This window comes from Mesoplodon bidens (assembly GCF_964165515.1).
Source record: "Mesoplodon bidens genome assembly, chromosome: X".
NCBI classification, from domain to species: domain Eukaryota; kingdom Metazoa; phylum Chordata; class Mammalia; order Artiodactyla; family Ziphiidae; genus Mesoplodon; species Mesoplodon bidens.
In genome coordinates, this window is record NC_138163.1 from 93841207 (window position 1) to 93913295 (window position 72089).

The 72089-nt window shown below is 38.6% G+C and overlaps 1 protein-coding gene across 1 annotated transcript; it reads left to right on the forward strand.

The window, feature by feature from the left end:
• Positions 1–18365: 18365 nt before the first annotated feature.
• LOC308609420 (structural maintenance of chromosomes protein 1A-like) lies at positions 18366–29120 on the forward strand (the record flags this gene model as incomplete). Its single annotated transcript, XM_081223095.1, has 3 exons — positions 18366–18493; positions 18582–18735; positions 28953–29120. Exons 1-3 carry the CDS (start codon positions 18384–18386, stop codon positions 29118–29120), a joined length of 432 nt encoding a protein of 143 aa, XP_081079221.1. The 5' UTR covers positions 18366–18383.
• Positions 29121–72089: the final 42969 nt, after the last annotated feature.

Here is a 72089-nt window from a genome sequence, read left to right on the forward strand (position 1 = left end):
TTTTTCCTTCATCACTTTAATTATGTCCTGCCACTCCCTTCTGGCTTGTAGAGTTTCTGCTGAGAGATCAGCTGTTATCCTGATGGGGATTCCCTTGTGTGTTATTTGTTGTTTTTGCCTTGCTGCTTTTAATACGATTTCTTTGTGTTTAATTTTTGACAGTTTGATTAATATGTGTCTTGGCGTATTTCTCCTTGGATTTATTCTGTATGCGACTCTCTGTGCCTCCTGGACTTGATTAACTATTTCCTTTCCCATATTAGGGAAGTTTTCAACTATAATCTGTTCAAATATTTTCTCAGTCCCTTTCTTTTTCTCTTCTTCTTCTGGAACCCCTATAATTCGAATGTTGGTGTGTTTAATGTTGTCCCAGAGGTCTCTGAGACTGTCCTCTGTTCTTTTCATTCTTTTTTCTTTATTTTGCTCTGCAGCAGTTATTTCCACTATTTTATCTTCCACCTCACTTATCCGTTCTTCTGCCTCAGTTATTCTGCTATTGATCCCATCTAGAGTATTTTTTATTTCATTTATTGTGTTTTTAATCGATGCTTGATTCATCTTTAGTTCTTCTAGGTCCTTGTTAACTGTTTCTTGCATTTTGTCTATTCTATTTCCAAGATTTTGGATCTGGGAAATAGAATCTTGGATCATCTTTACCATCATTATTCTGAGTTTTTTCAGGTAGACTGCCTAGTACCTCTTCATTTGTTATGTCTGGTGGGTTTTTATCTTGCTCCTTCTCCTGCTGTGTGTTTTTCTGTCTTCTCATTTTGCTTATGTTACTGTGTTTGGGGTCTCCTTTTTGCAGGCTGCAGGTTCGTAGTTCCCGTTGTTTTTGGTCTCTGTCCCCAGTGGCTAAGGTTGGTTTAGTGGGTTGTGTAGGCTTCCTGGTGGAGGGGACTAGTGCCTGTGTTCTGGTGGATGAGGCTGGATCTTGTCTTTCTGGTGGGCAGGTCCACGTCTGGTGGTGTGTTTTGGGGTGTCTGCGGACTTTTTATGATTTTAGGCCACCTCTCTGCTAATGGGTGGTGTTGTGTTCCTGTCTTGCTAGCTGTTTGGCATAGGGTGTCCAGCACTGTAGCTTGCTGGTCGTTGAGTGAAGCTGGGTGCTGGTGTTGAGATGGAGATCTCTGGAAGATTTTCGCCGTTTGATATTATGTGGAGCTGGGAGGTCTCTTGTGGACCAGTGTCCTGAAGTTGGCTCTCCCACCTCAGAGGCACAGCCCTGACTCCTGGCTCCTCAATTTGGGATGATTTGTTTTCTATTCATGTATTCCACAGATGCAGGGTACATCAAGTTGATTGTGGAGCTTTAATCCGCTGCTTCTGAGGCTGCTGGGAGAGGTTTCCCTTTCTCTTCTTTGTTCTCACAACCCCTGGGTCTCAGCTTTGGATATGGCCCCGCCTCTGCGTGTAGGTCGCCAGAGGGCGTCTGTTCTTCGCTCAGACAGGACAGGGTTAAAGGAGCAGCCTCTTTGGGGACTCTGGCTCACTCAGGCCGGGCGGGAGGGAGGGGCACGGAGTGCGGGGCGAGCCTGCAGCGGCAGAGGTCGGCGTGACGTTGCACCAGCCCGAGGCGCGCCTTGCGTTCTCCCAGGGAAGCTGCCCCTGGATCCCGGGACCCCGGCAGTGGCGGGCTGCACAGGCTCCCGGAAGGGCGGTGTGGACAGTGACCTGTGCTCGCACACAGGCTTCTTGGCGGCGGTAGCAGCAGCCCCAGCGTCCCACGCCCGTCTCTGGGCTCCTCGCTTTCAGCCGCGACTCGCGCCCGTCTCTGGAGCTCCTTTACGCAGCGCTCTTAATCCCCTCTTCTCGCGCACCAGGAAACCAAGAGGGAAGAAAAAGTCTCTTGCCTCTTCGGCAGATCCAGAGTTTTCCCGGACTCCCTCCCGGCTAGCTGTGGCACATTAGCCCCCTTCAGGCTGAGTTTTCGCCGCCAGCCCCAGTCCTCTCCCTGCGCTCTGACCGAAGCCCGAGCCTCAGCTCCAGCGCCTCCCGCCCCGGCGGGCGAGCAGACAAGCCTCTCGGGCTGGTGAGTGCCGCTCGGCACCGCTCCTCTGTGCGGGAATCTCTCCGCTTTGCCCTACCCAGGTATGTGGGGAGTTTCTTGCCTTTTGGGAGGTCTGGGGTCTTCTGCCAGCGTTCAGTGGGTGTTCTGTAGGAGTTGTTCCACGTGTAGCTGTATTTCTGGTGTCTCTCCTTCATTCTTGAAGGATATTTTCAGACACAGTATTAGGGGTTGACAGTTATAGTCTTTCAGCATTTGAAAAATATTCTGCCACTTGCTTCTGGCCTCCATTGTTTCAGGAAAGAAACCTAGTGTCATTCAAACTGCTGTCACCCTCTTGTCATTTTCTCTTACTGCTTTACAATTTATTTTTTCTTCTCAGAAATTAATTATAGGGACTTCCCTGATCATGCAGTGGTTAAGAATCTGCCTGCCAATGCAGGGGACATGGGTTCAAGCCCTGGTCTGGGAAGATCCCGCATGCTGCGGAGCAACTAAGCTCGTGTGTCACAACTACTGACCCTGCACTCTAGAGCCCACGAGCCACAACTACTGAGCCTGAATGCCACAACTACTGAAGCCCACGTGCCTAACACCCATGCTCTGCAACAAGAGAAGCCACCACAATGAGAAGCCTGTGCACCACAAAAAAGAGTAACCCCCGCTTGCTGCAACTAGAGAAAGCCCACACGCAGCAATGAAGACCCAACACAGCCAAAAATAAATAAATAAATAAATAAATAATTAAAAAGAAATTAATTATAATATGTCTTAATGTGGATTTTTGGGGATTTGCTCACTTCCTGAATCTGTGAGTTAACTTATTTTGTTAAATTTGGAAAGTTTTCAGACATTATTTCTTTGAATATATTTCCCATTTTCTTTCTCCTCTCCTTTAGGGCTCAGTTCCTGCAAATTTACTTAACTGGTTTATCAGTTTTAATAGTTTGTTTGGGGATTTATTGAATTTTTCTATGTTCAGGATCACATAATTTGCAAATAGAAATAGTTTTATTTATTGCTTTCCACTCTAGATGGATTTTATTTATTTTATTGCTTAATTGTATGGCTAGAGCCTACAGTAAAGGTTAAATAGAAGTGGCAAGAGTGGACAATTTTGTCATGTTGCTGATCTTAGGGGAATAGCATGCAGTCATTGGCCTTTTCAGTATGATGTTAGTTGTGAACTTTTTGTAGATGGTATTTACCAGGTTCAGGAAGTTCCCTCCTACTCCTAATTTCTTCTGTTAGTTCTTTTTTTTATTCACGAGAGGGTATTTGATTTTGTGAAATGCTTTTTCTGCATCTATTTAAATAATGAAATAGTTTTGCCCTTTATCAGTACATTATGTTATTTGATTCATTTTTCTACGTTCAAACAATCATGCAATCCTGGTATAAAACCTAGTTAATCATGGTATATGCTCTTTTTACATCATGCTGAATTCAGTTTGCTAATGTTTTTTGAGGAGTTTTGCATCTATATTTATAAGGGATATTGGTCTGCTGTTTCCTTCTCTTGTGATATGATCCTGGTTTTGATATCAAGATAATACTGACCCTATGTAATGAATTTGGCAGTGTTTCCTCCCTCTTATTATTTTGTAGAGTCTTATGTAAGTTTGTTCCTGTATTTCTCTACTACTGCCTTCTTTTGCCTTAAATCAATATTTGCTGGTATACTACTTTAAATCCCTTGTTTCTTTTGAGTTATTCTCTTAGTCATTGCCTTAAAAATGACAATTTCTATCTTAAAATTAAAACAATCTAGTATGATTAATATCAAATTAATTTCAAGAAAACAGGGCTTCCCTGGTGGCGCAGTGGTTGAGAGTCCGCCTGCCGATGCAGGGGACACGGGTTTGTGCCCCGGTCCGGGAAGATCCCACATGCCGCGGAGCAGCTAGGCCCGTGAGCCATGGCCGCTGAGCCTGCGCGTCCAGAGCCTGTGCTCCGCAACGGGGGAGAGGCCACAGCACTGAGAGGCCCGCGTACCACCAAAAAAAAAGAAAACATTGCTGAGATTCATCTCCATTTCATCCCCTTACCATAATATTGTTTTCACACAAATTACATCTTTATATATTATAAGCCACCAACACAGTATTATGATTACTGTTTATGTAATTGCTTTTAAATAGGTAGAAGGAAAAAGTTAACTACAAAATACCTTAAAACTTTCTTCTATATTTACTTTTGTAATGCCTTTACCAGTAGTCTTTATTTCCTTATTTATTGAAGTATAATTGACTTACAATATTATATTAGTGTCAGGTGTATAATTACAGTGATTCTATATTTTTATACCTTACAAAATTATCACCACAATAAGTCTAGTTATCTGTCACCATACAAAGTAATTACAATATTGTTAACTAAATTCCCCATGCTGTACATAATATACTTGTGACTTATTTATTTCATAACTCAAAGTCTCTATATCTTAATCTCCCCTCATTTATTTAACTCATCCCCCAACCCCCTCTCCTCTGGCAACCACCAGTTTGTTCTCTTTGTTTATAAGTCTGTTTATGTTTTGTTGTGTATATTTGTTTTGTTTTCTAGATTCCATATATAAGTGAAATCATACGATGTTTGTCTCTCTCCATATGACTTATTTCACTTAGCATAATACCATCTAGGTACACCCATATTGCCCCAAATAGCAAGATTTAAATTTTTAATGGCTTAATAACACTTCATTGTATATATATGTGTGTATGTATGTATATATATGTATATATATATATCTATCTCACATCTTTATCCATTCATCAAGTGATGGACACTTAGGTTGCTTCCATATCTTAGCTGTTGTAAACAATGCTGCAAGGAACATAAAGGTGCATATATCTTTTTGAAATAGTGTTTTTATTTTCTTTGGAAAAATACCCAGAAGTGGAGCTGCTGGATTGTATGGTAGTTTTATTTTTAAATTTTTGAGGAACCTCCACACTGTTTATCATAGTGGCTGTACCAATTTTCATTCCCAACCAACAGTGCACAAGGGTTCCCTTCTCTCCATATCCTTGCCAACACTTGTTATTTGTTGTCTTCTTGATAACAGCCATTCTGTCAGGTGTGAAGTGATATCTTATTGCTGGGTGTGATTTGCATTTTCGTGATGATTAATGATGTTGAGCATCTTTTCATGTGCCTGTTGGGCATCTGTATGTCCACTTGGGAAAAATTCAATTCAGATCCTCTGCCTGTTTCTTAATCAAAGGTTTTTTTTTTATATTGAGTTGTATGAGTTCTTTGTATATTTTGGATACTAACCCTTTATCAGATATATAACTTACAAATACTTTCTCCCATTCAGTAGGCTGCCTTTTCATTTTGTTAATGGTTTTCTTCATTGTACAAAAGCCTTTTAGGGTCTTCCCTGGTGGTTCAGTGGCTGACTCTGTGCTCCCAATGCAGGGGGCTCAGGTTAGATCCCTGGTCAAGGAACTAGATCCCACATGGATGCTACAAATAAAAAGATTCTGCATGCCACAGCTAAAGATCTCACGTGCCACAATGAATATCTCGCATGTGGCAACAAAGATCCTGTGTGCCGCAACTAAGACCAGGCATAGCCTAAATAAACTAATTAATTAATTAATTAATATGTTTAAAGCTTTTTAGTTTGATGCAGTCCCACTTGTTTATTTTTGCTTTTGTTGACCTTGCCTCAGGAAACATATCCAAAAAAAAAAATACTAAGGCTGATGTCAAAGTGTGTACTGCCTTAGTTTTCTTCCAGATGTCTTAAAGTTTCAGGTCAAACATTTAACTCTTTAATCAATTTTGAGTTTATGTTGGTATATGGTGTAAGAAAATGGTACAGTTTCATTCTTTTTCATGTGGCTGTCCAGATTTCCCAATGTCATTTATTGAAAAGGCTGTCTTTTCCCAATTGTATATTCTCAACTAATTTGTAGTATATTAATTGATCATTTAATTGTGGGTTTATTTCTGGGCTCTCTATTTAGTTCCATTGATCTATTTGTCTTTTTCTGTGCCACTACCATACTATTTTGATTATTGTAGCTTTGTAGTATAGTTTGAAATCAGGGAGCTTTATACCTCCAGCTTTGTTCTTTCTCAAGTTTGTTTTGGTGTTTTGGGATCTTCTGTGTTTTCATACAAATTTTGGAATTCTTTTTTTCCAGTTCTGTGAAAAATGCCATTGGTATCTTTATAGGGATTGCCTTGACTCTGTAGATTGCCTTGAGTAGTATGCTCATTTAGCAATATTAATTCTTCCAGTACGTGAGCATGTATTATATTTCAATTTGCTTCTGTCACCTTCAATTTCTTTAATGAATATCTTATAGTTTTCCGAGTACAGGTCTTTTACCTCTTTGGTTATATTTATTCCTGGGTATTATATTCCTTTTGATGCAATTATAAATGGGATTGCTCTCTTACTTTCTCTTTCTGATAGTTCATTAGTCTATGGAAATACAACAGATTTTGGTATATTAATTTTGTATCCTGCAACTTTACTGAATTCACTTATTAGTTCTAATAGTTTTGGGGGGTCATGATATATAGTATCATGTCATCTGCAAACGGTGACAGTTTTTCATCTTCCTTTTCAATTTCGATTCCTTTTATTTCTTTTCCTTCTCTGATTGCTGTGGCTAGGACTTCCAATACTATGTTGAATACAAGTGTCAAGAGTGGGCATACTTGTCTTGTTCCTGATCTTAGAGGAAATGCTTTCAGCTTTTCACTGTTGAGTATGATGTTAGCTTGGGCTTGTCATGTATGGCCTTTATTATGTTGAGGTATGTTCTCTCTCTACCCACTTTGTTAAATGTTGTTATCATAAATGGATGCTGAATTTTGTCAAAAGCTCTTTTCTCTATTTGTTGATCATATGATTTTTATTCTTCAATTGGTTAATGTGGTGTATCACATTGATGGCTTTGCAGATATTGAAACATCCTTGTATCCCTGGGATTAACCCCCCCTTGATTTTGGTGTATGATTTTTTTAATGTATTGTTGAATTTAGTTTTATAATTTTTAAAACATTTTTATTGGAGTATATTTGATTTAAAATGTTGCATTAGTTTCAGATGTACAGCAAAGTGAATCAGTTATACATATACATATATCAACTCTTTTTTAGATTCTTTCCTTATATAGGCCATTAGAGAGTATTGAGTAGAGTTCCCTGTGCTATACAGTAGGTCCTTGTTGGTCATCTATTTTATATATAGTGGTGTGTATATGTCAACCCCAATCTCCCAATTTATCCCTCCCCCCCTTACTCCCTGGTAACCATAAGTTTATTTTCTACATCTGTAACTCTATTCTTGTTTTGTGGATAAGTTCATTTGTACTCTTTTTTTAGATTCCACATAAAAGCGATATCATATGATATTTGTCATTCTCTGACTTACTTCACTCAGTATGACAGTCTCTAGATCTATCCATGTTGATGCAAATGGCATTATTTCATTCTTTTTTATGGCTGAGTAATATTCCATTGTATATATGTGCTACATCTTTATCCATTCCTCTGTCGATGGACATTTAGGTAGCTTCCATTTCCTGACTATTGTAAATAGTGCTGCAATGAACATTGTGGTGCATGTATCTTTCAAATTATGGTTTTCTCTCGATATATGCCCAGGAATGGGATTGCTGGATCATATGGTAGCTCTATTTTTAGTTTTTTTAAATGAACTTCTATACTGTTCTCCATAGCAGCTATACCAATTTACATTCCCACCAACAGTGTAGGAAGGTTCCCTTTTTCTCCACACCCTCTCCAGCATTTATTGTTTGCAGATTTTTTGATGATGACCATTCTGACTGGAGTGAGGTGATACCTCATTGTAGTTTTGATTTGCATTTCTCTAATAATTAATGATGCTTTTCCATGGGCTTTTTAGCCATCTGTATGTCTTCTTTGGAGAAATGTCTATTCAGATCTTCTGCCCATTTTTTGATTAGGTGGTTTGGGTTTTTTTGCTATTGGGCTACATGAACTGTTTGTATATTTTGGAGTTTAATCTTGTCCTCCACTACTCTATAAGCTGTGGCCACATGGCACCATGACGGTCCAGCTCCCTCATGCTTCACATATTTTGAAACTCTGTCTGGTGCATATGCCACAAAGCAGAAGATATATGGAGACCAAGAATAGAGTTGGAATAGGGATTATTTCCTTTCCCTCTCTTTCTACTTTCTCAGAGCAAAATTCCTACATGGATTTGTCTATATTCACGGTCTCTACTTCTTCATTTCACCTTGTGTCCACAACCTACTGTAGTTAATATCTTGTCCCCACTATAGTAAGTCCCCTACATATGAACATTCAAGTTGCAAACTTTCAAAGATGTGAACATGATTTTGCATGTTCAATCACATAAGTTAGTTCACATGTCTGGTGTACATTGTCACTTGCCTGCATCCTCTACAAGTGGCTGTGCTTTTGTGTACTTTACTGTACAGTACTGTATAGAGTACACTAGTACAGTATCTTTATTTCAAGCCCAGGATGTCCGGAAGCAAGTGTAAAAGCAGTGGTGATGTAGCTGGTACTGCTAAGAAGCACCAGCTGTTGTACTGTAGTGCTGTACTTTTCAAGGTACTGTATTGTAAGATTAAAACTGTTTTCTTTATTTTTGTGTTTGTTTTTTATGTATTATTTGTGTGAAAAGTATTAGAAACCTATTACAGCACCACACTATATAGCTGATTGTGTTAGGTGGGTACATAGTCTAACTTTGTTGGACTTATGAACAAATTGGACTTATGAACACACTCTAGGAATGGAACTCGTTTGTATGCAGGGAACTTACTGTACTCTTTGAACCACTCTTGTCATTGTCACCAATGGCTTTCACAATGCTAAAGCAATGGTTAATTGTGAGTCCTCATTTTACTCAACCTTTTAGTAGCATTTGACATAGTTGATCACTTCTTTCTTCTTGGAACACACTTGACTTCCAGGGCACCATACTCTTTTTTTAAACTATTTTTTTGAATGAAAGATTCTTTGAAGTCTATAGTGCTTTACAATTTTCGAAAGTTTCGCACACGTTTTCATACAATCCCATAATAACCCTTTTTAAAAATTCTCCTTCTCCTATATTGCAGGGCACCATACTCTTATGGCTTTTATTTTACCTCATTTTGGGCCTTTTTACCTTGTTCAACCTCATCTTCTCAACCTCTAAGCATTCCAGTACTTCAAGGCTTATTCTTTGGGTCACTTCTCTATCTACATCGATTCCTTGGTCATTTTATCCAGTCTCATGGTTTTAAAAGCCATCTATGTTTACACCTCAAAATTTTATATCCCTAGGCCTAACTTCTTTTCTGAACTTCAAACTTTTATATCCTATCTTTGACATGAAATATCCACTTGAATGCTTAACAGGCATCTCTAACTTAAGATGTCAAAACCAGAATTCCCAACCCCCTCCCATCTTCCAATTTCCAGCTAATCACTCAAAAAGTTCTGTCAGTTCTTCCTTCTGATACCTCTTCTGCTACCACCCTAGTCCAGCTTCCCATTATCTTTCTCCTGGACCATTATATAAGCATCCTAGATTATCTCTCTCCTTTGGCTCTTACTCCCACCCTATCTTATTTTCCATGTAGCAACCAGAGTGATATTTTAATGATTTAAATCAGATGTTGTTATTACCTTTATCAAACCCCTCAATGGCTTCCCATTTCAGAGTAAAAGCAAATGTCCTTATAATGGACTTCAAGACTTCACTTGATCTGACCCCTGCCTTATCATCTCTCTGACCTCTTCTACCCCCTCCTCTTCCCTCACTCTTCTCAAATCACTGACATCCTTGTGGTTCCACAAACACTCCATTCTTGTTCCTGATTCAGAGACTTTGCTGTTGTTGATCTCTCTTCCTGAAATGCTCTTCCTTCACTTCTATCAAAGCTCTGCCCAAATGGCAGAGCTTCCTCAGAGGTGTGTTCATTGGCCACTGTGTTTAAATAGACTTTACTGTCATTTTCTGTACCCCTATCTTGCTGTACTATTCTTTCTATAACTGAGTATTACCTAATATTATGTTAGATATTTCTTTGCTTATTTGTTCATTGTCTCCTCCGCCACTAGAATGTCATCTCTATAGAAGTAGCACTTTGCCTTGTCCACCATGGTGTCCTCAACTCCTGGAACAATATTTATTAAATATGTCCTGAGTGAATGAATGGCTTTGCAGAATATCAGTAGTGTCCCGGTTCCGGATACCTTTTTTCACTGGTTTCACTGCGGAGTAATTATCTCCTAAAAGAATTTAAGCAAAATTTTTTTCACACAGTAGCTCTTTCTGTGTGTGACCTGTAATTTTGCATTTAAAATTTCAGAGAAACAACTATTTTATTTGAACTCTGTGCCCTATCAGTAGAGTAGGACTCAGCCCCTCACTAAGGACCTAAGAGGAGTGGGACCAGCCATAGAAAGTGAGAGTACCTGAAATGTTCCATATTGTGGAGTACAACTGGCAAAGGGGAGTCTTTACAATGGAGATTGTCTTTTTCTTAATCTATTAAGTTTTAAAGAAAAGAAATCAACTTTTAAGCTAGATAAAGAATGAACCACTTAGGGGTTAATATGAAAACAGATTCAAATACCTGTGCTCTGGATGGTATTTGTAATGCTACTGACCTCTGAATTCTAGTTTAATCCCAGATATAGATATAGATTTTTTTCCTCTCCTGACTGCTATCCTATACTTGATGATGATGCTTAGAAAGAGCAGACAGATGTGCATACTTTGGAGGCAGCTTTATGGTGCTTGGATGAAGGATGAAGAAAAACATGACATTGGAACAAGAAAAAAGAAGACAAAATGCACAATCACCATGCAATATGCACAAATACTCTACTTACACATTTGTGTTTAAGATTTATAAATCATAATAGTCCTCTCAGAGCCAAAAATGAAATTACTAATGTGCCGTGATTTCTGCCTTATGACATGTGTGGAGTCTATCAAAAGCTCTGGACAATATTTTTGGTGTAACAGTATAGAATAAAACCTCAAATTTGTTGAGTAGTTGTGCATATTTCTCTCTCTCTCTCTCTCTCTCTCTCTCTCTCTCTCTCTCTCTCTGCCAGAATTGAACCGTCTTGCATATTGAAACAGTATTTTTAAAAACAAGACTCAGTACATTAGAAGTCAGTTGAACTGATAATTCTTCTCTTTTCTTTTTTTCTTTTCTTGGCTGCGCCATACAGAATGCAGGATCGTAGTTCCCCAACCAGGGATTGAACCTGCATCCCCTACATTGGGAGCACACTCTTAATCACTGGACTGCCAGAGAAGTCCCTGAACTGATAATTCTTAGGCCTCCTCATGCTGTATCTCTGATACAGTTGCATTGCCATTCCTGGTACCCTGCCTAAAACTGCTTGTCATGTGTAGTGTGCACTACATCATGAAAATCTGAATCACTGAACTCTTCTTTGCTTAAAGGAGCCAAGATCCTTTTAAGATACTTATTGGAACAAGAAGAAAGTAAGATGGAATATCTTGCTGCTCTCAGAAAGTGAGGATGCCCTCAGAGATGGCCGAGGGAGTTTTGGAAATGAGAAAACAGGACAACACAAGAACACCCACTGGCAAAGGAGGATCATTCAAAAATAGAAAAATAAAAATAAATAGTTTTATGGTACATAATATATATACTATTTCTAATACAGAAAATAATTACTATAATTATCATTATAGTCAATTGGCATAACTTGAGTCTGCCAAAAAGTGTCATGAGTCCATAATGATAATAAAAGGCGGAGGAAAAATAAAGAATGTTAAGTCATTGTAATAATTATGTAGGTCAATATAACACAGTATAAGTATATCTTTTTCTCTTTTCTTATCTTAACTGATTTAAAAGAAACTTACACAAAACAGTAATTATGAAACTTAATTGTTAGGCCGAGAACATAGAAATATGTAATATATAGGACAAACTAGCAAAAAAAGAGAGATGAGGAAATAGAGTGATATTGGAAAAAAATTTCTTTGTTTTACTAGAACTAAGTTAGTATTAATCTGAAGTATACTGTGATAATTTATATATACTGTAATTTTCAGAGTAACCATTAAGAAAATAACTAAAAATATAGCTTACAAAAAACAAAGAAAGAATTAAAATTATACACTAGAAAGCAATGATTTAGCATAAAAGAAAGAAGGAACAGAGGGAGGACCCAAAAAAAAAAAAGGAGTCATACACATAGAAAAGAAATATCAAAATGGCACCTATAAATCGAACCATAGTAATTATAACACTAAATGTGAATAGATTAAACACTTCAAAGAAAAGACAGAGATTATCAGATTGGATTTCTTTAAAGATCCAAATACATTTTATACAGTAGACACACCTTATTTATTTAATTCAAGTATAGTTGATTTACAATGTTGAGTTAATTTCTGCTGTACAGCCAAGTGAGTCAGTTATACATATATATACATTATTTTTGTATTCTTTTCCATTATGGTTTATCACAAGATATTGATTATAATTCCCTGTGCTATACAGTAGGACCTTGTTGTTTATCCATTCTATATACAATAGTTTGCATCTGCTAATCCCAAACTCCCAATCCATCTCTCCCCCACCACCTATCTCCCTTGGCAACCACAAGTCTGTTCTCTATGTCTGTGATTCTGTTTCTCTTTCATGCATAAGTTCATTTGTGTCATATTTTAGATTCCACATATAAGTGATATCATATAGTATTTGTCTTTCTCTTTCTGACTTACTTCGCTTAGTAATAATCTCTAGGTCCATCTGTGTTGCTGAAAATTGCATTATTTCATTCTTTTTTATGGCTGAGTAATATTCCATTGTATATATGTACCAGATCTTTATCCATTCATCTGTCAATGGACATTTAGGTTGTTTCCATGTCTTGGCTATTATGAATAGTGCTGCTATGAACATAGGGGTGCATGTATCTTTTTGAATTATATTTTGTCTGTATATATGCCCAGGAGTGGGATTGCTGGATCATATGACAACTCTATTTTTAGTTTTTTGAGGAACTTCCAAACTGCTTTCCATAGTGGCTGCACCAACTTACATTCCCACAAACAGTGTAGGAGGGTTGCCTTTTCTCCACACCCTCTCTAGCATTTGTTATTTGTAGACTTTTTAATGACAGCTATTCTGACTAGTGTAAAGTGGTACCTCATTGTAGTTTTGATTTGCGTTTCTCTGATAATTAGCAATATTGAGCATCTTTTCATATGCCTGTTGACCATCATATGTCTTCTTTGGAGAAATGTCTATTTAGGACTTTTGCCCATTTTTTGATTGGGTTGTTTGGTTTTTTGTTGAGTCATATGAGCTTTTTGTATATTTTGGAAATTACACCCTTGTTGGTCTCATCATTTGCAAATATTTTCTCCCATTCCATAGGTTGTCTTTTCATTTTTTTATGGTTTCCTTCACTGTACAAAAGCTTGTATGTTTGATTAGGTCCCATTTGTTTATTTTTCCTTTTATTTCTGTTGTCTTGGGAGACTGACCTAGGAAAGCATTGGTACGATTTATGTCAGAGAATGTTTGCCTGTGTTCTCTTCCAGGAGTTTTATGGTGTCATGTCTTATACTTAAGTCTTTAAGCCATTTTGAGTTTATTTTCATGTACAATGTGAGGGTTTGTTCTAACTTCATTGATTTACATGCAGCTGTCCTTTTTTCCCAACACCACTTGCTGAAGAGACTGTCTTTTTTTTGTTGTATATTCTTGCCTCCTTTGTCAAAGATTAATTGACCATAGGTGTTTGGGTTTATTTCAGGGCTCTCTATTCTGTTCCATTGATCAGTATGTCTGCTTTTGTGCCAATACTACACTGTTTTGATTACTGTAACTTTGTAGTGTTGTCTGAAGTCTGGGAGGGTTATGCCTCCTGCTTTGTTCCTTTTCCTCAGGATTGTTTTGGAAATTATGGGTCTTTTATGGTTCCCTATAAGTTTTAGTATTATTTGTTCTAGTTCTGTGAAAAATGTCATGGGCATTTTGACAGGAATCTCAATAAATCTGTAGATTGCTTAGGGTAGTATGGTCATTTTAATAATATTAATTCTTCCAATCCAAGAGCATGGAATATCTTTCCACTTCCTTGTATTATTTTCAATTTTCTTTATTAATGTTTTTTAAAATTTTATTTATTTATTTTTGGCTGCATTGGGTTTTCGTTGCTGCATGCAGTCTTTCTCTAGTTGTGGTGAGTGGAGGTTACTCTTCGTTGCAGTGCACGTGCTTCTCATTACAGTGGCTTCTCTTGTTGCAGAGCACAGGCTCTAGGTGCACGGGCTTCAGTAGTTGTGGCATGTGGGCTCAGTAGTTGTGGCTTGTGGGCTTTAGAGCACAGGCTCAGTAGTTGTGGCACACGGGCTTAGTTGCTCCGCAGCATGTGGGATCTTCCCTGACCAGGGATTGAACCCATGTCCCCTGCATTGCCAGGCGGATTCTCAATGACTGCATCACCAGGGAAGTCCTTTATTAATATTTAATTGTTCTCAGCATATGTCTTTCATCTCCTTGGTCAGGTTTATTCCTAAGTATTTTATTTTTTGATGTGATTTTAAAAGGGATTGTTTTTTTACATTCCCCTTCTGATATTTCAGTGTTAGTGTAAAGAAATGCACCTGGGTGAGAGGAATTGGGAGATTGGGATTGACACATATACACTATTGATACTATGTATAAAATAGACAACTGATGGGAACATACTGTAGAGCACAGGGAGCTCTACTTAATACACTGTAGTGTCCTAAATGGAGGGGATATATGTATATGTATGGCTGATTCATTCTGCTATGCAGTAGAAGCTAACACAACATTGTAAACAACTATACTCCAATAAAATTAATGTAAAAAAATAAAGAAATGTGACTGATTTCTGTATGTTAATCTTGTATCCTGCTACCTTGCTGAATTAGTTTATCAGTTACAACTTCAATGTTAATCTACAATTACCTAAAAATAAAAATGGAAAAGTATTTTACAGATAAAAAAAAGGATGAAAAATATATATCATTCAAATAGTAACCATAAGAGTGTTGAAATGCCTGTACTTTAGGACCACAGAATGTTGCCAGAGATAAAGAGGGACATGTTATAATGACGAAAGAGTCAATTCATCAGGAGGACATAAAAATTTAAAATACATACACCTAACGATGTAAAATACATGAAACAAAAACTGACAGATTTGAAGGAAAAAGACAACTAAACAATAATATTTGGAAACTTCAAAAACTCACTCTCAATACAGCTAGACATAAAATCAACAAGGATATAAAAGACTTGAATAACACTACCGACCAATTAGACCTAACTGACATCTGTAGGATACTCCAGCCAACAACTGCAGAATGCACATCCTTTTCCATCAACCATTGAACATTCTCGAGGACAGAACACTTTCTAGGCCATAAAACAAGTCTGAATAAATATTTTTATAATTTAAATATTTTTATATTTTATAATTTAAAATACTTAAATTATATTTTTATAATTTAAATATTTTTATATTTTATAATTTAAAATACTTAAATTATACAAAGCATGTTCTCTGGCCATAACAAAATTAAATTAGAAATCAAAAACAACAACAAAAAGAAATTTGGGATATAAAAAATCAAAAATTAAATAACACATTTCTAAATTATAGATGGGTAAAGAATAAATCACAAAGGAAATTAGAAAAATATTTTGAACTGAACGAAAATGAAAAACACACAAAATTTATGGGATATAGCTAAAGTAGTGCTTAGAGGGAAACATATAGGTGTAAAGGTTTCTACTAGAAAAGAAAGCCTTCAAACCAAGAACCTAAACTTATATCTTAAGAAGCTAGGAAAAAACATGCTAAGTGAAATACGCCAGTCACAAAAGACCAATTCTGTATGATTCCATTTATACCAGTATCTAGAAGAGTGAAATTCCTGGAAACAGAAAGTAGAACAGTGATTTTATGTTATTTGTATTTTACCACAATTTTTAAAAATACATAAAATAAAATAATTATTTTTAAAAAAGAAACTAGAAAAAGGTAAGCAAACTAAACCCAAACCAACCAGAGGAAGAAAATAATAAAGATTGGAACAAAAATAAATGAAATAGAGAAAGTCAATGAAACCAAGAGATGATTCTTTGAAAAGATCAATAAAACTGACTATACCATCCAAAAAAAAAAAAGGAGAAGAAACAAGTTAACAAATCAGGAGTTAAGGAGAGAGCATTACTACAGACCCTACAAAAATCAAAAGGATTATAAAGGAATACTATGAACAACTTTATGCCAATAAAGTAGACAACTTAGGTGAAATGACCAAACTCTAAGAAAGACACAAATTACTGAAACAAACTCATAAAGAAGTAGAAAATTTGAATAGACCTACAACAAGTGAAGAAATTGAATGGATATTTTGCAATCTTCCCACAATGACAAGCACAAACCCACAGAGCTTCACTGATTAATTCTAGAAAATATTTTTAAAAGAAATAACATCAATTTTTTATAAAATATTTCTGAAAATAGGGAATAAGAAAAAACCTTCCAACTCTTTCTATGAGACAAGTATTACCTTGACACCTTGATACAGAAGCATCACAAGAAAAGTACAGAGCTATATTCCTCATGAATATATATAGATGTAAAAATTCTCAGTAGAATATTAGGAAACCAAATCTAGAAATATATAAAAAGAATTATATACCATGACCAGATGAGATTTATCTCAGGAATGCAAGGTGGGTTAAAACATGAAAATCAGCTAATGTAATTCCTAATGTATTAATAGGATAAATGGGAAAATTGCACGATCATCTCAATAGATGTAGAAAAAGCATTTGACAAAATCCCTCATCACCTACTGACATACAGCCCTACCCACAATTCAACTTCCCTCTCACACGAAGGCTATTACCTTTCATCTCACCTGCCTTCACAGCCTCACCCTGACTCATCTCCTCTGCACCCTTACTTATGTATCTCACCACCCTGACCCACCATCCTTCTCTCTCTCACCAGCCTTCCCTGGCCACTCATTTCCTTAACCGTTATGTTGTTCACAGCCCACTCCCACCTCCAGCAATAATACTGTCCTCTTCCTGACTAATATCATCCATGATACACTTAGGTAGTGGCAATTTGATGTCCTGCTTCTTGAAGCCCTGTAGCAGTCTTAAACAACAGAAATTTATTTCTCATAGTTGTAGAGGCTGGGAAGTCCAAGATCAAGGTGCCAGCATGGTTACATTCTGATGAGGTCCCTTTTGCTGGTTCACAACAAGCACCTTCTCACTGTGTCCTCATTTTCATCTGAAACTTCATCAGAATGGTTTTTATCATCCATATTTCTACCAACATTCTCTTCATGACCACTTAGGTATTCTCTAAGAAGATTGGGTATCTCTATACAGCCCTCATCTTTTCCTTCTGGGCAATTCAGTAGAATTTCCTTTGAACGTCTGTTCACAGCAATGCAGGCTTTTTCTGGCATGCACATCCAAACTCTACTCATCTCCCAGTTCCAAAGCTGCTTCCACATTTTTAGATATTTGTAACATCAGCACCCCTATTTCTCAATTTTCTGTCTTAGTCCATTTGGGATGCTATGATAAAATACCACAGACTGGGTGGCTTATAAACAGCAGAGATTTATTTCTCACAGTTCTGGAGGCTGGAAGTCCAAGGTGAGGGTGCCAGCATGGTCAGATTTTGGTGAAAACCCTCTTCCAGGTTGCAGACTGCTGACTTCTTACTGTAACCTCACATGGCTGAAGGGGTTAGGGAGCTTTGCGGGGTCTCTTTTATAAGGGCACTAATTCCATTCATGAAGCCTCCACCCTCATAACCTAATCACCTCCCAAATACCATCAAATACCATCACCTTTGGGGGTTAGGATTTTAACATGTAAATTTGGGGAAGACACAAACAATCAGACTACAGCAATAACCTTAAATAAAATATAGTGTTTGTCTCAATTATATAGAGTCATCTATAAATAATACTCAGAGGAAATATGCTAAAAGTTAATTTGTTATCTCTGGCTGGTGGGATTGTGAGTGATTTTCCCCCTGTTTTATACTTTTCTGTACTTTTAACTTTTCTACAGCAGGCAACTTGTATATTGGGGTGGGGAGGAGGTCAACAAAATAACTTGGAAAAGGGTAAAAGAAGTCAGAGGAGTGATGGGGGTTTGTAAAAGCAGAGCTCATTGAAGACAAATTCCAACAAACTGCCTGATGGAAAGGGTGGGGACAATGGGAGAAGATCCCAAGGTGAGCTGGGGAAAGTCTTCACTTCTTGTCCTATTCACTCTGCTGGGACCAGGTAGAGCAAAGACACATGAAGATCATACATGAGACCATGGCCCAGCTACAAGACCTGGAGAATCAGCACCTTGCCAGGAATTCAGAGGTGAATGACAAGAACCACGAAATGGAGGAGATTCGTAAGAAACTGGAGGGTGCCAACAAGTGAGTGGGTTCAGGCCTGGGCTTGGAAGTACGTAGTATGGGCAGCTTGCTGGATTTGGGTCTCACCTATCTCTCTGGATCGTTTTAGAGAAATGACCCATTTACAGAAGGAGGTAACAGCCATTGAGACCAAGCTTGAACAGAAACGCAGTGACCGCCACAACCTGCTACAGACCTGCAAGATGCAGGACATCAAGTTGCCATTGTCTAAGGGCACCATGGACGATATTAGTCAGGAAGAGGTGAGTATTGAGGCTGGTGGTGGGTGTGAGCTGTGAACAACATAACCAGGAATGGGGGATGAAAGTGGCTAGGGAGGGCAGGTGAGAGAGAGAGAGAGAGAGAGAGAGAGAGAGAGAGAGAGAAAAGGATGGTGGGTGCAGGTGGTGAGAGACAAAAGGAGGGATGCAGGGGAGATGAGGCAGTGTGAGGCTGTGAAGGCAAGTGAGGTGAAAGGTAATAACCTTGGTGTGAGAGGGCAGTTGTTGGGGGTAGAGCTGTAGAGGATTTTTCCCCCAAGAGGACATCTAGCAATGTCTGAAGTCCCCGTTTCTTTGTCACAACTGGGGTGGGGGTCACTACCAGCATCAAGTGGTAGATATGAGGAATGCTGCTAAACCTCCTATAGTGCACAAGATGGTAAAACATGGCCTCAAAAGTCGACAGTGCCAAGATTTGGAAACTGTTTTAGAGATACCTAGTGAAGTATTTGTGGTTGAAATGATATATCTAGGCTTTGCTTTAAAACAATTTGAGTATAGGAAGAGGTAATGGCAGAATGTTAGCTATGAGTTGATAAATATTTTTTCTAGCTTCATTAAGATATAATTGACATATAACATTGTGTAAGTTTAAGGTGTACAATGTGATGTACAATGTGATTTCACATGTATATATTGTGAAATGTTTACCAAAATAAGGAGAGGTAACACATCCTTTACCTCACAAAATTGCCATTTTACTGTTGTTATGGTGAGAACATAAAAGCTCTACCCTCATAACAACTTTCAAGTATACAGTACAGTATTGCTAACTATAGTTACATTAAGTCCCCAAAACTTATTCATCTTATAATGGAAGGTTTGTACCCATTGACCAAAATCTCCCCATTTCCCTCAACCTTCAGCCCCTGGAAACCTCCCTGCTACTCTTTGTTTCTATAAATTCGATGTTTTTAGACTCCACATATAAATGAGATCATACAGTTTCTGTGTTTCTCTGACTTATTTCACTTAGTGTAATGCCCTCAAAGTCCATCCACATTGTCGCAAATGGGAGAATTGGCTTCTTTTTAAGACTAAATATTATTCCATTATATATATACCACATTTTCTTTATCTATTCATCCAATGATAGACAAGTTGTTTCCATGTCTTAGCTATTGTGAATAATGCTTCAATAAACATGGGAACACAGATATCTTTTCAAGATTGTGATTTCATTTCCTTTGGATATATACCCAGAAGGGGAATTGCTGGATCATATGGTAGTCTTAATTTTAATTTTTTTGGGAAACTCTATATCGGTTCCGATAGTCGTTGTACCCGTTTACATTCCCACCAACAATGCCCAAGGGTTCCTTTTTCTCAACATCCTCCACAACACGTTTCTCTTGTCTTTTTGATAATTGCCAATTTAAAAGCAGTGAGATGATATCTAATTATGGTTTTGATTTGCATTTCCTTGATGATTAGTGATGTTGAGCATCTTTTTATGTACCTATTAGTCATTTGTATGTATTCTTTGGAAAAACTGTCTATTAAGTTTCCCCTGCCCATTAAAAAAATCCAATTATTTGGGGTTTTTTGGTTATTAAGTTGTATGCGTTTTTTATATATTTTGGATATTAAACCTTTATCAGATAGATGGTTTGCAAATATTTTCTCACATTCCATAGATTACCTTTTCATTTTGCTGATTGTTTTTTTTTTTGCTGTGCAGAGCCTTTTACATTGATGTAGTCCCACTTGTTTATTTTTGCTTTTGCTGCCTTTTCTGTTGTGTCATATCTAAAAAATCATTGCCAAGGTCAATGTTAAGGACCTCTTTCCTCATGTTTTCCTCTAGGAGTTTTACAGTTTCAGTTCTGATGTTTAAGTCTTTAATCCATTTAAAGTTTATTTTTGAGTAGAGTTAGATAAGGGTCCAATCTCACTCCTTTGCATGTGAATATCTGGTTTTCCCAGCACTATTTACTAAAAAGAATAACAAATGTTGGAAAGGGTGTGGAGAAAAGGCAACCCTCTTACACTATTGGTGGGAATGTAACTTGGTGCAGCGACTATGGAAAACAGTATGGAGGTTCCTCAAAAAACTAAAATTGACTTCCGATATGATCCAACAATCCCACTCATAGGCATATACCCAGACAAAACTATAATTTGAAAAGATACATGTACTATGTTCATAGCAGTACTATTTACAATAGCCAAGACATGGAAACAACCTGTGTCCATCAACAGATGAATGGATAAAGATGTATTTTATATATATATATATAATATTCCATTATATATATTATGTATTTAATTTAATATACATAATTATTATTATAATAATTAATAATATTATTAATATAAAATAATAATATAAATATTATAATATAATAACATATAATAAATCATATATAACATAATGTATAATATATTAATATTGCTCTATATTAATATATATGATTTATATAACATATATGTAGTATAATATATTATATATAATATATATTATAATGCATAATTATAATATATAAATTATAAAATAATATATAATATATAAATTATAATATAATATATATAATATTTTATTATAATTTATATATAATATGATATATATTATATTACCATATAATATCTAATTTATTTATTATATATTATATAATATAATATTTATTGTATATTATTATATATTATAATATTTTATTTTATTTATTTATCTATTTCTTTATTTTATTTTATATATTAAAATATAATTTATAATATATTATACTATCATATAATATAATAAATAATAAATCATATATAAATAGAATATTATTAATATATATATTATATATTATAATTTATAAATTATATTAATATATTAAAATAATATATAATATATATACGGATATATGTATATATATACTTGAGTCATTTTGCTGTGCAGAAGAAATTAACAGAACATTGTAAATCAACTATACTTCAATAAAATTAAAAAGAGAGAGAGAGAGAGACTATCATTTCACCATTCAGTTTTCTTGGCTCTCTTGTCAAATATTAGTTGACCATATATTGCTGAATTTATTTCTGTGCTCTGAATTCTGTTCCATTGCTTTAGGTGTCTGTCTTTATGCCAGTACCATACTCTTTTGATTACTATAGCTTTGTAATAAAGTTTGAAATTAGGGGTTGTGATGCATCCAGCTTTGCTCTTCTTTCTCAGAACTGCTTTCAGCTAGTTGGGGTCTTTTGTGGTTCCATATGAATTTGAGGACTGTTTTTTCTATTTTTCGAAAATAGCCCTTGGAATTTTAAAAAATATTTATTTATTTTTTTTATTTTTGGCTGCATCAGGTCTTAGTTGAGGGATCTTTGCTGCAGCATGCGGGCTTCTCTCTAGTTGTGGTGTGTGGGTTTTCTCTCTCTAGTTGTGGTGTGTGGGCTCCAGAGCAAGTGGGCTCTGTAGTTCGCAGCAAGCAGGCTCTCCAGTTGAGGCTTGCAGGCTCAGTAGTTGTGGCACACAGGCTTAGTTACCCCATGGCATGTGGGATCTTAGTTCCCCAACCGGGTGTCAAACCTGCATCCCCTGCATTGGAAGGCGGATTCTTTACCACTGGACCACCGGGGAAGTCCAAGCCCTTGGAATGTTGATCAGGATTTCTCTCAATCTATAGATGGCTTTGGGTAGTATGGATATTTTAACAATATTAATTCTTCCAATCTACGAACACAGGTTCTCTCTCCATTTATTTGTGTCCTCTTCAATTTCTTTTATCAGGGTCTTGTAGTTTTCAGTATACAGATCTATCATCTCCCTTGTTAAATTTATTATTAATTATTCATTCTTTTTGATATTATTGTACATGTGATTTTTATCTTTATTTCTTTTTGAGATAGTTCATTGTTATTATATGGAAATGTGACTGCTTTTTGTAAGTTGGTTTTGTATCCTGCAACTTCACTGAATTCATTTATTAATTCTAACAGTTATTTTAATGAAGTCTTTAGAGTTCTTCTCTATATAAGATCATTTCATCTACAAACAGAGATATTTTACTTTTCTGGTTTGGATATATTTATTTCTTTTTCTTGTCTAATTGCTCTGGCTAGGACTTCCAGCACTATGTTGAATATCAGTTATGAGAGTTGACATTCTTATCTTGTTCCTGATCATAGCAGCCAACCTTTCAACCTTTCACCATTGACTATGATGTTAGCTGTGAGTTTTTCATATATGGCCTTTGTTATATTGAGGTACATTCCTTTCATACTCAATTTATTGAGAATTTTTGTAATGAAAGGGTGTTGAAATTTGTTAAGCATTTTTTCTATGTGTTTTGTGATGATCATATAATTTTTATTTTTCATTATATTAATGTAGTGTATCACATTTATTGATTTGCACCATTCTTTCATGCCAGGGATAGTCTCACTTAATCATGTTGTATAATACTTTTAATATGCTGTTGAATTTGGTTTGTTAATATTTTGTTGAGGATTTTTGTATCTATATTTATCAGGGATATTGACCTGTACTTTTCTTTTCTTGTAGTATCCTTATCTGGCTTTGATGTCAGGGTAATGCTGGCCTTGTAAAATGAGATTCCCTCCTCTTCAAATTTTTTTTTTTTTAATTTATTTAATTAATTTATTTATGGCTGTGTTGGGTCTTTGTTTCTGTGCGAGGGCTTTCTCTAGTTGTGGCAAGCGGGGGCCACTCTTCATTGCGGTGCGCGGGCCTCTCACTATTTTGGCTCCTCTTGTTGCGGAGCACAGGCTCCAGACGCGCAGGCTCAGTAATTGTGGCTCACGGGCCCAGTTGCTCCGCGGCATGTGGGATCTTCCCAGACCAGGGCTCGAACCCATGTCCCCTGCATTGGCAGGCAGACTCTCAACCACTGCGCCACCAGGGAAGCCCCCTCTTCAAATTTTTGGAAGTGTTTGAGAAGGATTGGGGTTGATTCTTCTCTAAATCTTGGTAGAATTCACCAGTTAAACTATCTAGCTTTGGACTGATTCAATTTTGTTACTCATTATTTGTCTGTTCAAAATTTCTATTTCTTCATGTTTCAGTCTCTGTTGATTATATGTTTCCAGGAATTTGTCCATTTATTCTAGGTTGTCTAATTCGTTGGTGTAAAATTGTTCATAGTAGTCTCTTCTGATCTTTTGTATTTCTGTGGTGTCAGTTTAAATACCTTCTCTTTCATTTCTTGTTTTATTTATTTGAGTCTTCTCTCTTATTTACTTATTTCATCTAGCTGAAAGTTTGTCATTTTTTTTCAAAAAACAAGCTCTTAGTTTTGCTGATCTTTGCTATACTTTTTCTAGTCTCCATTTCATTTATTTCACTGTGATTTTGTTATTTCCTCCCTTCAGCCAACTTTGGGCTTAGTTTGTTCTTTTGCTACACTTTTGAGCTGTAATTTTAGATGTTTATTTGTGACATTTCTTTTTTCTTAATGTAGACATTTATCACTATAAAATTTCCCCTTAGAACAGCCTTTTCTGCATCCCATAAAGTTTGGTAAGTTGTGTTTCCATTTTCATTTGTCTCAAGATATTGTTTGATTTCCTTTTTGATTTCTGCTTTAACCCATTGGGTGTTCAGTAATGTGTTGTTTGATTTCCACACATTTGTGAAAATTCCAGTTTTCCTCCTGCTATTGCTTTCTACTTTCATATCATTGTGGTCAGAAAAGTATGTCAATCCTCTTACATTTTCTAAGGTTTGTTTTGGGACCTAATATATGATCTATCCTGGAGAATGTTCCATGTGCATTTAAGAAGAACATGTGTTCTTCTGCTGTTGGGTGGAAGGCTCTGTATATGTCCGTTAGGTTCATTTGGTCTAGGATATAGTTCAAGCCAAGGTTTCCTCATTGGTTTTCTCTCTGGATGATCTATCCATTGTTGAATGTGGGATATTGAAGTCCCCTAATATTATTGTATTGTTGTCTATTTCTCCCTTCAGACATGTTAATATTTGCTTAATATATTTAAGTATTCTGATATTGGGTGCAGATATATTTACAATTGTTATATCCTTTTGATGAATTGACCAATTTATAATTATACAATGACTTTCTGTGTCTACATTTTTTTTACTTAAAGTCTATTTGTCTTGTATAACTATTCCCTCTCTCTTTTGGTTTCTAGATACATGAAATACCTTTTTCTTTTTTAAAAAAATTTATTTTTTAAAATATCTTTATTGGAGTATAATTGCTTCACAATGGTGTGTTAGTTTCTGCTTTATAACAAAGTGAATCAGCTATACATATACATACATCCTCATATCTCAACCTTCTTGCGTCTCCCTCCCACCCTCCCTATCCCACTCCTCTAGGTGGTCACAAAGCACCGAGCTGATCTCCCTGTGCCATGCAGCTGCTTCCCACCAGCTATCTATTTTACATTTGGTAGTATATATAAGTCCATGCCACTCTCTCACTTTGTCCCAGCTTACCCTTCCCCCTTCCGCTGTCCTCAAATCCATTCTCTATGCCTGTGTCTTTATTCCTGTCCTGCCCCTAGATTCTTCAGAACCTTCTTTTTTTTCTTAGATTCCATATATATCTGTTAGCATAAGGTATTTGTTTTTCTCTTTCTGACTTACTTCACTCTGTATGACAGACTCTAGGTCCATCCACTTCACTACAAATAACTCAATTTCGTTTCTTTTTATGGCTGAGGAATATTCCATTGTTTATATGTACCACATCTTCTTTACCCATTCATCTGTCAATGGACACTTAGGTTGCTTCCATGACCTGACTATTGTAAATAGAGCTGCAGTGAACATTGTGGTACATGCCTATTTTTGAATTATGGTTTTCTCAGGGTGTATGTCCAGTAGTGGGATTGCTGGGTCATATGATAGTTCTATTTTTAGTTTTTAAGGAACCGCCCTACTGTTCTCCATAGTTGCTGTATCAATTTACATTCTCACCAACAGCGCAAGAGGGTTCCCTTTTCTCCACACCCTATCCAGCATGTATTGTTTGTATATTTTTTGATGATGGCCATTTGACTGGTGTGAGGTGATACCTCATTGTAGTTTTGATTTGCATTTCTCTAATGATTAGTGATGTTGAGCATCCTTTCATGTGTTTGTTGGCAATCTGTATATCTTCTTTGGAGAAATATCTATTTAAATCTTCTACCCATTTTTGGATTGGGTTGCTTGACTTTTGATATTGAGCTGCATGTGCTGCTTATATATTTTGGAGATTAATCCTTTGTCAGTTGCTCCGTTTGCAAATATTTTCTCCCATTCTGAGGGTTGTGTTTTGATCTTGTTTATGGTTTTCTTTGCTATGCAAAAGCTTTGAAATTTCATTAGGTCCCATTTGTTTATTTTTGGTTTTATTTCCATTTCTCTAGGAGGTGGGTCAAAAAGGATCTTGCTGTGATTTATGTCATAGAGTGTTCTGCCTATGTTTTCCTCTAAGAGTTTGATAGTTTATGGCCTTACATTTAGGTCTTTAATCCATTGTGAGCTTATCTTTGTATATGGTGTTAAGGAGTGTTCTAATTTCATTCTTTTATATGTAGCTGTCCAGTTTTCCCAGCACCACTTATTGAAGATTCTTTTCTCCATTGTATAATCTTGCCTCCTTTATCAAAGATAAGGTGACCATATGTGCATAGGTTTATCTCTGGGCTTTCTATCCTCTTCCATTGATCTATATTTCTGTTCTTGTGCCAGTACCATACTGTCTTGATTACTGTAGCTGTGTAGCAGAGTCTGAAGTCAGGGAGCCTGATTCCTCCAGCTCCATTTTTTTTCCTCAAAATTGCTTTGGCTATTCGGGGTCTTTTGTGTTTCCATACAAATTGTGAAATGTTTTGTTCTCGTTCTGTGAAAAATGCCATTGGTAGTTTGATAGGGATTGCACTGAATCTGTAGATTGCTTTGGGTAGTAGAGTCATTTTCACAATGTTGATTCTTCCAATCCAAGAACATGGTATATCTCTCCATCTGTTTGCATCATCTTTAATTTCTATCATCAGTGTCTTATACTTTTCTGCATACAGGTCTTTTGTCTTCTTAGGTAAGTTTATTCCTTGCTATTTTATTCTTTTGGTTGCAATCATAAATGGGAGTGTTTCTTGAATTTCTCCTTCAGATTTTCCATCATTAGTGTATAAGAATTCAGGAGATTTCTGTGCATCATTTTGTATCCTGCTACTTTACCAAATTCATTGATTAGCTCTAGTAGTTTTTTGGTAGCATCTTTAGGATTCTCTATGTAGAGTATAATGTCATCTGCTAACAGTGACAGTTTTACTTCTTCTTTTCTGATTTTTATTCCTTTTATTTCTTTTTCTTCTCTGATTGCTGTGGCTAAAACTTCCAAAACTATGTTGAATAATTATGGTGAGAGTGGGCAACATTGTCTTGTTCCTGTTCTTAGAGGAAATGGTTTTAGTTTTTCACCATTGAGAATGATGTTGGCTGTGGGTTTTTCATATATGGTCTTTATTATGTTGAGGTAGGTTCTCTCCTTGTCTACATCATGGAGAGTTTTTATCATAAATAGGTATTGAATTTTGTCAAAAGCTTTTTCTGCATCTATTGAGATAATCATATAGGTTTTATCCTTCAGTTTGTTCATATGGTGTATCACATTGATTGACTTGCATACATTGAAGAATCCTTACATTCGTGGGATAAACCCCACTTGATCAGGGTATGATCAGGGTATGATCCTTTTAATATGCTGTTGGATTCTGTTTTTTAGTATTTTGTGAGGATTTTTGCATCTATGTTCATCAGTGATATTGACCTGTAGCTTTCTTTTTTTGTGACATCTTTGTCTGGTTTTGGTGTCAGGGTGATGGTGGCCTCCTAGAATGAGTTTGAAAATGTGATGACCCAAAACCAATAGGATGCAGCAAGAGCAGTTCTAAAACGGAAGATTATAGCAATACAATCCTACCTCAAGAAACAAGAAAAATCTCAAATAAACAACCTAACCATACACCTAAAGCAATTAGAGAAAGAACAAAAAACCCCCAAAGTTAGCAGAAGGAAAGAAATCATAAAGATCAGATAAGAAATAAATGAAAAAGAAAGTAAGGAAACAATAGCAAAGTTCAATAAAACTAAAAGCTAGTTCTTTGAGAAGATAAACAAAATTGATAAACCATTAGCCAGGCTCATCAAGAAAAAAAGGGAGAAGACTCAAATCAACAGAATTAGTGTTGAAAAAGGAGAAGTAACAACTGACACTGCAGAAATACAAAGGACCATGAGAGATTACTACCATCACCTATATGCCAATACAGTGGACAACCTGGAAGAAATGGACAATTTCTTAGAAAAGCACAACCTTCCAAGACTGAACCAGGAAGAAATAGAAAATATAAACAGATCAATAACAAGCACTGAAATTGAAACTGTGATTAAAATCTTCCAACAAACAAAAGCCCAGGACCAGATGGCTTCACAGGCAAATTCTATCAAACATTTAGAGAAGAGCTAATAGCTATCCTTCTCAAACTCTTCCAAAATATTGCCATTGTTTCTTAATCAAGCTTTCTGCCTCTTTCGCCTTGTCTTCTCCTTCTGGGACTCCAATAATTCATAGATTGTTCCTTTTAATGATATTCCATAATTCCCATAAGCTTTCTTCACTTATTCTTTTTTCTTTTTACTCTTCTGAATGGATGATTTAGGATAATTTGTTTTCCAGGTCTTCCAAATTCTTTCTTCTGTTTGGTCAAGTCTACTCTTGGAGCTCTTTTTCCTTCAGTGAAGTCATTGTATTCCTCAATTCTAGGATTTCTGTTTGTTTGCTTGTTTTCTAATTGTTTGTTTGTTTTTGTTGTCTAACTTATTTTGTCCTCCATTGTTTTCCTAATTTCATTTAGATATCTATCTTTGTGTTCTTTTTGTTCACTGAATTTCTTTAATAGGATTTCTTTCCCCAAATTTATCTTTAAATTTTTTTAAACTTTGAGATATAATATAGCTAACATAAAAGTTGTCATTTAATCCATTTGTAAGTGTTAATAAAATTATTTTGAATTATTTGTCAGGCAGTTGGTAGACCTCCATTTCTTTAGGTTCAGTCAATAAGTTTTATTAGTTTCCTCAGTGGTGTCATGTTTCCTTGATTATTCATGATCCTTGTGCATTGCATTGGTGTATGTACATTTCAGGAAGTAGGCACTTTTTCCAATGTTTACAGACTGGCTTTAGCAGACACAGCCCTTCACCAATCAGACTGTCTAAAGATTCTGTGTGGGCTTTCTAGTGGTATCCATGGGAAGGTTTGCTGCTGGGGTCCTTGGATGGGAAGTCTAGTGCCTGGGTCAGCAGGTGGGCAAGCATGGTGCTTGTGTACATGGGAACCAGCTTGGTGCTTCAGTCTATGGAGGTGGGCCTGGAACCTGGGTTCACTGTTGTGGGCCTGGTGCTTTAGACTGTAGTGATGGGCCTGGGATTGGGGTCTTCATGGGCAGACCTGGATCCTGGGTCCACAGGGACAAGTTGGGCACTGGGACTCCTGGGGTGGCCTGGTGTCTGGGCCCATGGAGGCCAGTCTGATACTGGGATGGGTCAGGAGCCTGGTTTCATGAGAGCTGTCCGGGGGACTGGGATGATGAGGGCCAGCCTTGTGCTAGTGTGAACCTGGAGGCTGGGGCTGTGAGAGTATATCTGTAACCTGGGGCCTCAGGGTCCAACCTGGAGGTTTGTTCTGCTAGTGCCAGTCTGGTGCTTGGGCAGAAAAGGAGCCTGGATCTGTGGGAACCAGTCTGGTGTCTAGGTCCATGGAGGCCAGCCTAGCACTGGGGTGGGCTAGGGGTCTGGGTCTGTGGTAGTCTGCCTGGTGCTGGACCCAGTAGGGAACCTAGGTTTACAGGTGCCCATTTAGAGCCTGATTTCACGAGGGTTGATTGGGAGCCTGGGGCCATAGAAGTCAACAGGTTTGCATGAACCAGCTGGTGCTGGGATGTGTCAGGAGCTTGGTACCATGGGAGTCAGCCAGCATTGCTAGGTTTTCAGAAGTCTGCCAGGAGCTGAGACCCTCAGGAGCTGCCCAGGCCACAAGAGCAGGCTGGAGCTTGGGTGGGCTGAAAGCCTGGGTTTGTGGGAGCCTGCCAGGAACACCTGGTTCTGTGGGTGCTGCCTGGGGCCAATGAAATCAGCTAGTGCCCAGGTGGGCCAGAATCTCAGGTTCATGGGGGCCCACTGGAAGCCTGGAGTTGAGGAAGCCACATGGGACTGTGGGAACTGCCTCAGGCAGCTGGCACCAGTAAGTGCTGGGGTGAGCAGGGACCTGGGTTTGTAGGAGCCCACCTGGAGCTTAGTGCCATGGAAGCCACCTGGGTCCACTGGAGCCAGCAGGTGCCAGGGTGACTTAGGGGCATAGGTTCATGGGAGCTTGCAGAGAGCCACTTAGAGTTGTTGGAGTCACCCTGGTGCTGTTTCAGGCTGGCTCTGTGGTCCATGGTGAAGTCAGGTGCTCACTTCGCTCTCCTCCCACAACAGGGAAGGTGTCTCTGCCATGGGCTGCCCACACGTGGAGGGTGCGTGATGGGGGTAATGTAAATCTATCTTTCCTACACCCTTCAATGAATCTTTTATTATTTCTGAGCTTCACCAAGGTGTCATAATTCTTCACTTGAAATCCTTAGCTCTTGTGAAGATATTTTCATGTGTGGATATTTGTTCAAATTGATGTTTCTGTGTTGGGGTGAACACTAGAAATTCCTATGCTGCCATTTTGCTGACGTCACTCCCCTCCACCTATGGTTCTGACTGGAAAACACAGGGAGTGTTAGGGCTTCAGCCCTGTTAAGTGCTCTGTGGTCCCTCCCACGAGTGGCAAATTACATCAAGGAGCAGTTGACTTGAAAGTTCTAGGCCATCGTCATTTCTCTCAAGGAGGAGTTCTACACCAAAACTCCTCATTGGAGTCCACCCCAAGGTAGGGTCGGCCTGGCTCAGGAGCCAGCCCCACTCCCTGCCTGACTCCCCAGGACAGGAAGGGGAGGCTGCAGTGGAGGGGCATGAGAGTGGGGGAGCATAGGGACTCAGGTCCTGAATGACTTATTCCTAGAATGCAAGGATGGTTCAACACATGAAAATCAATTAATGTACCTCACCACATTAACAGAGTGAAGGGAAAGAACCATATGATAATTAAAATTGATGAAGTAAAAGCATTTGACAAAATTCAACACTATTTTGTGATAACAACACTCAAGAAACTAAGACTAGAAGAAAACCTCCTGAAAATAATAAAGGTCCGATATGAAAAAGATACAGCTAACATCATACTCAATGGAGAAGGACTGAAAGTTGTCCCCCTAAAATCAGGAATAAAACAAGGATGCCTGCTTTCACCACTTGTATTCTACCTAAAAGTTGAATATTCAACATGGAGGTTTTTCTAGAGCAAAGAAAAGGAAGAATTAAAATTATCTCTGTTTACAGATGACCAGATGCTATATGTACAAATATGTGTATTTCACACACACACGCACACACTGTTAGAGCTAATAAACACAGTCAGCAAAATTTCAGGATACAGTATCAATATGCAAAAATTAGCTTTATCGCTATACATTTAAAATGAACAACCGGAAAGGAAAGGAAATTTTAAAAATGAGTCCACTTAAAATAGCATCAAACAAATAGAGTCAAAAAAGAGTGGATATGTGTATATGTATAACTGATTCACTTTACTGTACAGCAGAAACTAACAAACACAACATTGTAAATCAACTATACTCCAATAAAAATTAATTTAAAAAATAAATAAAATAGCATCAAACAGAACAAAATACTTAGGAATAAACTTAACCAAGGAGGCAAACCACTTGTATACTGAAAACTAAAAAATGTGGCTGAAAGAAATTAAAGAAAATAAAAATAAATGGGAATATGTCCTTGCCCATGGATTGGGAGACTAAATATTGTTATCATAACAATACTACCTCACAGCAATCTACAGAATCAATGCAATTCCTAACAAAATCTAGTGACATTTTCACAGAAAGGTTAACTCAACCTAAAATTCCCATGGAATCTCAGTGGACCCTGAATAGCCAAAGCGATCTTGAAAAAGAAGAAAAAAGTTGCAGAACTCAAACTTTTAATTTGAAAATTTACTACAAAGCTAAGGTAATTAAAACAGTGTGGTACTGGCATAAAGACAGACATATAGACCAATGAAATAGAATAGAGAGCCCAGAAAAAACTCTTACATATATGGTCAAATTATTTTTGACAAGGGTTCTGAGACCATTCAATGGGGAAAGGACCAAACATGATGTTGAGTAAACTGGATATCCACATCAAAATAATGAAGTTGGACCTTTATTTAACTCAAAAGATAACTAAAGATCTAAAAGCAAGTAATAAAACTATAAAACTCTTAGAAGAAAACATAGGGGGAATACTTTGACATTAGATTGACAATAATTTCTTGGACACAACACCAAAAACACAGGCAACAAAAGAAAAAATAAATGTGGGCATTGTTAAAATAAAAAACTTTTGTACATCAAAGGACACCATCAATAGAATGAAAAGGCAACTTGCAGAAATTGAAAAATACCTGCAAATCATATATATTATAAGGGATTCATGTACAGAATTTATAAAGAACTCCTATGACTCAATAATAAAAAACCTAATTCAAAATTTGACAAAAGATTTGAAAAAAAAATTTCTCCAAAGAAGGTATACAAATGGCCAATAAGCATATGAAACATATTTGACATCACTTATCATCAGGGAAATGCAAATCAAAAATAACCCAATGAATTATCAACTCACACCCATTTAGGATGATCACTATCAAGAAAACAGAAAATAACGAGTGTTGATGGGGATGCAGAGAAATTGGAATCCTTTGCACTGTTGGTAGGAATGCACATAGGTGCAGCCACTATGAAAAATAGTATGAAGGTTCTTCAAAAGATTAAAAATAAAATTACCATATTATCTAGCAATTCCACTTCTGAGTAAATGCCCAAAAGAATTGAAAGCAGGTCCTGAAAAAGATATTTGTACAACAGTGTTCAAGCAGCATTATTCACAATAGCCAAAAGGTAAACAACCCAAATATCCATTGGGAGTTGAAGGGATAAATAAAAAGTGGTATATATATATATATATATATATATATATATATATATATATATATATAAAACGTAATTTTGTGGTAGTTAATTTTATGCATCAACTTGACCGACCATGGGGTGCCCAGATTAAATATTATTTCTGGGCATGTCTGCAAAGGTGTTTCCAGATAATATTAGCATTTGAATTGGTGGACTTAGTAGACTCCACTCCACAATGTGGATGCGCATAATCCAATCCATTGAGGACCTGAATAGAACAAAAGGTGGAGAAAGGAGGAATTTGCATATTTTTTTAATTTATTTTTTTATACAGCAGGCTCTTATTAGTCATCAATTTTATACACCACAGCGTATACAGGTCAATCCCAATCTCCCAATCCATCACACCACCACCCCCACTGCCCCCCGCTTTCCCCCTTTGGTGACCATACGTTTGTTCTCTACATCTGTGTCTCAATTTCTGCCCTGCAAACTGGTTCATCTGTACCATGTTTCTTGGTTCCACATATATGCGTTAATATATGATAGTTGTTTTTCTCTTTCTGACTTACTTCACTCTGTATGACAGTCTCTAGATCCATCCATGTCTCTACAAATGACCCAATTTCGTTCCTTTTTATGGCTGAGTAATATTCCATTGAATATATGTACCACATCTCCTTTATCCATTTGTCTGTCGATGGGCATTTAGGTTGCTTCCATAACCTGGCTATTGTAAATGGTGCTGCAATGAACATTGGGGTGCATGTGTCTTTTTGAATTATGGTTTTCTCTGGGTATATGCCCAGTAGTGGGATTGCTGGGTCACATGGTAATTCTATTTTTAGTTTTTTAAGGAACCTCCATACTGTTCTCCATACTGACTGTATCAATTTACATTCCCACCAACAGTGAAAGAGGGTTCCCTTTTCTCCACACCCTCTCCAGCAATTGTTGCTTGTAGATTTTCTGCTGATGCCCATTCGAACTGGTGTGAGGTGATACCTCATTGTAGTTTTGATTTGCATTTCTCTAATAATTAGTAATGTTGAGCAGTTTTTCTTGTGCTTCTTGGCCATCTGTATGTCTTCTTTGGAGAAATGTCTATTTAGGTCTTCTGCCCATTTTTGGATTGGGTTGTTTGTTTCTTTAATCTTGAGCTGCATGAGCTGTTTATATATTTTGGAGATTAACCCTTTGTCCATTGATTCATTTGCAAATATTTTCTCCCATTTGAGGGTTGTCTTTTCGTCTTCTTTATGGTTTCCTTTGCTGTGCAAAAGCTTCTAACTTTCATTAGGTCCCATTTGTATATTTTTGTTTTTATTTCCATTACTCTGGGAGGTGGATCAAAAAAGATCTTGCTGTGATTTATGTCAAAGTGTGTTCTTCCTATGTTTTCCTCTATGAGGTTTTTTTTTTTGTGCGGTACATGGGCATCTCACTGTTGTGGCCTCTCCCGTTGCGGAACACAGGCTCTGGATGCACAGACTCAGTGGCCATGGCTCACAGGCCTAGCCACTCCACAGCATGTGGGATCTCCCGGTATGTGGGATCTTCCCAGTCGGGGGCACGAACCCATGTCCCCTGCATCGGCAGGTGGACTCTCAACCACTGCACCACCAGGAAAGGCCCTCTAAGAGTTTTATAGTGTCTGGTCTTACATTTAGTTCTCTAATCCATTGTGACTTTATTATTGTGTATGGTGTTAGGGAGTGTTCTAATTTCATTCTTCTACATGTAGCCGTCCAGTTTCCCAGCACCACTTATTGAAGAGACTGCCTTTTCTCCATTGTATATCCTTGCCTCCTTTGTCATAGATTAGTTGACCATAGGTGCCTGGGTTTATCTCTGAGCTTTCTATCTTGTTCCACTGATCTATGTTTCTGTTTTTGTGCCAGTACCATATTGTCTTCATTAATGTAGCTTTGTAGTATAGTCTGAAGTCAGGGAGTCTGATTCCTCCCACTCCATTTTTTTCCCTCAAGACTGCTTTGGCTATTCGGGGTCTTTTGTGGCTCCATACAAATTTTAAGATTTTTTTGTTCTAGTTCCATAAACAATGCCATTGGTAATTTGATGGGGATTGCATTGAATCTGTAGATTGCTTTAGGTATTATATTCATTTTCACAATATTGATTCTTCCAATCCAAGAACATGGTATATCCCTCCATCTGTTAGTATCATCTTTAATTTCTTTCATCAGTGTCTTATAGATTTCTGCATACAGGTCTTCTGTCTCCCTAGATAACTTTATTCCTAGGTATTTTATTCTTTTTGTTGCAATGGTAAATGAGAGTGTTTCCTTAATTTCTCTTTCAGATTTTCATCTTTAGTGTATAGGAATGCAAGAGATTTCTGTGCATTAATTTTGTATCCTGCAACTTTACCAGATTCATTGATTAGCTCTAGTAGTTTTCTGGTGGCATCTGTCAGATTCTCTATGTATAGTGTCATGTCATCTGCAAACAGTAACACTTTTACTTCTTCTTTTCCAATTTGTATTCCTTTTATTTCATTTTCCTCTCTGATGGCCGTGGCTAGGACTTCCAAAACTATGTTGAATAACAGTGGTAAGAGTGGACGTCCTTGTCTTGTTCCTGATCTTAGAGGAAATGCTTTCAGTTTTTCACCATTGAGAATGATGTTTGCTGTGGGTTTGTCATATATGGCCTTTATTATGTTGAGGTAGGTTCCCTCTATGCCCACTTTCAGGAGAGTTTTTATCATAAATTGGTGTTGAATTTTGTCAGATGCATTTTCTGCATCTACTGAGATGATCATATGGTTTTTCTTCTTCAATTTGTTAATATGGTGTATAACATTGATTGATTTGCATATATTGAAGATTCCTTGCATCCCTGGGATAAATTCCACTTGATCATGGTGTATGATCTTTTTAATGTGTTGTTGGATTATTTTTGCTAGTATTTTGTTAAGGATTTTTGCATCTATATTCATCAGTGATATTGGTCTGTAATTTTCTTTTTTTGTAGTATATTTGTCTGTTTTTGTATCAGGGTGATGGTGGCCTCATAGAATGAGTTTGGGAGTGTTCCTTCCTATGCAATTATTTGGAAGAGTTTGAGAAGGATGGGTGTTAGCTCTTCTCTAAATATTTGATAGAATTCACCTGTGAAGCCATCTGGTCCTGGACTTTTGTTTGTTGGAATATTTTTAATCACAGTTTCAATTTCATTACTTGTGATTGGTCTGTTCATATTTTCTACTTCTTCCTGGTTCAGTCTTGGGAAATTATACCTTTCTAAGAATTTGTCCATTTCTTCCAGGTTGTCCATTTTATTGGCATAGAGTTGCTTGTAGTACTCTCTTAGGATGCTTTGTATTTCTGCAGTGTCTCTTGTGACTTCTGCTTTTTCATTTCTAATTTTATTGATTTGAATCCTCTCCCTGTTTTTCTTAATGAGCCTGGTTAATGGTTTATCAGTTTTGGCTGTCTTCTCAAAGAACCAGCTTTTAGTTTTATTGATCTTTGCTATTGTTTTCTTTGTTTCTATTTCATTTATTTCTGCTCTGATCTTTATCATTTCTTTCCTTCTGTGAACTTTGGGTTTTGCTTTTTCTTCTTTCTCTAGTTCCTTTAGGTGTAACGTTAGATTTTTTAGTTGAGATTTTTCTTGTTTCTTGAGGTAGGCTTGTATAGCTATGAACTTCCCTCTTAGAACTGCTTTTGCTGCATCCCATAGGTTATGGATCTTCGTGTTTTCATTGTCATTTGTCTCTCGGTATTTTTTATTTCCTCTTTGATTTCTTCAGTGATTGCTTGATTATTTAGTAATGTATCATTTAGTTCCATGTTTTTGTGTTTTTTACGTTTTTTTCACTGTAATTGATTTCTAATCTCATAGCGTTGTGGTCAGAAAAGGTGCTTGATATGATTTCAATTTTCTTAAATTTACTAAGGCTTGATTTGTGACCCGAGATGTGATCTATCCTGGAGAATGTTCCGTGCCCACTTGAGAAGAAATTGTGATCTGCTGTTTTTGGATGGAATGTCCTTTAAATATCAGTTAAATCTATCTGGTCTATTGTGCCATTTAAGGCTTGTGTTTCCTTATTAATTTTCTGTTTGGATGATCTGCCCATTGGTGTAAGTGAGATGTTAAACTCCCCCAATATTATTGTGTCACTGTTGATTTCCTCTTTTTGAGCTGTTAGCAGTTTTCTTATGTATTGAGGTGCTCCTATGTTTGGTACATATATATTTATATTTGTTATATCTTCTTCCTGGATTGATCCCTTGATCATTATGTAGTGTCTGTCCTTGTCTCTTGTAACATTCTTTATTTTAAAGTCTATTTTATCTGATATGAGTATTGCTACTTCAGTTTTCTTTTGATTTCCATTTGCATGGAATATCTTTTTCCATCCGCTGACTTTCACTCTGTATGTGTCCCTAGGTCTGAAGTGGCTCTCCTGTAGACAGCATATATATGGGTCTCGTTTTTGTATCCATTCAGCAAGCCTGTGTCTTTTGGTTCGAACATTTAATCCATTCACGTTTAAGGTAATTATCGATATGTATGTTCCTATGACCATTTTCTTAATTGTTTTGGGTTTGTTTTTGTAGGTCCTTTTCTTCTCTTGTGTTTCCCACTTAGAGAAGTTTCTTTAGCATTTGTTGTAGAGCTGGTTTGATGGTGCTGAATTCTCTTAGCTTTTGCTTGTCTGTAAAGCTTTTGATTTCTCCTTTGAATCTGAATGAGATCCTTGTCGAGTAAGAGTAATCGTGGTTGTATGTTCTTCCCTTTCCTCCCTTTATGTATATCATGCCACTTCTTTCTGGCTTGTAGAGTTTCTGCTGAGAAATCAGCTGTTAACCTTATGGGAGTTCCCTTGTATGTTACTTGTCATTTTTCCCTTGCTGCTCTCAATAATTTTTCTTTGTCTTTAATTTTTGCCAATTTGATTATTATGTGTCTCAGCATGTTCCTCCTCGGGTTTATCCTGTATGGGACTCTCTGTGCTTCGTGGACTTGGGTGGCTATTTTCTTTCCCATGTTAGGGAAGTTTTTGACTATTATCTCTTCAAATATTTTCTCTGGTCCTTTCTCTCTCTCTTCTCCTTCTGGGACCCCTATAATGCGAATGTTGTTGTGTTTAATGTTGTCCCAGGGGTGTTTTAGGCTGTCTTCATTTCTTTTCATTTTTTTTCTTTATTCTATTCTGCAGCAGTGAATTCCACCATTCTGTCTTCCAGGTCACTTATCTGTTCTTCTGCCTCAGTTATTCTGCTATTGATTCCTTCTAGTGTATTTTTCATTTCAATTATTCTATTGTTCATCTCTGTTTGCTTGTTCTTTATTTCTTCTAGGTGTTCTTTAAACATTTCTTGCATCTTCTCGATCTTTGCCTCCTTTCTTTTTCCAAGGAACTGGATCTTCTTCTCTATCATTATTCTGAATACTTTCTCTGGTTGGTTGCCTATCTCCACTTCATTTAGTTGTTTTTCTGTGGTTTTATCTTGTTCCTTCATCTGGTACATAGCCCTCTGCCTTTTCATCTTTTCTATCTTTCTATGAATGTGGTTTTTATTCCACAGGCTGCAGGATTGTAATTCTTCTTGCTTTTGCTGTCTGCCGTCTGGTGGATGAGTCTATCTCGAATTTGCCTCTTTTTTTTTTTCTGCCTGACTACTTGAGCTCAAACATCTCATCTCATCTTCTGCTCTCGGATACCATTGGTTCCCGTGGTCCTCAATCCTTCAAACTTTTACACCACCAGCTTTCCTGGGTCTCAAGCTTGTGGACAGCAGGTCGTGGGACTTCACAGCCTCCATAACTGTGTGAGCCAATTCCTCACAATTTCTCTCTCTCTCTTCTCATATGTAGATCTATATGTCTATACATCATATAGATATATATCTCCTACTTTTTTCTCTGGAGAACCTTAATTCAAATATTCGGCTTTTTAAAAAGAATGAAATTCTGACAGATGCTACAGGTGAACCTTGAAGACATCATAAGTGAAATAAGCCAGACATAAAAGGACAAATACTGTATGATTCCACTTATATGGGGTACTTACAGTAGTCAAATTTATAGAGACAGAAAATATAATGGTTTTTGCCAGGGGATGTGCATGGGGGAGGGGAGAATGGGGAGTTGTTTTTTAATGGGTACAGAATTTCAGTTTGGGAAGATGAAAAAGTTCTGGATATGGATAGTGGTGATGGTTGCACAATAATGGAAATGTACATAGTGACATTGAACTATGCATCTAAATTGATTAAAATGGTAAAATTTTGTCATGTATATTTTACAATAAAAAATTAATATTGTGAACCAATTTAAAAAATGAACAAATTTCTCTCATCTTATTTCTGGAAATTCAATTCAGTGGGTGTGGATAACTAATCCCTACCTCACAATGTAGAAAGCATTACATGAGATGCCTTGGGATAAGACCCTGGCACATAGGAACGCAGGTGCTACAAAAGATTTAAATCCTGAGGATCAAAGAGGTGAGTTGCCTTGTCTGAGATCCCAGTGGTTCGCTGGCAGAGCCTAGACTTCCACTGGGATCTCCTCTGTGCTTGCCCAGTGCTTTCCCTTGTGCTACACCACCTCCTATCATCACAAGGCAACACGTGCTCAGTGCAGGCTGTGCCCAGAGAAGAACAGACACCATGGTGTGTTTCCAACAGCCCGCTGGATCTGAGTAGAATCCCTAGTGCTAGTTGGAGGACACTAGGTTGACTCCCTTATGTTCTGGACCTGGTAGCCTTAGTCTCGGGACACAAACATGAGTCAAATCTTTCTCCTTTCTTTGAGGAACTCACTGTCTAGTTGGGGAGGCAATTCATAAAGCAGTGTGATCAGTGCTCTGACAGGAGCATGGATAAAGGAGGGGCATCTAGCTTAGGTAGAGGTCCAGGGAAGACGTCCTCTAGTCTAGGAAGTGACACCTGAGCTGACTCTTGGGGGACTGGCAGGAATTAGCCAGTTGAGGAGCAAGTGGAAGGAATTTCCAGGTAGTGGGAACAGTATGCACAAAGACCTGAAGGCAAGAAACATCCTAGAAATTCAGAAATACTGAAGCATAAGGTTTCCTGGGCTGGGGAAAAGCAGCAGGAAATGAAGCTAGAGAGGTAGTCAGGAACCAGATTTGAAGAGGATTGTAAGAACCTGGCTACAGAGTTCAGATATATCTCATGGGACTGTGTGGTTCCCAAGGTGGCTGTGCACCAGAAACACATAGGGCATCCTGGGCCCCAACCTCTGAAACTTCAGTTTCAGTAACTATGGCATGTGGCATCAGAATCTTGAATGCTTATAAAGGTCAACACATGACTCTAGGGAACAGCCAGTTTTGGGAAGGGTAGCCTGAAGGCAGTGGGGGACCCATGGAATGAGTGGCTTTAAGCAGGGGAAAATCTGGGTCCAATGTGAATTTAACAAAACTTTTTCTGGCCAGGATTAGGTTAGATGTCTGCTCATGCTGTATGCTGCCATGCCTGTAGTTTCCCTGCTGTTCAATTCTCACACTGTTTTATATTTGCTTGTTTTCTTTCACTGAATAAGCTGTAAACACCACTAGGGTGGGCCTGGGGTTATCTTGCTACTGGTATATCCCCAGCAATAAGCACAGTACCTGGCATAAAACAGACACTCAATAAATAGTTTTTGAAAGAATGAATGCATTTTTGAGGGAGATGATGGAGACAGGGTGATTATTTAGTAAAGTACTGAAAAGACAGGGAGAAGTATTAAGGAAGGAGTGATGTCAGCAAGATGGCAAACTAGGAGGTCCCCAACACTCGTCTCCCCCACCAATAAAAAAAATGAATAAACAACTGCATACTGACAAAAATAGCTCTGGGAGAGCTCCAGAATATAATAACAGAGCTGCAGAAACCCTGTGTAGTGCAGAAACTTAGGAAAGCTGCATAGAAAAGCTTAGGAAGCACTTGGCCTATGTTACCCATCTCCCAGTCCAACACAGTTTGGTGCCAAGAGGGGTCCCCTCAGTGTGAACTCCCCCAGTGGGGAAAAAGAAAGCCGTGACAAAGCAAAAGAGAGGCATGGACATATATACACTACCAAACGTAAGGTAGATAGATAGTGGGAAGCAGCCGCAGAGCACAGGGAGATCTGCTCGGTGCTTTGTGACCGCCTGGAGGGGTGGGATGGGGAGGGTGGGAGGGAGGGAGATGCATGAGGGAAGGGATGTGGGAACAGATGTATATGTATGACTGATTCACTTTGTTATAAAGCAGAAACTAATAAAAAATAAAAAAAATAAAAAATAAAAAAATAAAAAAAATAAAAAAATTTTAAAAAAAGGAAAGCATGAGAACCCCAGCAGCCTTTGTCACCACTGCTGAAACCTGTGGCTTTTACCACCAAGGACCCCCGCAGTCTTCATCAGTATGGAACCCAGCTGACACATCTGTCCGGGGTCCATGCCACTCTACTCCCCACCCCACAGAGTGAGGGAGCTCCCTATGCTCCCCATCCCCCCAGAAGTAGTCATCAAAGACCCACCACATTGGAGACCTATGCCCAAGCCCAGACCAGAGCCTCTACAGCAGGGGTCCCCAACCCCTGAGCCATGGACTGGTACTGGTCCGTGACCTGTTAGGAACCAGGCCACACAGCAGGAAGTGAGTGGAGGACAAGTGAGTGCAGCTTCATCTGTATTTACAGTTGCTCCCCATCACTCGCATTAACGCCTGAGCTCCGCCTCCTGTCAGATCAGTGGAGGCATTAGATTCTCATAGGAGCATAAACCCTAATGTGAACTGCGAATGCAAGGGATCTATGTTGTGCGCTCCTTATGAGAATCTAATGCCTGATGATTTGAGGTGGAGGTGAGGTGGTGATGCTAGCACTGGGGAGCAGCTGCAAATACAGATTATCATTAGCAGAGAGGTTTGACTGCACAGAGACCATAATAAATCAATTGCTTGAAGACATGTCAAAACCCTATCAGTGAATGGCAAGTGAAAGCAAGCTCAGGGCTCCCACTGATTCTGCATTATGGTGAATTGTATAATTATTTCATTATATATTACAATGTAATAATAATAGAAATAGGGACTTCCCTGGTGGCTCAGTGGTTAAGAATCCACCTGCCAAGGCAGGGGACACGGATTCGAGCCCTGGTCTGGGAAGATCCCACATGCCATGGAGCAACTAAGCCTGTGTACCACAACTACTGAGCCTGCGCTCTAGAGCCAGTGTGCCACAACTACTGAGTCCCTGTGCCACAACTACTGAAGCCTGCACGCCTAGAGCCTGTGCTTCACAACAAGAGAAGCCACCACAAGGAGAAGCCCGCACAGCAACGAAGACCCATTGCAGCCAATAAATAAATAAATAAATAAATAAATAAATAAATAAATAACATTTATAAATAATAGAAATAACGTGCACAATAAATGTAATGTGCTTGAATCATCCCAAAACCATCCTCCACCCCCGGTCTGTGGAAAAATTGTCTTCCATGAAACTGGTCCCTAGTGCCAAAAAGGTTGGAGACTGCTGTTCTACGGCATCACTGCTCCTCAGGACTAGGGCTGGCACTTCCCCCCTGAAACCACCTGCATGCCCTAAACCCCAGCTCCATGGCCATTTACTAAGTGCCCATGCCTCAGACACTGGCGCCATCACCACAGTGAGTGCATCTAAGCTTCAATCCAAAGCATTGTAGTCATCTGCATGCCTTCAACCTCTGGATCCAGCTTCATGGAAGTTCCACGTGTAGACCTCAGACACCAGCCATCACCACTACCACAAGCATGCACATGTCCTGGATTCCGGCACCATTGCTGTCACTTGTGCACCCATGTACCAAACCTGATGCCAAGAAAGATATCCTCTGACATGACTTCATCTTGCAAGGGAAAATAAGAACAAAAAGACCATAGGAGCCTTTGCCACTGAGGATCCTAACAGGTCTTATTGCCACAATGGACACCTACAGTCTTGGCTACAGAGGACCCCATAGCCTTCATTGATGCTGACTTCCACTGATGCAGCTCCATGGAGACCATTGTTGCTGCACCCTCCCCATACCCGGAACCACCACTATGCCCACTAGGAGCTGAAACTGCCACACTCCTCCAAGCCAGCACCTTCACACACACTAGTAGGTCTTTCCCCACTGAAGTGAGTCTGAGTCACTTCTGGACTTTACAGACGGCTCCCTCAATTGTGCAGATATCAGTGCAAGGCTAAAAGAAACACAAAAGAATCAAGAAAACATGACACCATCAAAGGAATACAAGAACTTTCCAGGAAATGATTCCAAAGAAATAGAGATCTAGAAATTGACAAAGAATTCAAAATAATTGTTTTAACTACTCTTAAGCAAGCTACAAGAGAACACAGATAGACTACAAGAGAATACAAGAGAGACAACTCAGTGAAATCAGGAAAACTGATTTGGTTGAAAATTTCTCAAATCTTGGGAGGGAAATGGATATCCAGATTCATGAAGTTCAAAGATCCCCAAACATAATCAACTAAAAGAAGACTACACCAAGAGATGGTGTAATCAAATTGTCAAAAGTCAAGGGAAAAAGCAATTTTTTTTTTTTTTTGCATTACACGGGCCTCTCACTGCTATGGCCTCTCCCATTGCGGAGCACAGGTTCTGAATGCGCAGGCCCAGCGGCCATGGCTCACGGGCCTAGCTGCTCCGCGGCATGTGGGATCTTCCCGGACTGGGGCACGAACCCATGTCCCCTGCATCGGCAGGCGGACTCTCAACCACTGTGCCACCAGGGAAGCCCGGAAAAAAAGCAATTTTAAAAGCAGCACAAGAAAGCAACTTATCACATATAAGGCTCACCCTGAAAAGACTGTCAGCAGATTTCTCAGCAGAAACTTTGCAGGCCAAGAGACAGTGGGATGATATATTCAAAATACTGAAAGAAAAAAAAAGCCAGCCAAAAATACTATACCTGGCCTCCCATCCAAGTACTAACCAGACACAGATGTACAGAACAAATGTATGGACACCAAGGGGGGAAAGGAGGGTGGGGTGAATTGGGAGATTGGGATTGACATATATACACTACTATGTATAAAATAGGTAACTAATGAGAACCTACTGTATAGCACAGGAAACTCTACTCCGTGCTCTATGGGAACCTAAATGGGAAGGAAATCCAAAAATGAGGGGATATATGTATACATATAGCTGATTCAATTTGCTGTACAGCAGAAACTAACACAACATTGTAAAACAACTATACTCCAATAAAAAAAATACTATACCTGGCAAAATTTTCCTTAAAAAGGAAGTAGAGGGCTTCCCTGGTGGCGCAGTGGTTGGGAGTCCGCCTGCCGATGCAGGGGACACGGGTTCGTGCCCCGGTCTGGGAGGATCCCACATGCCGCGGAGCGGCTGGGCCCGTGAGCCATGGCTGATGAGCCTGCGCGTCCGGAGCCTGTGCTTTGCAATGGGAGAGGCCACAACAATGAGAGGCCCACATACCGCAAAAAAAAAAAAAAAAAAAAAAAAGGAAGTAGAACTTACAACAGCCAGGACATGGAAGCAACAGATGTCCATCGACAGATGAATGGATAAAGAAGATGTGGTACATATATACACGGAATATTAAAAGGAACGATATAAAAAGATATAAAAAGGAACGAAATTGAGGTATTTGTAATGAGATGGATGGACCTAGAGTCTGTCATACAGAGTGAAGTAAGTCAGAAAGAGAAAAACAAATACCATGTGCTAACTCATATACATGGAATCTAAAAAAATACGGTACTGATGAACCTAACTGCAGGGCAGGAATAAAGACGCAGATGTAGAGAACAAACCTGAGGGCACAGTAGGGGAAAGGGAAGCTGGGACGAAGTGAGAGAGTAGCATTGACATATATACACTATCAAATGTAAAATGCATGGCTAGTGGGAAGCTGCTGCATAGCACAGGGAGATCAGTTTGATGCTTTGTGATGACCTAAAGGGGTGGGATAGCTGATTCACTTTGTTGTACAGCAGAAACTAACACAACATTGTAAAGCAATTATACTCCAATAAGATATAAAGAAATAAAAGAATGGGAAAAAAGGGAAGTAGAAATAAAGTATTTCCCATACAAACAAAAACTGAGTGAGTTCATCACCATTGGGCCTGCCTCACAAGAAACACTTAAGGGAGTTCTTCAAAACAAAACAAAAATGTGCTAAACAAGAAGATGAAAGCATAAATGTCACTGGTTAAGGTAAATATATAGACATATACAGATTAATGTAACACTGTAAAGGTGGTGCCTAAATTACTATTTTTAACTTTCTATTTTATATTGGAGTATAGTTGATAAACGATGTTGTGATATTTTCAGGTGTACAGCAAAGCGATTCAGTTATATATATACATGTATCTATACTTTTGCAAATTCTTTTCCCATTTAGGTTGTTACATAATATTAAACAGAGTTCCCTGTGCTATACAGTAGGTCTTTGTTGTTTATCCACTTTAAATATAGCAGTGTGTCAATTCCAAACCCCCTAACTATCACTCACCCCCCACTACCCTTGCCCCCTGGTAACCATAAGCTTGTTCTCTAAGTCTGTGAGTCTGTTTCTGTTCTGTAAATAAGTCCATTTGTATAATTTTTTTAGATTCTGCATAAAAGCTATATCCTACAGTGTTTCTCTTTCTCTGTCTGACTTCACTCAGTATGACAATCTCTAGATCCATCCATGTTGCTGCAAATGGCATTATTTAATTTTCTTTAATGGCTGAGTAATATTCCATTGTATATATGTGCCACATCTTCTTTATCCATTCATCCGATGATGGACACTTAGGTTGCTTCCATCTCCTAGTTATTGTAAATAGAGCTGCAATGAACATTTTGGTACATGACTCTTTTTGAATTATGGTTTTCTCAGGGTATATGCCCAGTAGTGGGATTGCTGGGTCATATGGTAGTTCTATTTTTAGATTTTAAGGAACCTCCATACTGTTCTCCACAGTGGCTGTACCAATTTACGTTCCCACCAACAGCGTAGGAAGGTTCCCTTCTTTCCACAAATTCTCTGGCAATTATTGTTTGAGTAGTTTTTGATAATGGCCATTCTGACTGGTGTGAGGTGATATCTCATTGTAGACTTGATTTGCATTTCTCTAATAATTAGTGATGTTGAACATCAATTCATGTGCCTCTTGGCCATCTGTATGTCTTCTTTGGAGAAAGGTCTATTTAGGTCTTCTCCCTATTTTTGATTGGTTTTTTTAATGACATTAAGCTGCATGAGCTGTCTGTAAATTCTGGAGACTAATACCTTGTTGGTCATATCATTTGCAAATATTTTCTCCCATTCTGTTGGTTGTCTTTTCATTTTGTTTATGGATTCCTTTGCTGTGCAAAAGCTCTTGAGTTTAATTAGGTGCCATTTGTTTGTTTTTGTTTTTATTTCCATTTCTCTGGGGGACAGATTGAAAAAGATCTTGCTGTGATTTATGTCAGAGAGTGCTCTGCCTACGTTTTCCTCTAAGAGTTTTATACTGCCCGGACTCACATTTAGGCATTTAATCCATGTTGAGTTTATTTTTGTGTATGGTGTTAAAGAATGTTTTAATTTCATTTTTTACATGTAGCTGTCCAGTTTTCCCAGCACCATTTGTTGAAGAGACTGTCTTTCCTCCATTGTACAGTCTTGCCTCCCTTGCATTAGATTAATTGACCATAGGTACATGGGTTTATTTCTGGGCTTTCTATCCTGTTCCATTGATCTATATTTCTGTTTTTGTGCCAGAACCATACTGTTTTCATGACTAGAGCTTTGTAGTAGAGTCAGAAGGCACGAAGTCTGATTCCTCCAGCTCCGCTTTTCTTTCTCAAGATTGCTTTGGCTCTTCAGGGTCTTTTGTGTCTCCATACAAATTTTAGGATTTTTTGTTCTAGTTCTGAGAAAAATGTCCTTGGTAATTTGTTAGGGATTGCATTGAATGCGTAGATTACCTTGGATAATATAGTCATTTTCACAATGTTTTATGGTAGCAACTTTGGGATTCTCTATGTATAGTGCCATGTCATCTGCAAACAGTGACAGCTTTACTTCTTCCTTTCCGATTTGGATTCCTTTTATTTCTGTTTGTTCTCTGATTGCTGTGGCTAAAACTTCCAAAACTATGTTGAATAAGAGTGGTGAGAGTGCACAACCTTGTCATGTTCCTGATCTTAGTGGAAATGGTTTCAGTTTTTCGCCATTGAGGATGATGTTGGCTGTGGGTTTGTCATATATGGCCTTTATTATGTTGAGGAAAGTTCCCACTGTGCTGACTTTCTGCAGGGTTTTTATCATAAATGGGTGCTGAATTTTGTCGAAAGCTTTCTCTGCATCTATTGAGATGATCATATGGTTTCTCTCCTTCAATTTGTTAATATGGTGTATCACATTGATTGATTTGCATATATTGAAGAATCCTTGCATTCCTGGAATAAACACCACTTAATCATGGTGTATGATCCTTTTAATGTGCTGTTGGATTCTGTTTGCTAGTATTTTGTTGAGGATTTTTGCATCTATGTTCATCAGTGATATTGGCCTGTAGTGTTCTTTCTTTGTGACATCCTTGTCTGGTTTTGGTAACAGGGTGATGGTGCACTTGTAGAGTGAGTTTGGGAGTGTCCCTCCCTCTGCTATATTTTGGAAGTGTTTGAGAAGGATAGGTGTTAGCTCTTCTCTAAATGTTTGATAGAATTCGCCTGTGAAGCCACCTGGTCCTGGGTTTTTGTTTGTTGGAAGATTTTAAATCACAGTTTCAATTTCACTGCTTGTGATTGGTCTGTTCATATTTTCTATTTCTTCCTGGTTCAGTCTTGGTAGGTTGTGCATTTCTAAGAATTTGCCCATTTCTTCCAGGTTGTCCATTTTATTGGCATAGAGTTGCTTGTAGTAATCTCTCATGGTCTTTTATATTTCTGCAGTGTCAGTTGTTACTTCTCCTTTTTCATTTCTAATTCTATTGATTCGAGTCTTCTCCCTTTTTTTCTTGATGAGTCTGGCTAACGGTTTATCAATTTTATTTATCTTCTCAAAGAACCAGCTTTTAGTTTTCTTGATCTTTGCTATCATTTCCTTCATTTCTTTTTCATTTATTTCTGATCTGATGTTTATGATTTCTTTCCTTCTGCTAACTTTGGGGGTTTTTTGTTCTTCTTTCTCTCATTGCTTTAGGTGCAAGGTCAGGTTGCTTACTCGAGATGTTTCCTGTTTCTTAAGGTGGGATTTTATTGCTATAAACTTCCCTCTTAGAACTGCTTTTGCTGCGTCCCATAGGTTTTGGGTCATCCTGTCTCCATTGTCATTTGTTTCTAGGTGTTTTTTAGTTTCCTTTTTGATTTCTCCAGTGATCACTTCGTTATTAAGTAGTGTATTGTTTAGCCTCCATGTGTTTGTATTTTTTACACATCTTTTCCTGTAATTGATATCTAGTCTCATAGCATTGTGGTCGGATAAGATACTTGATACAATTTCAATTTTCTTAAATTTACCAAGGCTTGATTTGTGATGCAGGATATCATCTATCCTGGAGAACATTGCATGAGCACTTGAGAAAAATGTGTATTCTGTTGTTTTTGGATGGAATGTCCTATAAATATCAATTAAGTCCATCTTGTTTAATGTATTATTTAAAGCTTGTGTTTCCTTACTTATTTTCATTTTGGATGATCTGTCCATTGGTGAAAATGGGTTGTTAATGTCCCCTACTATGAATGTGTTACTGTTGATTTCCCCTTTTATGACTGTTCGTATTTGCCTTATGTATTGAGGTACTCCTATGATGGGTGCATAAATATTTACAATTGTTATATCTTCTTCTTGAATTGATCCCTTGATCATTATGTAGTGTCCTCCTTTGTCTCTTGTAATAGTCTTTGTTTTAAAGTCTATTTCGTCTGGTATGAGAATTGCTACTCCAGCTTTCTTTTGATTTCCATTTTCATGGAATATCATTTTCCATCCCCTCACTTTCAGTCTGTATGTTTCCCTAGGTCTGAAGTGCATCTCCTGTAGACAGCATATATACGGGTTTTGTTTTTGTATCCATTCAGCCAGTCTCTGTCTTTTGGCTGGAACATTTAATCCATTTACATTTAAGGTAGTTATTGATATGTATGTTCCTATTACCGTTTTCTTAATTGTTTTGTGTTTGTTTGTTTGTTTGTTTGTTTGCGGTACGCGGGCCTCTCACTGCTGTGGCCTCTCCCGTTGCGGAGCACAGGCTCCGGACGCACAGGCTCAGCGGCCACGGCTCACGGGCCCAGCCGCTCAGCGGCACGTGGGATCTTCCCGGACCGGGGCACGAACCTGCGTCCCCTGCTTCGGCAGGCGGACCCTCAACCACTGTGCCACCAGGGAAGCCCTTGTGTTTGTTATTGTAGGTCTTTACCTTCTCTTGTGTTTCCTGCCTAGAGAAGTTCCTTTAGCATTTGTTGTAAAGCTGGTTTTGTGGTGCTGAATTCTGTTAGTGTTTGCTTGTCTGTAAAGGTTTTAATTTCTGCATCGAATCTAAATGAGATCATTGTTGGATAGAGTAATCTTGGTTGTGGGTTTTTCCCTTTCATCACTTTAAATATGTCCTGCCAGTCCCTTCTGGCTTGCAGAGTTTCTGCTGTAACTTTCAGTTTCTGCTGAAAGTTAATCTTATGGGGATTCCCTTCTATGTTATTTGCTGTTTTTTCCTTGCTGCTTTTAATAATTTTTCTTTGTATTTAATTTTTGATAGTTTGATTAATATGTTTCTTGGCGTGTTTCTCCTTGGATTCATTCTCTGTGGGACTCTCTGTGCTTCCTGGACTTGATTAACTATTTCTTTTCCCATATTAGGGAAGTTTTCAACTATAATCTCTTCAAATACTTTCTCAGCCCCTTTCTTTTTCTCTTTGTCTTCTGGGACCCCTATAATTCGAATGTTGTATTAATATTGTCCCAGAGTTCTCTGAGACTGTCCTCAATTCTTTTCATTTTTTTTCGTTATTCTGTTCTGCAGTCATTATTTCCACTATTTTATCTTCCAGGTCACTTATCTATTGTTCTGCCTCAGTTATTCTGCTATTGATCCCTTCTAAAGAATTTTTAATTTCATTTATTGTGTTATTCATCACTGTTTGTTTGCTCTTTAATCCTTCTAGGTCCTTGTTAACCATTTCCTTTATTTTCTCCATTCTATTTCCAACATTTTGGATCATGTTTACTATCATTATTCTGAATTCTTTTTCAGGTAGACTGCTTATTTCCTCTGCATTTGTTAGGTCTGGTGGGTTTTTGCCTTGCTCCTTCATCTGCTGTGTGTTTCTCTGTGTTCTCATTTTGCTTAACTTACTGTGTTTGGGGTCTTCTTTTTGCAGGCTGCAGGTTCATAGTTCCCATTGTTTTTGGTGTCTGTCCCCAGTGGCTAAGGTTGGTTCACTGGGTTGTGTAGGCTGTGTGGTGGAGGGTTCTAGTGCCTGTGTTCTGGAGGATGAGGCTGGATCTTGTCTTTGTGGTGGGCAGGTCCACGTCTTGTGGTGTGTTTTGGGGTGTCTGTGGCTTTCTTATGATTTTAGGCAGCCTCTCTGCTAACGGGTTGTGTTGTGTTCCTGTCTTGCTAGTTGTTTGGCATAGGGTGTCCAGCACTGGAGCTTCCTGGTCGTTGAGGGGAGGTAGGTCTTGGCGTTGATATGGAGATCTCTGGGAGATTTTCGCCATTTGATATTATGTGGAGCTGGAAGGTCTCTTGTGGACCAATGTCCTGAACTTGGCTCTCCCACCTCAGAGGCACAGCCCTGACGCCTGTCTGTAGTACCAAGTGCCTGTCATCCACACGGCTTAGAATAAAAGGGAGAAAAAGAAAGAAAGATAGAAGATAAAATAAAATAAATTAAAGTTACTAAAATAAAACATAAAAAATAATTATTAAATTTCTTTTTAAGTAATTAAAAAAAAGAAAGAAAGAAGAGAGCAACCAAACCAAAAAACAAATCCACTAATGATACCATGTGCTAAAAACTGTACTAAAAAACAAAAAACAGAAAAATGGACAGACAGAACCCTAGGATAAATGGTAAAAGCAAAGCTATACAGACAAAATCACACACAGAAGCATACACATACACACTCCAAAAAAAAGAAAAAGGGAAAAAAATTATATATATCGTTGCTTCCAAAGTCCAGCTCCTCAATTTGGGATGATTCGTTGTCTGTTCAGGTATTCCACAGATGCAGGGTACATCAAGTTGATTGTGGAGATTCAATCCGCTGTTCCTGAGGATGTAGGGAGAGATTTCCCTTTCTCTTCTTTGTTCGCACAGCCCCTGGGGTTCAGCTTTTGAGTTGGACCCGCCTCTGCATGTAGGTTCCCTGAGGGCGTCTGTTCTTTGCTCAGACAGGACGGGGTTAAAGGAGCAGCTGATTCGGGGACTCTGGCTCACTCAGGCCAGTGAGAGGGAGAGGTACAGAGTGCCAGGCGAGCCTGCGGTGGCAGAGACCAGCATGACTTTACACCAGCCTGAGGTGTGCCACGTGTTCTCCTGGGGAAGTTGTCCCTGGATCACGGGACCCTGGCAGTGGCGGGCTGCACACGTTCCCTGGAAGGGGGGTGTGGATAGTGACCTGTGCTCACACACAGGCTTCTTGGTGGCTTCAGCAGCTGCCTTAGCATCTTATGGTGGTCTCTGGGGTCTGCGCTGATAGCCGCAGCTGGCACCCATCCCTGCAGCTCCTTTAAGTGGCACTCTTAATCCCCTCTCCTCATGCACAAGGAAACAAAGAGACAAGAAAAAGTCTCTTGCCTCTTCGGCAGCTCCAGACTTTTCCCCGGAATCATTCCCAGCTAGCTGTGGTGCACTATCCCCTTTCAGGCTGTGTTCACGCAGCCAACCCCAGTCCTCTCCCTGGGATATGACCGAAGCCCGAGCCTCAGCTCCCAGGCCCTGTCTGCCCCAGCGGGTGAGCTCTTGGGCTTGTGAGTGTTGGTTGGCACCGATCCTCTGTGCGGGAATCTCTCTGCTTTGCTCTCTGCTCCCCTGTTGCTGTGCTCTCCTCCGTGGCTCTGAAGCTTCTCTCCTCCACCACCCGCACTCAGCCTGTGAAGGGGCTTCCTAGTGTGTGGAAACCTTTCCTCCTTCACAGCTCCCTCCCACTGGTGCAGGTCCCGTCCCTATTTTTTTGTCTCTGTTTTTTCTTTTTCCCTACCCAGGTATGTGGGGAGTTTCTTGCCTTTTGGGAGGTCTGAGGTCTTCTGCCAGCGTTCAGTAGGTGTTCTATAGGAGTTGTTCCACATGTAGATGCATTTCTGATGTATTTGTGGGGAGGAAGGTGATCTCCACGTCTTACTCTTCTGCCATCTTGAAGCTCCTCTCCACATTTTGTAAATACTGCTGCAATGAACGTGTCAATGCAGATATCTCATTGAGATACTGATGTCATTTCCTTTGGATATATACATAGTAGTGGAATTCCTGGGTCATACAGTAATTCAATTTTTAATTTGTTGGGGAACCTCCATACTATTTTCCATAATGGATATACCAATTTACATTCCCATGAACAGTGTACAATGGTTCCCTTTTCCCTACATCCTCGCCAACACTTGTTATCTCTTGTGCTTTTGATCACACAGGTGTGAGGTGTTATCTCACTGTGGTTTTGATTTGCATTTCCCTGATGATTAGCTATGTTGAACAGCTTTTCATATACCTGTTGGCCATTTATATGACTTCATTGGAAAAATGTCTATTCAGGTCCTTTGCCCATTCGAAAAGTTGGGTTATTATTATTTTGCTATTGAGTTATATGAGTTTCTTATATATTTTGGATATTAACCTCTTCTCAGATAGCTTGCAAATATTTTCTCCCATTTCTCAGGCTGCCGTTTCATTTTGTTGATTGTTTCTTTTGCTGTGCTTTTTAGTTTGATGTTGTCTGACCTGTTTATTTTTACTTTTATTGTCTGTGATTTTGGTGTCATATCCTTGAAATCATTGTCAAGACGAATGTTAAGGAGATTTTCTCCTATGTTTTGTTTTAGGAGTTTTATGGTTTCAGGTCTCAAGTTTAAGTCTTTAATTCATTTTCAGTTAACTTTTTTGAGTGGTGTAAGATACGTGTTTAGTTTCATTCTTGTGCAAATGGATATCCAGTTTTCAGAAAACGGTTTATTGAAGTGGCTACACTTTCTCTATTGTGTATTCTTGGCATTCTTTTTTTTAATTTTTAAAATTTATTTTATTGATGTATAGTTGATTTACAATGTTGTGTTAATTTCTGCTATACAGCAAAGTAATTCAGTTATATATATATACATGCTTTTTCACATTCTTTTCTGTTATGGTTTATAACAGGATATTGACTCTAGTTCTTTGTGCTACACAGTAGGACCTTGTTGTTTATCCATCCTCTATATAATAGTTTGCATCTGCTAACCCCAAACTCCCAATCCATTCCTACCCCACCCAGTTTAATTCTTAAAAACATATCACATAATTGAAATTTCAGAATCAATGATTTCTACAGTTTTAAGACATTTGATAATTCATGTTATATTTCATTCCAGGAACTTGTACCAAATTACATGTGCTCTAACAGTATAGGACAGTACTTACTGCCCTGAAGTTTATTCTGCAAGAGTGGGTAATATTATTTTTAAACTTTGTCAGTTTGGTATTTTACTACTTCAATTTGAATTTTTTTCTAATGAAAAATGTTTTTACAAGTTCATTCTTTTTGTTGTTGCTAACTGCTTATTTTTCTTTTTTCATTATTTATTTATTTATTTATTTATTTTTCTTTATAACAAATTTAATCAGTTATACATATACATATGTTCCCATATCCCCTCCCTTTTGCGTCTCCCTCCCACCCTTCCTATCCCACCCCTCCAGGCGGTCACAAAGCTCCGAGCTGATCTCCCTGTGCTATGCGGCTGCTTTCCACTAGCTATCTACCTTACGTTTGGTACTGTATATAGGTCCATGCCGCTCTTTCACTTTGTCACAGCTTACCCTTCCCCCTCCCCATATCCTCAAGACCATTCTCTAGTAGGTCTGTGTCTGTATTCCTGTCTTACCCCTATGTTCTTCATGACATTTTTTTTCTTAAATTCCATATATATGTGTCAGCATACAGTATTTGTCTTTCTCTTTCTGACTTACTTCACTCTGTATGACAGACTCTAGGTCCATCCACCTCATTACAAATAGCTCAATTTCATTTCTTTTTATGGCTGAGTAATATTCCATTGTATATATGTGCCACATCTTCTTTATCCATTCATCCGATGATGGACACTTAGGTTGTTTCCATCTCTGGGCTATTGTAAATAGGGCTGCTATGAATATTTTGGTACATGTCTCTTTTTGAATTATGGTTTTCTCAGGGTATATGCCCAGTAGTGGGATTGCTGGGTCATATGGTAGTTCTATTTGTAGTTTTTTAAGGAACCTCCATACCATTCTCCATAGTGGCTGTACCAATTCACATTCCCACCAGCAGTGCAAGAGGGTTCCCTTTTCTCCACACCCTCTCCAGCATTTATTGTTTCTAGATTTTTTGATGATGGCCATTCTGACTGGTGTGAGATGATATCTCATTGTAGTTTTGATTTGCATTTCTCAAATGAGTAAAGACGTTGAGCATCCTTTCATGTGTTTGTTGGCAGTCTGTATATCTTCTGTGGAGAAATGTCTATTTAGGTCTTCTGCCCATTTTTGGATTGGGTTGTTTGTTTTTTTGTTATTGAGCTGCATGAGCTGCTTATAAATTTTGGAGATTAATCCTTTGTCAGTTGCTTCATTTGCAAATATTTTCTCCCATTCTGAAGGGTGTCTTCTGGTCTTGTTTATGGTTTCCTTTGCTGTGCAAAAGCTTTTAAGTTTCATTAGGTCCCATGTGTTTATTTTTGTCTTTATTTCCATTTCTCTAGGAGGTGGGTCAAAAAGGATCTTGCTGTGATTTATGTCACAGAGTGTTCTGCCTATGTTTTCCTCTAAGAGTTTGATAGTGTCTGGCCTTACATTGAGGTCTTTAATCCATTTTGAGCTTATTTTTGTGTATGGTGTTAGGGAGTGATCTAATCTCATACTTTTACATGTCCCTGTCCAGTTTTCCCAGGACCACTTATTGAAGAGACTGTCCTTTCTCCACTGTACATTCCTGCCTCCTTTATCAAAGATAAGGTGACCATATGTCCGTGGGTTTATCTCTGGGCTTTCTATCCTGTTCCATTGGTCTATCTTTCTGTTTTTGTGCCAGTACCATACTGTCTTGATTACTGTAGCTTTGTAGTATAGTCTGAAGTCAGGGAGCCTGATTCCTCCAGATCCATTTTTCGTTCTCAAGATTGCTTGGGCTATTCGGGGTCTTTTCTGTTTCCATACAAATTGTGTAATTTTTTATTCTAGTTCTGTGAAAAATGCCAGTGGTAGTTTGATAGGGATTGCATTGAATCTGTAGATTGCTTTGGGTAGTAGAGTCATTTTCACAATGTTGATTCTTCCAATCCAAGAGCATGGTACATCTCTCCATCTATTTGTATCATCTTTAATTTCTTTCCTCAGTGTCTTATAATTTTCTGCATACAGGTCTTTTGTCTCCTTAGGTAGGTTTATTCCTAGATATTTTATTCTTTTTGTTGCAATGGCAAATGGGAGTGTTTCCTTGATTTCACTTTCAGATTTTTCATCATTAGTATATAGGAATGCCAGAGATTTCTGTGCATTAATTTTGTATCCTGCAACCTTACCAAATTCATTGATTAGCTCTAGTAGTTTTCTGGTAGCATCTTTAGGATTCTCTATGTATAGTATCATGTCATCTGCAAACAGTGACAGCTTTACTTCTTCTTTTCCGATTAGGATTCCTTTCATTTCCTTTTCTTCTCTGATTGCTGTGGCTAAAACTTCCAAAACTATGTTGAAGAAGAATGGTGAGAGTGGGCAACCATGTCTTGTTCCTGATCTTAGTGGAAATGGTTTCAGTTTTTCACCATTGAGGACGATGCTGGCTGTGGGTTTGTCATATATGGCCTTTATTATGTTGAGGAAAGTTCCCTCTATGCCTACTTTTTGCAGGGTTTTTATCATAAATGGGTGTTGAATTTTGTCGAAAGCTTTCTCTGCAGCTATTAAGATGATCATATGGTTTTTCTCCTTCAATTTGTTAATATGGTGTATCACATTGATTGATTTGCGTATATTGAAGAATCCTTGCATTCCTGGAATAAACCCCACTTGATCATGGTGTATGATCCTTTTAATGTGCTGTTGGATTCTGTTTGCTAGTATTTTGTTGAGGATTTTTGCATCTATGTTCATCAGTGATATTGGCCTGTAGTTTTCTTTCTTTGTGACATTCTTGTCTGGTTTTGGTATCAAGGTGATGGTGGCCTCGTAGAATGAGTTTTGGAGTGTTCTTCCCTCTGCTATATTTTGGAAGAGTTTGAGAAGGATAGGTGTTAGCTCTTCTCTAAATGCTTGATAAAATTCGCCTGTGAAGCCATCTGGTCCTGGGCTTTTGTTTGTTGGAAGATTTTTTATCACAGTTTCAATTTCAGTGCTTGTGATTGGTCTGTTCATATTTTCTATTTCTTCCTGATTCAGTCTTGGCAGGTTGTGCATTTCTAAGAATTTGTCCATTTCTTCAAGGTTGTCCATTTTATTGGCATAGAGTTGCTTATAATAATCTCTCATGATCTTTTGTATTTCTGCAGTGTCAGTTGTTACTTCTCCTTTTTCATTTCTAATTCTATTGATTTGAGTCTTCTCCCTTTTTTTCTTGATGAGTCTGGCTAATGGTTTATCAATTTTGTTTATCTTCTCAAAGAACCAGCTTGTAGTGTTATTGATCTTTGCTATCGTTTCCTTCATTTCTTTTTCATTTATTTCTGATCTGATTTTTATGATTTCTTTCCTTCTGCTAACTTTGGGATGTTTTTGTTCTTCTTTCTCTAATTGCTTTAGGTGCAAGGTTAGGTTTTTTATTCGAGATGTTTCCTGTTCTTAAGGTGGGATTGTACTGCTATAAACTTCCCTCTTAAAACTGCTTTTGCTGCATCCCATAGGTTTTGGGTCGTCGTGTCTCCATTGTCATTTGTTTCTAGGTATTTTTTAATTTCCTCTTTGATTTCTTCAGTGATCACTTCGTTATTAAGTAGTGTATTGTTTAGCCTCCATGTGTTTGTATTTTTTACAGATCTTTTCCTGTAATTGATATCTAGTCTCATAGCATTGTGGTCGGATAAGATACTTGATACAATTTCAATTTTCTTAAATTTACCAAGGCTTGATTTGTGATGCAGGATATCATCTATCCTGCAGAATGTTCCATGAGCACTTGAGAAAAATGTGTATTCTGTTGTTTTTGGATGGAATGTCCTATAAATATCAATTAAGTCCATCTTCTTTAATGTATCATTTAAAGCTTGTGTTTCCTTATTTATTTTCATTTTGGATGATCTGTCCATTGGTGAAAGTGGGGTGTTAAAGTCCCCTACTATGATTGTGTTACTGTCGATTTCTCCTTTTATGGCTGTTAGTATTTGCCTTATGTATTGAGGTGCTCCTATATTCGGTGCATAAATATTTACAATTGTTATATCTTCTTCTTGGATCAATCCCTTGATCATTATGTACTGTCCTTCTTTGTCTCTTCTAGTAGTCTTTATTTTAAAGTCTATTTTGTCTGATATGAGAATTGCTACTCCAGCTTTCTTTTGGTTTCCATTTGCATGGAATATCTTTTTCCATCCCCTTACTTTCAGTCTGTATGTGTCTCTAGGTCTGAAGTGGGTCTCTTGTAGACAGCATATATATGGGTCTTGTTTTTGTATCCATTCAGCCAATCTGTGTCTTTTGGTGGGAGCATTTAGTCCATTTACATTTAAGGTAATTATCGATATGTATGTTCCTATTCCCATTTTCTTAATTGTTTTGGGTTCGTTATTGTAGGTCTTTTCCTTCTGTTGTGTTTCTTGCCTAGAGAAGTTCCTTTAGCATTTGTTGTAAAGCTGGTTTGGTGGTGCTGAACTCTCTCAGCTTTTGCTTGTCTGTAAACGTTTTAATTTCTCCATCAAATCTGAATGAGATCCTTGCTGGGTAGAGTAATCTTGGTTGCAGGTTTTTCTCCTTCATCACTTTAATTATGTCCCGCCACTCCCTTCTGGCTTGTAGAGTTTCTGCTGAGAGATCAGCTGTTATCCTGATGGGGATTCCCTTGTGTGTTATTTGTTGTTTTTGCCTTGCTGCTTTTAATATGATTTCTTTGGGTTAATTTTTGACAGTTTGATTTATATATGTCTTGGCGTATTTCTCCTTGGATTTATTCTGTATGGGACTCTCTGTGCCTCCTGGACTTGATTAACTATTTCCTTTCCCATATTAGGGAAGTTTTCAACTATAATCTCTTCAAATATTTTCTCAGTCCCTTTCTTTTTCTCTTCTTCTTCTGGAACCCCTATAATTCAACTGTTGGTGTGTTTAATGTTTTCCCAGAGGTCCCTGAGACTGTCCTCTGTTCTTTTCATTCTTTTTTCTTTATTTTGCTCTGCATCAGTTATTTCCACTATTTTATCTTCCACCTCACTTATCCGTTCTTCTGCCTCAGTTATTCTGCTATTGATCCCATCTAGAGTATTTTTTATTTCATTTATTGTGTTTTTAATCGATGCTTGATTCATCTTTAGTTCTTCTAGGTCCTTGTTAACTGTTTCTTGCATTTTGTCTATTCTATTTCCAAGATTTTGGATCTTGGAAATAGAATCTTGGATCATCTTTACCATCATTATTCTGAATTCTTTTTCAGGTAGACTTCCTATTACCTCTTCATTTGTTAGGTCTGGTGGGTTTTTATCTTGCTCCTTCTCCTGCTGTGTGTTTTTCTGTCTTCTCATTTTGCTTATGTTACTGTGTTTGGGGTCTCCTTTTTGCAGGCTGCAGGTTCGTAGTTCCCGTTGTTTTTGGTGTCTGTCCCCAGTGGCTAAGGTTGGTTTAGTGGGTTGTGTAGGCTTCCTGGTGGAGGGGACTAGTGCCTGTGTTCTGGTGGATGAGGCTGGATCTTGTCTTTCTGGTGGGCAGGTGCACGTCTGGTGGTGTGTTTTGGGGTGTCTGCGGACTTTTTATGATTTTAGGCAGCCGCTCTGCTAATGGGTGGCGTTGTGTTCCTGTCTTACTAGTTGTTTGGCATAGGGTGTCCAGCAGTGTAGCTTGCTGGTCGTTGAGTGAAGCTGGGTGCTGGTGTTGAGATGGAGATCTCTGGAAGATTTTCGCCATTTGATATTATGTGGATGGTCCCTTTTGGACCAGTGTCCTGAAGTTGGCTATCCCACCTCAGAGGCACAGCACTGACTCCTGTCTCCTCAATTTGGGATGATTTGTTTTCTATTCATCTATTCCACAGATGCAGGGTACATCAAGTTGATTGTGGAGTGTTAATCCGCTGCTTCTGAGGCTGCTGGGAGAGGTTTCCCTTTCTCTTCTTTGTTCTCACAGCCCCTGGGTCTCAGCTTTGGATTTGGCCCCGCCTCTGCGTGTAGGTCGCCGGAGGGCATCTGTTCTTCGCTCAGACAGGACAGGGTTAAAGGAGCAGCCTCTTCCGGGACTCTGGCTCACTCAGGCCGGGCGGGAGGGAGGGGCACGGAGTGCGGGGCGAGCCTGCAGCGGCAGAGGTCGGCGTGATGTTGCACCAGCCTGAGGCGCACCATGCGTTCTCCCAGGGAAGCCGCCCCTGGATCCAGGGACCCCGGCAGTGGCGGGCTGCACAGGTTCCCAAAAGGGCAGTGTGGACAGTGACCTCTGCTCGCACACAGGCTTCTTGGCGGCGGCAGCAGCAGCCCCAGCGTCCCACGCCTGTCTCTGGGCTCGGCGCTTTCATCCGCGACTCGCACCCGTCTGTGGAGCCCCTTTAAGCAGCGCTCTTAATCCCCTCTCCTCGCGCACCAGGAAACCAAGAGGGAAGAAAAAGTCTCTTGCCTCTTCGGCAGATCCAGAGTTTTCCCGGATTGCCTCCCGGCTAGCTGTGGCAGCTTAGCCCCCTTCAGGCTGAATTCTCGCCGCCAGCCCCAGTCCTCTCCCTGCGCTCTGACCGAAGCCCGAGCCTCAGCTTCCAGCGCCGCCCGCCCCGGCGGGCGAGAAGACAAGCCTCTCGGGCTGGTGAGTGCCGCTCGGCACCGCTCCTCTGTGCGGGAATCTCTCCGCTTTCCCCCACCCAGGTATGTGGGGAGTTTCTTGCCTTTTGGGAGGTCTGGGGTCTTCTGCCAGCGTTCAGTAGGTGTTCTGTAGGAGTTGTTCCACGTGTAGCTGTATTTCTGGTGTATCTCTCTTGGCATTCTTGTCAAAGATTAGTTGATTGTATATCTATGGTTTATTTCTGGGCTCTCTGTTTAGTTCCACTGGACTATGTTTCTGTTTTATGCCAATACCATAGTGTTTTTATTATTAACATGTATGGACCTTGAGGATATAACTGTAATATAGTTTGGAATCAGGGAGTGTGGTGCCTCCAGATTTGTTATTTCCCAATATTGCTTTGGCTATTTGGGGTCTTTTTGTGGTTCCTTAGAAATTTTAGAATTGTTTTTCTTATTTCTATGAAGATGCCATTGGCATTTGACCGAGATGGCATTCAATTTGTAGATTGCTTTGGATAGTATGGACATTTTAATGATATTAATTTTTCCAGTCCATGAGCATGAAATATCTTTCCATTTATTTGTGTCTTCTTTCAATTTCTTTCATCAGATGCTTAGCGTTTTCAATGTACAGGGCGATCATCTCCCTTGTTAAGTTTATTCCTACATATTCATTCCTTTAGATATTTCTGTAAATGAGCTTTTTTAAACCTTTATTTCTTTTGGGGATAGTCCATTGATAGTGTATACAAATGCAGCTGATTTATTTATGTTGGTTTTGTGTTCTACAACTTTACCGAATTCGTTTATTAGTTCTAACAATTTTTTTGTGGCGTCTTTAGGGTTTTCTGTATAAAGTATCATGTCATCTGCAAATAATGACAGTTTTACTATTTCCTCTCTGATTTGGATACATTTTATCTCTTCTTCTTGCCTAATTGCTCTGACTAGGACATCAGTACTGTGTTGAATAAGAATGGTAAAATGGGCATCTTTATCTTGTTTTTGCTCTTAGAGGAAAAGCTTTCAACTTTTCACTCTTGAGTATGATGTTATCTGTGGGCTGCCATATAAAGTCTTTATTATGTTGAGATATGTTCCTTATACACCCACTTTCTGGAGACTTTTTATCATGAAATGTTGTATTTTGTCAAATGCTTTTTCTGCTTCTATTGAGATTATCATATGATTTTTATCTTTCATTCTATTAATGTGGTGTATCACATTTATTGCTTTGCATATGTTGAACCATCCTTGTAGCCCAAGGGTAAATTCCACCTGATCATAGTATATGATCCTGTTGAATTTGATTTGCTAGTATTTTGTTGAGGATGTTTGCATGTAAAATTCATCAGGGATATTGGCTTGTAATTTTTTTCTTTGCAGTACGCGGGCCTCTCCCGTTGCGGAGCACAGGCTCCGGATGCGCAGGCTCAGTGGCCATGGCTCACGGGCCCAGGCGCTCCGCGGCATGTGGGATCCTCCCGGACCGGGGCACGAACCTGCATCCCCTGCATCGGCAGGCGGACTCTCAACCACTGCGCCACCAGGGAAGCCCCCTGTAATTTTTTTTTTATTGTAGTGTCCTTATGTGGCTTTGGTCTGAGGGTAATGCTTGCCTTGTAAAATGAGTTGGGAGTGTTCCTCCTTCAATTTTTTGGAACAGTTTTAGTAGGTCAACCTCATTTACTTAATCACATCTGCAAAGTCCCATGTTCCATGTAAGGTAATATTCACAGGTTCCAGGGAATAAGGACATGGACATCTATGGGGGATCATTATTCAGCCTACCACATCATGTAAATTTCATAGCTATTCAATAAAATAAAAGAAAGCAATATAAGAAAATAAATTAAAATCTTCCTCTATCTTTTCCTTTATAGTCTCTGGGTTTTGTGTTACACTAAGAAAGGCCTTCCCCATTCTAGACTATACAAATAATAATTTATATTTTCTTCTAATATTTTAAGAGTATTATTTTCACTAATAACTTTTTTATTGAGGTATAATTTAAAAACAATAAATGCTCAGATCTTAAGTGAAAAGTTCAATCTATTTTGACAAAAGCATGAACCCCTGTCACCCACTTCTCCATGAAGACAAAAAAAATTTCCTTCACTCTAAAAGATTCCTTCATGAGCCTTCATACCAAACTTCTCCCAACAGTGTCACTCTTCTGAATTCTATCACCATGGATAGTTTTATCTCTTGTTGAACATTTTATAAATGGAAGCACACAGTATTTTCTCTTTTTTGTCTGGCTTCATTCACTCACCATAATGATTTTGAGATTAATCCAAGTTGTATGTATCAAGAACCATTAAGGATATATAGTTAAAACATTTTAAAAGTTATATCTTCAATTTTTTCTGATTATGGAAGTTATACATACATATTAAAAATTTTAACATTACATAAACATGTAATGTAGAAAATGAAAAGTACTCATAATCTCACACCCCTGACCTGACTATTATTAATAGTTTGTTATACAGTTTTTCTATATTTTTTCTATGCTAATAGTAGTGTTTTTATCAAAAAGGGATTATCCTATAGACACTATTTTGCAAGTGCTTTCTTCACTTAATACTATATATTTAATAAGTGGTGCTGGGAAAACTGGATAGGGACATGTAAAAGTATGAGATTAGATCACTCCCTAACACCATACACAAAAATAAGCTCAAAATGGATTAAAGACCTCAATGTAAGGCCAGACACAATCAAACTCTTAGAGGAAAACATAGGCAGAACACTCTGTGACATAAATCACAGCAAGATCCTTTTTGACCCACCTCCTAGAGAAATGGAAATAAGGACAAAAATAAACACATGGGACCTAATGAAACTTCAAAGCTTTTGCACAGCAAAGGAAACCATAAACAAGACCAAAAGACAACCCTCAGAATGGGAGAAAATATTTGTAAATGAAGCAACTGGCAAAGGATTAATCTCCAAAATTTATAAGCAGCTCATGCAGCTCAATAACAAAAAAACAAACAACCCAATCCAAAAATGGGCAGAAGACCTAAATAGACATTTCTCCACAGAAGATATACAGACTGCCAACAAACACATGAAAGGATGCTCAACATCTTTACTCATTAGAGAAATGCAAATCAAAACTACAATGAGATATCATCTCACACCAGTCAGAATGGCCATCATCAAAAAATCTAGAAACAATAAATGCTGGAGAGGGTGTGGAAAAAAAGGAACACTCTTGCACTGCTGGTGGGAATGTGAATTGGTACAGCCACTATGGAGAACGGTATGGAGGTTCCTTAAAAAACTACAAATAGAACTACCATATGACCCAGCAATCCCACTACTGGGCATATACCCTGAGAAAACCATAATTCAAAAAGAGACATGTACCAAAATGTTCATAGCAGCCCTATTTACAATAGCCCAGAGATGGAAACAACCTAAGTGTCCATCATCGGATGAATGGATAAAGAAGATGTGGCACATATATACAATGGAATATTACTCAGCCATAAAAAGAAATGAAATTGAGCTATTTGTAATGAGGTGGATGGACCTAGAGTCTGTCATACAGAGTGAAGTAAGTCAGAAAGAGAAAGACAAATACTCTATGCTGACACATATATATGGAATTTAAGAAAAAAAATGTCATGAAGAACATAGGGGTAAGACAGGAATAAAGACACAGACCTACTAGAGAATCGACTTGAGGATATGGGGAGGGGGAAGGGTAAGCTGTGACAAAGCAAGAGAGAGGCATGGACATATATACACTACCAAACGTAAGGTAGATAGCTAGTGGGAAGCAGCCGCATAGCACAGGGAGATCAGCTCGGTGCTTTGTGACCGCCTGGAGGGGTGGGATGGGGAGGGTGGGAGGGAGACGCAAAAGGGAGGGGATATGGGAACATATGTATATGTATAACTGATTAAATTTGTTATAAAGCAAAAAATTAAAAAAAATAATAATAATAATAAAAAAAATACTATATATTTAGCATTGTTCTAAGTTATATAGCTGTATACTTTCCTTGTTCTTTCCCCATTTTTATTTTTAATAATTTTTAGTGCACAAGTAATATAAAAGTATGTTATCTTCTTAAATTTTTTAAAGCTTTAAGGCAAGGCTAAAGTTATTTTTGACCATCACTCATTTCTAATTCCCTCCCTGCCTTTGCATGTGTTTGAATGACTGAATGATATTTCATTATATGAATGCAACATAATTTGAGAAATTCCCTTTCAGTGGGCAATCAACTTTTCGTTTTTATTGTGAGTTATATGCAAATATTTTTCCAAGTTTATCCTTTGATTTTATTTATAATGTCATTCACTAAAGTTTATATTTTTCTATGGTTAAATTTATCTATCCATACATTGTTATTTGGGAAAAAAGTGAGAGGCAGAAAAGTACATATAGTATATTACCACTGTGTCAGAAAGGAGGGAATAGGAATAAATATTCATATTTGCTCACAATGGCATAAAGAAACATTGATTGAATGAATGAACAAGAAGTTAACAAAAATGGTTACCTATACCTATATGTTACCTATACCTATACCTATAGGTTTCAAGGGGGAAAAGGTGAATGGGGACAGGGTGCAAGCAATGCATACCAGTGTACACTTATTTATACAGTTTTTATTTTTTTAACTATATGCATTAGACTTCCTATTGCTGCTGTAACAAATTACTACAAACTGAGTGGCTTAAAACAACACACATTTATTATCTTACATTTCTGAAAGTCAGAAGTCTGAAATGAGTCTTTCAAGGCTAAAATCAAAGACTGCAATCCTTCTGGGACTAGGGGAAAATCATTTCATTGACTTTTCTAGTTTTTAAGGCCACCTGCATTCCTTGGCTCGTGGCCCCTTCATCTTCAAACCCAGTACTATAACATCTTCAAATCTCCCTCCTTCTCTCTCTCATCTCTGCATCTATTGTCACATGTCCTTCTCTGACTCTGACTCTCCTTCCTCCCTTGTGATTACACTGATCCCATCTAAATAATCCAGGATCATCTCTCCATGTCAAGGATCCTTTTAGTTCATTCCTTTTTAATACTGAGTAATACTCCATTCAAAGGCTGTACCACATTTTGTTTATCTATTCACCTGTAGATGGGCTTTGGTCCAGGTTTTTTTTTTGATTATGAATAAAGTATGGGTAGTTTTTGAACATTTATATTTTTGATACATCTGGAATCTATTTTAGTGTAAGGAGTGAGATAGAGATCTAACTCTGTTTTTGCCAAATCACAAGCCAATTATCCCAAAACCATTTATTGCATAATCCAGCTTTTCATGGATGATTTAAAATATCATCTTTCAACATACTAAATTCTCCATAGACTATTTTTTTCTTAACTTCCTATTGTATTCCATTAATCTAGCTGTCAGTTCTGAACCAACACCACCGAATTTTAATTCCTGTGCCCTTATAATGTGTTTCAATAATTCATAAGACTGGTTGGTACTCAATTTTTTTTGAGAATTTCCCTAGTTATTTCTAAACATTTATTTGTCTAAAGAGATACACTTCAGAACTTTAATGTCAATTAAAATTGTTTGGATTGTGCTAAATTTATAAATTAATTTGGGGAGAATTCACATGGTCTGTCCATCCAGGTACTAGCTATGTCCCTCTGTTCAAATATTTTATATCCTCCAGTGGAGCTTGTTAGCCATATGATGAGATTCCCAGAGGGTACGGTAGAAAGGTTTTAGAGGAAGAGAGGCAGTTCAAGTTTGATTCAAGGGAGGGAAAGCACAGAGTTGTATACAGGAGAGAATATATGATTCAAGGAGCATCTATAAAAGATGGTTACTGTATTAGTTATCTATTGTTGAGTAACAAGGAATCACAGCAGCCTTTATTCATCTCATAGTTTCTGTGGTCTTAGCTGGGTCCAGGCCCTCTGTTGGATCCTCTGTTTCAGGGTCTCTCACAAGACTGCAATCAAGTTGGCCAGGGCTGGGGTCTCTCACATCTGAAGGCTTGATGGAGAAATGATCCACCTCCAAGATCACCTGCTTGTTGGCAGATTTTCAGTTCCTCAAGGACTGTCGGACTGAGAGACTCAGTTCCTGGCTGGATGTTGGCCTTCACTTCGTAGGCAGATGAGCCTCCCCAGCATGGCAACTTGCTTCATCAAAGCCAGCAAGGGAGAGGGTCTGCTAGCAAGATGGAAGTCACATTCCTATGTAAGCAATCCCTAAGAGACATCCTAGCTCCGTTGCCACATTTGAATGCTCAGAAGTTAGTCTTTAGGTCAGCTCACACTGACCTAAGGGGATGAGATTTTTACACAGGGTGTGAATACAAAGAGTCAAGGATCATTGGGAGGTCATCTCAGAGGCTACCTGCCACAGTTACTAAGAAATGTAAGGTATGGTAGGTTTGGTAGCATTAGCTAACAAAACTTGTGAAAGGAATGTTCTAGAAGCCCCCTGATACATGGGGATAAAGAGGGACATGGCGGACTTCCGGGGAAGATGGCGGAAGAGTAAGATGCGGAGATCACCTTCCTCCCCACAGATACACCAGAAATGCAGCTACACGTGGAACAATTCATACAGAACACCTACTGAACGCTGGCAGAAGACCTCAGACCTCCCAAAAGGCAAGAAACTCCCCACGAACCTGGGTAGGGCAAAGTGGAGAGATTCCCACACAGAGGATCACTGCCGACTGGCACTCACCAGAGCGAGAGGCTTGTCTGCTCGCCCGCCGGGGTGGGCAGCGCTGGAAGCTGAGGCTCGGGCTTTGGTCAGAGCGCAGGGAGAGGACTGGGGCTGGCGGCGAAAACTCAGCCTGAAGGGGGCTAATGCGCCACAGCTAGCGGGGAGGGAGTCCGGGAAAACTCTGGATCTGCCGAAGAGGCAAGAGACTTTTTCTTCCCTCTTGGTTTCCTGGTGCGCGAGGAGAGGGGATTAAGAGCGCTGCTTAAAGGGGCTCCACAGACGGGCACGAGCCGCGGCTGAAAGCACGGAGCCCAGAGACAGGCGTGGGGCGCTGGGGCTGTGGCTGCCGCCACCAAGAGTCCTCTGTGTGAGCGCAGGTCACTGTCCACGCCGTCCTTCCGGGAGCCTGTGCAGCCCGTCACTGCCGGGGTCCTGGGATCCAGGGAAGGCTTCCCTGGGAAAACGCACAGTGCGCCTCAGGCTGGTGCAATGTTACGCTGGCCTCTGCCGCAGCAGGCTCGCCCCGCACTCCGTGCCCTTCCCTTCCCCCTGGCCTGAGTGAGCCAGAGTCCCCGAAGCGGCTGCTCCTTTAACCCTGTCCTGTCTGAGTGAAGAACAGACGCCCTCCGGCGACCTAAACGCAGAGGCGGGGCCAAATCCAAAGCTGAGACCCGGGAGCTGTGAGAACAAAGAAGAGAAAGGGAAATCTCTCCCAGCAGCCTCAGAAGCAGCGGATTAAAGCTCCACAATCAACTTGATGTACCCTGCATCTGTGGAATACATGAATAGACAACACATCATCCCAAATTGAGGAGCCAGGAGTCAGTGCTGTGCCTCTGAGGTGGGATAGCCAACTTCAGGACACTGGTCCAAAAGGGACCATCCACATAATATCAAATGGCGAAAATCTTCCAGAGATTTCCATCTCAACACCAACACCCAGATTCACTCAACAACCAGCAAGCTACAGTGCTGGACACCCTATGCCAAACAACTAGCAAGACAGGAACACAACACCACCCATTAGCAGAGCGGCTGCCTAAAATCATAAAAAGTCCGCAGACACCCCAAAACACACCACCAGACGTGCACCTGCCCACCAGAAAGACAAGATCCAGCCTCATCCACCAGAACACAGGCACTAGTCCCCTCCACCAGGAAGCCTACACAACCCACTAAACCAACCTTAGCCACTGGGGACAGACACCAAAAACAACGGGAACTACGAACCTGCAGCCTGCAAAAAGGAGACCCCAAACACAGTAACATAAGCAAAATGAGAAGACAGAAAAACACACAGCAGGAGAAGGAGCAAGATAAAAACCCACCAGACCTAACAAATGAAGAGGTACTAGGCAGTCTATCTGAAAAAGAATTTAGAATAATGATAGTAAAGATGATCCAAGATTCTATTTCCAAGATCCAAAATCTTGGAAATAGAATAGACAAAATGCAAGAAACAGTTAACGAGGACCTAGAAGAACTAAAGATGAATCAAGCATCCATTAAAAACACAATAAATGAAATGAAAAATACTCTAGATGAGATCAATAGCAGAATAACTGAGGCAGAAGAACGGATAAGTGAGGTGGAAGATAAAATAGTGGAAATAACTGCTGCAGAGCAAAATAAAGAAAAAAGAATGAAAAGAACAGAGGACAGTCTCAGGGACCTCTGGGAAAACATTAAACACACCAACATTTGAATTATAGGGGTTCCAGAAGAAGAAGAGAAAAAGAAAGGGACTGGGAAAATATTTGAAGAGATTAGAGTTCAAAACTTCCCTAATATGGGAAAGGAAATAGTTAATCAAGTCCAGGAGGCACAGAGAGTCCCATACAGAATAAATCCAAGGAGAAATATGCCAAGACACATATTAATCAAACTGTCAAAAATTAACCCAAAGAAATCATATTAAAAGCAGCAAGGGAAAAACAACAAATAACACACAAGGGAATCCCCATCAGGTTAACAGCTGATCTCTCAGCAGAAACTCTACAAGCCAGAAGGGTGGGGCAGGACATAATTAAAGTGATGAAGGAAAAAAAGCTGCAACCAAGATTACTCTACCCAGCAAGGATCTCATTCAGAGTTGATGGAGAAATAAAAACGTTTACAGACAAGAAAAAGCTGAGAGAGTTCAGCACCACCAAACCAGCTTTCCAACAAATGCTAAAGGAATTTCTCTAGGCAAGAAACACAACAGAAGGAAAAGACCTACAATAACGAACCCAAAACAATTAAGAAAATGGGAATAGGAACATACATATCGATAATTACCTTAAATGTAAATGGACTAAATGCTCCCACCAAAAGACACAGATTGGCTGAATGGATACAAAAACAAGACCCATATATATGCTGTCTACAAGAGACCCACTTCAGACCTAGAGACACATACAGACTGAAAGTAAGGGGATGGAAAAAGATATTCCATGCAAATGGAAACCAAAAGAAAGCTGGAGTAGCAATTCTCATATCAGACAAAATAGACTTTAAAATAAAGACTACTAGAAGAGACAAAGAAGGACACTACATAATGATCAAGTGATCGATCCAAGAAGAAGATATAACAATTGTAAATATTTATGCACCCAACATAGGAGCACCTCAATACATAAGGCTAATACTAACAGCCATAAAAGGAGAAATCGACAGTAACACACTCATAGTAGGGGACTTTAACACCCCACTTTCACCAATGGACAGATCATCCAAAATGAAAGTAAATAAGGAAACACAAGCTTTAAATGATACATTAAACAAGATGGACTTAATTGATATTTATAGGACATTCCATCCAAAAACAACAGAATACACATTTTTCTCAAGTGCTCATGGAACATTCTGCAGGATAGACCATATCTTGGGTCACAAATCAAGCCTTGGTAAATTTAAGAAAATTGAAATTGTATCAAGTATCTTTTCTGACCACAATGCTATGAGACTAGATATCAATTACAGGAAAAGAGCTGTAAAAAATACAAACACATGGAGGCTAAACAATACACTACTTAATAACGAAGTGATCACTGGAGAAATCAAAAAGGAAACTAAAAAACACCTAGAAACAAATGACAATGGAGACAGGATGACCCAAAACCTATGGGATGCAGCAAAAGCAGTTCTAAGAGGGAAGTTTATAGCAATACAATCCCACCTTAAGAAACAGGAAACATCTCGAGTAAGCAACCTGACCTTGCACCTAAAGCAATTAGAGAAAGAAGAACAAAAACATCCCAAAGTTAGCAGAAGGAAAGAAATCATAAAAATCAGATCGGAAATAAATGAAAAAGAAATGAAGGAAATGATAACAAAGATCAATAAAACTACAAGCTGGTACTTTGAGAAGATAAACAAAATTGATAAACCATTAGCCAGACTCATCAAGAAAAAAAGGGAGAAGAATGAAATCAATAGAATTAGAAATGAAAAAGGAGAAGTAACAACTGACACTGCAGAAATACAAAAGATCATGAGAGATTACTACAAGCAACTCTATGCCAATAAAATGGACAACCTGGAAGAAATGGACAAATTCTTAGAAATGCACAACCTGCCAAGACTGAATCAGGAAGAAATAGAAAATATGAATAAACCAATCACAAGCACTGAAATTGAAACTGTGATTTAAAATCTTCCAACAAACAAAAACCCAGGACCAGATGGCTTCACAGGCGAATTTTATCAAGCATTTAGAGAAGAGCTAACACCTATCCTTCTCAAACTCTTCCAAAATATAGCAGAGGGAAGAACACTCCAAAACTCATTCTACGAGGCCACCATCACCTTGATACCAAAACCAGACAAGGTTATCACAAAGAAAGAAAACTACAGGCCAATATCACTGATGAACATAGATGCAAAAATCCTCAACAAAATACTGGCAAACAGAATCCAACAGCACATTAAAAGGATCATACACCATGATCAAGTGGGGTTTACTCCAGGAATGCAAGGATTCTTCAATATACGCAAATGAATCAACGTGATACACCATATTAACAAATTGAAGGAGAAAAACCATATGATCATCTCAATAGACGCAGAGAAAGCTTTCGACAAAATTCAACACCCATTTATGATAAAAACCCTGCAGAAAGTAGGCATAGAGGGAACTTTCCTCAACACAATAAAGGCCATATATGACAAACCCACAGCCAACATTGTCCTCAATGGTGAAAAACTGAAACCATTTCCACTAAGATCAGGAACAAGACATGGTTGCCCACTCTCACCATTCTTCTTCAACATAGTTTTGGAAGTTTTAGCCACAGCAATCAGAGAAGAAAAGGAAATAAAAGGAATCCTAATTGGAAAAGAAGAAGTAAAGCTGTCACTGTTTGCAGATGACATGATACTATACATAGAGAATCCTAAAGATGCTACCAGAAAACTACTGGAGCTAATCAATGAATTTGGTAAAGTAGCAGGATACAAAATTAATGCACAGAAATCTCTGGCATTCCTATATATTAATGATGAAAAATCTGAAAGTGAAATCAAGGAAACACTCCCACTTGCCATTGCAACAAAAAGAATAAAATATCTAGGAATAAACCTACCTAAGGAGACAAAAGACCTGTATGCAGAAAATTATAAGACACTGATGAAAGAAATTAAAGATGATACAAATAGATGGAGAGATGTACCATGTTCTTGGATTGGAAGAATCAACATTGTGAAAATGGCTACTACCCAAGGCAATCTACAGATTCAGTGCCATCCCTATCAAACTACCACTGGCATTTTTCACAGAACTAGAATAAAAATTTTCACAATTTGTATGGAAACATAAAAGACCCCATATAGCCCAAGCAATCTTGAGAACGAAAAATGGAGCTGGAGGAATCAGGCTCCCTGACTTCAGACTATACTACAAAGCTACCGTAATCAAGACAGTATGGTACTGGCACAAAAACAGACAGATCGATCAATGGAACAGGATAGAAAGCTTAGAGATAAACCCACGCACATATGGTCACCTTATCTTTGATAAAGGAGGCAGGAATGTACAGTGGAGAAAGGACAGCCTCTTCAATAAGTGGTGCTGGGAAAACTGGACAGGGACATGTAAAAGTATGAGATTAGATCACTCCCTAACACCATACACAAAAATAAGCTCAAAATGGATTAAAGACCTCAATGTAAGGCCAGAAACTATCAAACTCTTAGAGGAAAACATAGGCAGAACACTCTGTGACATAAATCACAGCAAGATCCGTTTTGACCCACCTCCTAGAGAAATGGAAATAAAGACAAAAATAAACACATGGGACCTAATGAAACTTCAAAGCTTTTGCACAGCAAAGGAAACTATAAACAAGACCAAAAGACAACCCTCAGAATGGGAGAAAATATTTGCACATGAAGCAACTGACAAAGGATTAATCTCCAAAATTTATAAGCAGCTCATGCAGCTCAATAACAAAAAAACAAACAACCCAATCCAAAAATGGGCAGAAGACCTAAATAGACATTTCTCCACAGAAGATATACAGACTGCCAGCAAACACATGAAAGGATCCTCAACCTCTT